At 34.0% G+C, this 72,089-nt stretch overlaps 5 protein-coding genes and 3 non-coding genes across 9 annotated transcripts; 4 read left to right on the forward strand and 4 right to left on the reverse strand.

The window, feature by feature from the left end:
- Positions 1-2,659: 2,659 nt before the first annotated feature.
- Positions 2,660-10,372, forward strand: LOC102622972 (uncharacterized). Of its 2 annotated transcripts, XM_006481438.4 has the most exons (14): positions 2,662-3,130; positions 3,225-3,385; positions 4,255-4,358; positions 5,099-5,165; positions 5,708-5,800; positions 5,888-6,052; positions 6,199-6,339; positions 6,434-6,511; positions 7,539-7,651; positions 7,741-7,801; positions 8,147-8,314; positions 9,382-9,483; positions 9,674-9,763; positions 9,902-10,372. In XM_006481438.4, exons 1-14 carry the CDS (start codon positions 2,851-2,853, stop codon positions 9,962-9,964), a joined length of 1,686 nt encoding a protein of 561 aa, XP_006481501.1. In that variant the 5' UTR covers positions 2,662-2,850; the 3' UTR covers positions 9,965-10,372. The 2 variants fall into 2 exon arrangements, with proteins under 2 accessions (XP_024955588.1, XP_006481501.1); XM_025099820.2 differs by lacking the exon at positions 6,434-6,511 and having other exon boundaries at positions 2,660-3,130.
- A 587-nt stretch (positions 10,373-10,959) lies between these two features.
- LOC102622675 (small RNA-binding protein 11, chloroplastic-like) lies at positions 10,960-12,522 on the reverse strand. Its single transcript, XM_006481437.4, has 4 exons — positions 12,273-12,522; positions 11,434-11,502; positions 11,246-11,352; positions 10,960-11,169 (listed from the first exon to the last, which is right to left on the reverse strand). The coding sequence occupies exons 1-4, from the start codon at positions 12,391-12,393 to the stop codon at positions 11,056-11,058; spliced, it is 411 nt and encodes a 136-aa protein (XP_006481500.1). The 5' UTR covers positions 12,394-12,522; the 3' UTR covers positions 10,960-11,055.
- An 8,204-nt stretch (positions 12,523-20,726) lies between these two features.
- LOC112498729 (small nucleolar RNA R71) lies at positions 20,727-20,833 on the reverse strand. Its single transcript, XR_003066147.1, has one exon. It is a non-coding gene; the product is annotated as a small nucleolar RNA R71 (small nucleolar RNA).
- A 10,987-nt stretch (positions 20,834-31,820) lies between these two features.
- Positions 31,821-31,924, reverse strand: LOC127899480 (small nucleolar RNA R71). The gene has a single exon (XR_008051357.1). It is a non-coding gene; the product is annotated as a small nucleolar RNA R71 (small nucleolar RNA).
- A 20,438-nt stretch (positions 31,925-52,362) lies between these two features.
- LOC107177486 (receptor-like protein 14) lies at positions 52,363-57,708 on the forward strand. Its single transcript, XM_052432786.1, has 5 exons — positions 52,363-52,711; positions 52,834-52,989; positions 55,642-55,716; positions 56,564-56,722; positions 57,065-57,708. Exons 1-5 carry the CDS (start codon positions 52,363-52,365, stop codon positions 57,706-57,708), a joined length of 1,383 nt encoding a protein of 460 aa, XP_052288746.1.
- Positions 57,709-57,714: 6 nt separating this feature from the next.
- LOC107177485 (receptor-like protein 1) lies at positions 57,715-58,749 on the forward strand. Its single transcript, XM_025100103.2, has 2 exons — positions 57,715-58,276; positions 58,403-58,749. Exons 1-2 carry the CDS (start codon positions 57,715-57,717, stop codon positions 58,747-58,749), a joined length of 909 nt encoding a protein of 302 aa, XP_024955871.2.
- A 1,453-nt stretch (positions 58,750-60,202) lies between these two features.
- LOC107177484 (mRNA-decapping enzyme-like protein) lies at positions 60,203-62,437 on the reverse strand. The gene is made up of 3 exons (XM_052432152.1): positions 61,749-62,437; positions 61,525-61,642; positions 60,203-61,364 (listed from the first exon to the last, which is right to left on the reverse strand). The coding sequence occupies exons 2-3, from the start codon at positions 61,609-61,611 to the stop codon at positions 60,867-60,869; spliced, it is 585 nt and encodes a 194-aa protein (XP_052288112.1). The 5' UTR covers positions 61,612-61,642; positions 61,749-62,437; the 3' UTR covers positions 60,203-60,866.
- Positions 62,438-68,827: 6,390 nt separating this feature from the next.
- On the forward strand, positions 68,828-68,934 carry LOC112498718 (small nucleolar RNA R71). Its single transcript, XR_003066136.1, has one exon. It is a non-coding gene; the product is annotated as a small nucleolar RNA R71 (small nucleolar RNA).
- Positions 68,935-72,089: the final 3,155 nt, after the last annotated feature.

The following is a 72,089-nucleotide window of genomic DNA, read 5'->3' on the forward strand; positions in this document are numbered from 1 at the left end:
CTTATTTCTTTCTTTCTTTTTCTCATGGTGCATTTACTAAATGAGAATTGGAATGGACTGGTATTGGAATAAGGAAATAAAATCAAAATAAATTATTTACTTGAGCTATACGAATCAGACTGAACTACATTCCCATTTTGGAATATGAATGGATTGTTACAAATTATTAAAATGCTATTTGTTAATTGTTATCCCCAATATTAGTTGTATCTATTATAATATATCATAATATATTATGATATTAACAATAATAAGAATAAAAACAATACTAAAACTGAAAATAATAACAATTAAGAAAATAGTAATTAAAATAATAAAATTAACACATTTTTATAATAATTATAATAATAACAACAACTTGGAGGACGATGATTGATAATAATAATAACGATGATGATGAGATGATGATGATGATGATAATCATTGTCATCGTCGTCATCATCATCATCGTTACTATGTTAATAACGAAGATGATGGTCACAAATGGAGATTATGTTCCCAGTTTCGGTGACCAGTTGCTACTGAACAGTGAAGACAGTGATGAACAGTAAAGATTTTGGCCCAAATGAATGGTCATGAACGCACATAGATTTTGGCCCAAACGGAGACAACATGCTTGATCCCAACGACAACTGCTCCTCATCATGATCAGTAACAACGACGACGATTAGTGACAATGAGGCTTGTTTGGGCACGATGACTTAGGAAATTGGTAGCGATGGTGAGATTTAGTTTTTTTTTTTTTAAAAAAAGAGGGCTTTTGGTACTTTAATTTGCTAGTAGGGGCAGAATTGGGATTCGATTTCCCATTTTCCATTCTCAAATTAGTGTAGACCCCACAATTCTGGATTCTAATTTCTCAATCGGGGAAGTAAATGCACCATAGAGTAATGTGTTAGAATTCAATCATTGGACATCATAAATATTCACCTTTTTGTTTTCCTTTTGAAACAATAACTTTTTATCAAAACACAATTCAATATATTGATCTCATACCTCTTTAGTTCATTTACCAATTGGTAATTAGTGTGCACTAGATTCAAATTTGGCTTGATTCGAACAAGTGGAATGAGGAATGTAAATTATAATAAATTGTTCGCTTAAGTTATAGGAATCAGAATCAGAATTAGAATGGATTATATTACTATTGATTTGTTTACTTTATATTGGAATCAGAGCAAATTATTATAAAGTACTAAAATATCCTAAGTTAATTATTGTGTTGATCATCATCATTAATTGGGAACGGGCAAATGAAAGATAGAAAGGAAAAAAATGTGCGCAGCATCAACAATGTTTTCTTCTTGCCACAAAATAATAATAATCATCATCATCATCTTCATCATCATCATTATCCTCATCATCACTAGTGATGAAGGCCCCGTTTTATATTATGGTTGGGCAGTTGTAGCTTTTAAGCTGCAGTACTAAAATGTTCGATAAACATTAACTACTGCTGCTTGAAAGTTAAGTTAATTTGATTTTATACTCATTTAATGAAAAGCATATAATTATTTTTTTTTATTAGAACTATAATTTAAAAGTCATATTTAAATTACACTGTCAATTTTTATTTTATAGTTACAATTTTTATATAATAGTTGTAATTTGAAAACTATGACACCTTAATACCAAACATGATTGAAATTGGCATGTGTTGGGATTCTTTCTACCCTAGATTCAACTTCTCTACTCTTAAACTCGCTTCAAGAATTATATTGCTCAAGTTGATGATGTAGTATCAAATGATTTTCTACTAACCAATAAACGGCAAGTGATCTTTAATGACTGAGCATGAGTACTATTAGCAAGTGTACAACACAAAATCTGCCCCAAAGAACTACTTTAGTGCGAGATCAACGTCTAGCGATGCAACAGTGACCGTATGACCGTCGACGCAGTTTAGAGATTGACATGAAGTGCTGGTGGTTCGATGTTGGCATGCCATTAGTCGGATTGTGTTGCGGGTTTAGTTTTGATTGGATGTTTGATGATTTTAATTTTAATTTTTTCCTTTCATACTTTTGTGCTTTGATCTAAGACAAATTGGGAATTTGAAAATATTGGTAAGAGTATTTTAAGAAGTTCTGAAAATGGAAGTTTGATTCCTAATTATTCCTAAATTGGCGTCGGGCCGACCATAGTACCACACCCATTCCCATTTTCATATTCATTTTTACAAGTAATCAACAATCATTTGGAGTAAACAACAATTATTTGATTATGAATTTCAATTCCTAAATCCTACAAGTAAATGCGCTACAAATATATTCATCATACTACACAATGACATCTATTTTAAGATCTCATACAAATAATCTATTACCCAGAAAACAATAAATTAACTCTTTTGAATTATCTCCCGCCGTTAGATTTGGTACTTCCAACTAATACAATAACAGATAACTTGTAAAATCGAGCAGTACGAAAGCCCTCTAGAGCCCAAATCTTCGTTCCCCTTGTTTGGACACTGGACCTTCTTCACTTTGAGGGGTTTTCGCAACAAGTCCAGATCGTAACGCCCACTAGACCACCCGTATACTTTAAATTTTTTTAAAAATAAAAATAAAATGGAGTGTGAATCTAACGATCAAGTGAAGTCTCCAAATTAACGTGAGAAAATTATAGAGCAAGCATCGGACTCTCGGTAAGAGTGAGTCGCACTATTATAGTATTATTAACAAAAACGAAACAAAACACTGTCTCTGTCAAGCGTCTATCTGATCGCAATTAATTTTCTATTTTAATTATTATAATCACCAGGTCAAATCGAAAGGAACCATAATATTTATTCACCGATTTAAGAAACAATCTCGTTCCCTTTTATTAACCCTAGATCAAAATTCACAAATGGCTCATCGAAAAGCTCGAGAGCGCGACATGCTGGACTCCGTTTACTCGATGCTAGCGCTCGTCTTCATACTTGTCGCTTGCGTCGAGCTCTGTGACGCCGCCACCGTTGTCGACGTCTATCGTCTCATTCAATACGACATCTCCGGCGTCCCGTTTGGATCTCGGCTGGCGAGCCTCAATCACCACGCCGGCTCGCTCCATTTTTCGCCCGGCGCCGATCTGTCACGGACCGTTGTTATGATTCCGGTTCGCGAATTGAACATTAGCTTTGTCACAGGTAGTTTTATTTAGTTTTTTTAACGGTTGTCGTTGCTGAATATAAAGCTTTTGAGATTTAAGATTAGTGAGATTGTTTATTTTTAATTTTACAGAGTATGTTTCGCGGAAACATCCGCTAGGAGGCATGTTGTTTTTGCTTCCTGAAATATTTAGACTTGAAAATGGAGGCGGTGGCATGGATGTACGTGAAAAGGAAGTGGTGAAGAATGTGTTGTTGGAATTGGAAAAGTTGCTTGTGCATGCCAAATTGCCAGTGAGTCTTTATTCAGATGTCGTATTAAGTTTCTTATTTCATTGTTAAGTTATGTTTGGAACTGAGTGTTTTGGAATGAAATCAGTACTTGTTTAGTGTAAGGGGGTGGGCTAGTTAGTAAGTAAACATGAGATTTTTATTTAAGCAGAAGCACAACAGTTGCAAAGATGAACTTAGGAGTTTTACTTCATAGTTACTAAAATTGACGGTAAACTTGCATGGTGCACTTCCAAAGAACATTCATGTATGACTGTTTGCTTATATGTTTCTTTTGCATTCCGACATTCTTATCTTGAAGTTGTCGTGTTGTGCAAACATAGTATCAAATAATATTGCTGATTGTTGCATAAGTTGAAGTTGTCGTCTTGTGCAAATAAAGTGTCAAATAATATTGCTGATTGTTGTCATATAACTGACTGTTGCATAAGTTGAAGTTGTCGTGTTGTGCAAACATAGTATCAAATAATATTGCTGATTGTTGGATAAGTTGAAGTTGTCGTCTTGTGCGAATAAAGTGTCAAATAATATTGCTGATTGTTGACGTATAACTGACTGTTGCATAAGTTGAAGTTGTCGTGTTGTGCAAAGATATTATCAAATAATATTAGTAACTGTTGTCCTATAACTGACTGTTGCATAAGCTGAAGTTGTTGTTGCATGCAAATATAGTATCAAATTTATATTACTGAATGTTGCACAAAATCTATCATATTTGGAATGTTCTCTCTGGATGGTTTTTGGATTGGAATCGAGAAAATAACATAATATTATAGCAGCACTTCCCAGTTTCACATTTTTCATTAACTATTTTCGCTTCTGTGTTGATTTTAATAAGTGCTCACCTTGATGGTGGAATGTTTTTGTTGCAGTATCCTGTCTATTTTGCATTTGAGAATGATGAAATTGATGCTGTATTGGATGATGTCAAGAAGAATGATGCCACTGGTCAGCCTGCCACTGCAACAACTGGAGGGTTAGTTGATAACTCTGTGATTGAAAATGTTGGATAATTTGTAAGTTATGTGTATCCTCTGGAATGTGAACTGTATGGAAAAGTTTGGTATCTATCCATAGAAATTTCAGATACTTTGGCCATCCTTAGGAATTGCATCTCCCAAGTATCTATAGTGGATTTTTTTATCTGCTTGAGTATTTGAGTGAGAAACATCTGATTCCATTGCCCTAAACTCTCTACTAGGATATTTACAAAGAAGCCAAAGGTGCATATGATTCTCTTTTGGAAAATGTAACAAACTTTGGGGAACTCCTAGTAGTGATTATCTTCTGGTGAATATGCATCTCATCAGTTGTTTTGGTCCAACACCGCTGTTTTTTTGCCAACCGAGTCGTTTTCATAAATAACATTTTCTGGTAAAGGGCTTTGATTCTTTTCTATCCTTTAGGCTTTTCTCGCCTTTAGAGATCATGTATTTCTCTGATTTTACATGTTTCATTCCTTGTTTCTTGACATTACTGTACTTCATTTCATTTTATTGTTAGCTGTGTCCAGAAGGGCATACTTGTGCATTATTTCTCTGATTTTATATGTTCCATTCCTTGTATCTTGACATTACTGTACTACATTTATTTTAAGGTTGGCCATGTCTAGAATGGCATAATTGTGCACTCTCTAATTTTTGTCATGTTGGATTGATAAGAAAATTCTGTTCTACTTTTGTTGTTGATATCTTATTTTTTACCTCTGCTTTGCAGATACAAGCTTGTCATCCCAATAGCAGAACCTAAGAAAGTTGCATCCCCCACCATAACAAACATCCAGGTGCCTAGTCAATGCTTAACTTCTGTTTGTTTGTATGTTTGTTCTAGTAAATTGCGAAGATCGTGCATGTGAAACAGCCTTTAGTACTCAGTTTCATATGATGGCAGTGGCTGCTTTAGTATAAATAACCTCATTTTTGTTTAAACCATCTTAAAGATCTGAACCAATAAATAGTTTATTGCAAGTTGCTTCTTCAGTTCTTTGCTTGCTTCTTAATTCCTGACCGGGTTCCAATTTCCAACTTCTGACAATGCTAACTTGTCAATATGAGTTCCTCTGCTACCTATTATCAATTCTTTTGCCCTTGCTGGAAACATTCTTTTATACATTGATATTCTTAGCATCGAATTTATAATCATATTGCCTTGGCTTCTGTCATTGATACCAAATACAATTGAATTAATTTAATAGAGTTATTAATATCACATAGCATTCATGAAATCAGTAATTAATACCCTTTTTGGTTCCTGAAGTTATGAATCCTTCTGATGGTGCTTGCCTTTCAAGAACTTGAAAACTGAGTATTCTTTCAAGTGATGCAGGGATGGTTGCAAGGATTAAAAGCTGATGGAGATGCAAATCAGCTGCCAACAATTGCTATAGTAGCATCATATGATACATTTGGGGCTGCTCCTGTATGTAATTTATTACGTATCACTTATCGATTCAAAATTTTATGTATTAGTCACTGATCCATGTGACTCTGTGATAATTACTTGTAGGCATTATCTGTCGGAAGTGATAGCAATGGTAGCGGTGTTGTGGCACTTCTTGAGGTAGCTAGGTTATTCTCTCTTCTCTACTCAAATCCTAAAACTAGAGGAAGGTACAATATACTTTTTGGACTGACGTCAGGTGGACCTTATAACTACAATGGAACACATAAGGTACTTAACTCTTCTTCGTTGACTCATTTTAATTAGTTATATCTCAGGTGCTTATTTCTTTCTATACCTTCTTTTTATTATGGTTATATAATTCCTTTTTGTCTTTTCTTCACTTCTTTGTGTGTCTTCGTATCCTACTTTTCCAGTGGCTTCGAAGTTTTGATCAGCGGTTGCGTGAGAGCATTGACTATGCTATCTGCTTAAATAGTGTTGGTTCATGGAATAATGAACTATGGATTCATGTATCTAAGCCTCCAGAAAATGCCTACATAAAGCAAATATTTGAGGTAAGCTAATACACATCTCAAGAATCTATTTAACTTGTGGTTTATTGTTTATAGTTTATTCGCTGCCATATAGTTTAATGGATTGCCTGTGTAGGGTTTCACAAATGTAGCTGAGGAGTTGGGCTTCAAAGTTGGCCTAAAGCACAAGAAAATTAATATCTCGAATCCTCGAGTAAGTAGGTGTAGATGAATGATTGAATTTAAGCTTATGATTTTCTTTTATCATTTTACTGAGCAAACCAAAACTATTACGGGTCATTACAAGAAGTCAAGAAATAGCTAGTAGATATTACTGGGTTAGATGTTTGGTAGGTCATGATAGCCATGAGTGATGCTGACGGGCTTTATGTGTAAGCTAGGTGGGATGTTCTAATATATATATGTATATGTATATGTGTGGGTGTGTGTGTATGAAATAAAGAGATATATATTCACGTATATGTATACGAAACAAAGAAAGGAAACAAAGAAACTAGTATTAATAAGAACAATAATATAACAAAACGTGAAGTCAACAGAGAAAGAACCCCCAATGGTGGCATGTTCTAATGTTATTGCACTAAATTCCTAGATAAATAATAAGAACCAGAAATAGATATGCCTCTGATTTTTGTTGGGTAGATTCTCTGTTGGAATAATAGGTGCATCTACAATTTTGTGGTCATTTGGTGAGATTTTACAGTTATATTAGCTTTTGTTATTTCTTTGGCCTTGAAAGCTTAAGCTCCAAATCTTCTGGACTCTAATTTAATGGAAACTCTGGACAACCTCAAGTTTTTATATGTTTAGTTTGATAGCTAATATGATTTCATCTTCCCAACTGGATAATTCGATTACGATTTTACAGGGCTATGTTATCTGGGAATTGTTACAAATATAAATGAGGATAATACCTTTTGGCCATTCAGTGGCTGATGAAAGTGGTGACAACTTGAGAAAGTGTTACTTTAGAATTAACATTAAGATAATTAGAATATGCCATAAATTGCTTGATTCATCTATAAATATCTTGTGTTCATGTTTCATACTCTATGTATGAATTCTTTTCACTAATCTGCAATTCAGTATATATTGGGGCAAACGTTTTGTTTGACAATTTATCTAACTGATAATTGAAGAAATCTGATGTGTCTATCTTGCTTTGGTTTTGTTTTTATATGTCTATTTAGTTCAGGTGATAAAGCTGCTTTCTGCTGTAGGTAGCTTGGGAGCATGAACAATTTTCAAGACTGAGAGTTACTGCCGCTACCCTTTCTGAGCTCTCTGCTGCTCCTGAGCTTTTGGAAAGCACTGGAGGCTTGTTGGATAGCAGGTTACGTTTCAAATTTAATCCTATTTATCTGATTCCTGGAGTTTCTACCGGATTTAGATTGTATTTGCTGAACTATTGATCCCATGCAGGCATTTTGTTGATGAAACATCATTTATCAGAAGTGTCAAGTTAGTTGCCGAATCTCTTGCTGTAAGTTTAATATATTGAGAGGTACATCTTGGTTATAATGTTTCATGTGATTGTATATGCATATTTTTATAGATTGACTCTACCAGTGTGCATTTTAAGAGACTGACTCTCTACTAGTGTTTATATCATAGTATAGTTACCAGGAAGCTTGCTGGGAATTCCCCAAGTAAAAACTGAGTGATCATTGACCCCACTGCATAATAAAATACTTGTAGAGTTGTTGCTGGATCAATAAGTTAAATCTTCCAAGTATCTTGCACGCACTTGAAAGTTGATTATTGTTTAAGTTGCGTAAAAATTCATTGTTTTATGTTTTCTGATGGGTCCTTTTCCTTTCTTGTCCAGAGACATATTTATGGTTACCAAGGAAAGAATATTCAAATTTTTGCAGACAACAGTAGCTTGGCTGTCAACCCCTCTTACATACGGTCTTGGTTGGATCTGTTGTCACAAACTCCTCGAGTGGCGCCATTTATCTCAAAGAATGACCCATTTATCATGGCACTGAAAAAGGTTTCTTTCTTTCACATTTTCACGGTTATGTACGTATTGCTTATTTTGATGATCACGTGGAAAGTGTTGGAAATTGTTGAATCATCATAAATATATCTTCTTCTTTACTGCTTTTCACTTTTCAGCTTTTCACTACTTATATTTGACTTCAATGAACTTGGTGGCACTTTGTGGAATTGATTTGTTACTTTCAGTTTTCTGCATGTTTGTACCGACTTATGTTTAATGTCAGTAATCTGATATAATTTCAATGGAAGTAAGTGGAACTACATAGGGATATTGTATTCCTTTCAGGGTTATGTCTGCTTGGTTGAACTATAATGGTTGTAAAGATTTAATGAAGTTCCCTCAAATGTCGTGTACTTGTGTTGCAATCTTTTGAAACAGATCACTTCATTTTAATCTTTATCTCATGGATTGATGAGTCAAAAGTAGACTTATTTAATCGTGCAACTAAAATGCATTTGGTTCCAGTGGGATGTAGTATCGTAGCTTACTAAGATTGTCCAAGGTCATTTGGGTAAAGGCAGCTTGTATTTTTCTTTAGGCTGCTTGAGGCTTTGGATTTGTGTTTGTTCATGCCTATGGGATAGTTTAGAATAGGGTACAGGTCCAAGTAAGAGTTCACTTGTCTTAGTGTCCATTCAATATGGTTTCTTTATGGGACTAAAGAGCTTTTTTAGATGTGAAAACTGTTTCAAACTGTTTTCCTTGTTTGGTTTAACTAAAGAAGAGCTTGTGGAAGATTAAAAATGTTTTCTGTTTTCTGTAGGAAGCTTTTAGGAGATTTTTTTGGGCTTTTTTGAAAGGTTAACTTGTCAAAAATACTTCATGTCAGTGTTTGCTAAAAGATGTGATGGACAGCCAAACAACCAACAACATTTTGTTAAAAGCTCTACTGGTATAAGATCTACTTGAAGAAGCTTATACCAAACAGACTCTCAGACTGAATAACTTGATCTTGAGTTCGTAAAATTGGGCCCAGAAACTCCACTAACAACCCTGCTTTGGTGAGACAGCCCAAGCCTATTACTTTGTATAACCTTATTATATATATTTGATGGCAGGAACTGGCCGATCATACTGACGAGGTGATCATGCAACATGAGGTGCTTGACGGGATGTTTACTTTCTATGATTCAACTAAAGCTAGCCTCAACATATATCAGGTGCCTGCTTGTTTTTACCTTCTAGATGCTAATATTGTTTAGACGTGTAATCTCTCTCTCCATTGAACACTAGATGGCTTGTCTCAACCCTTTTACGTACTTCAGACTCCTTCATTAGCTTTTCATGTATAAAGTTTTGATCTTTTTCCTTCATTTGCTTGAAGCTCATTACTGCAGATTTGTTTTACAGGTTGCTAGTGTAACATTCGACTTGCTGTTGCTTCTAGTGCTGGGATCGTATTTAATTGTGCTTTTCAGCTTTCTTGTCATCACAACTAGGGTATGACTCTTTCTCCATATCAAGCTTGAAGTTCTAAATTTCAGTTTTATCTTGTATTCGGTGTTTTATAATTTTGTTGCAAACAGATTAGAATAGAAACTTCAAAAGTTCCAAGTGACTAACAATATTTTCCAACAGGGTCTTGATGATCTAATCAGTTTGTTTCGAAGACCCCCATCCCGTAAGGTAAAAACAGCTTGATGCAGAAGCACAATGCTGCACCAGTCCTGTGTAACTATTTCAGAGAAGATTTTCTCTCGTAACGTAGGTGGAAGTCTCCCAGGAGAAGTTGGCAAATGACAACTACGAATGTGTTATGGTTTAGTTCAGTGACACGAAGGATAGTTTTTCAACAATTGATCCTAGGAAGATGTCCATAGCTTGTTGTGCCAAAAACAGAAAATCTAAGATGCGAAAAAATTTTGTTGAGATTCATTTTTCATCTGGCTATTACAGCCGACCTTGTTTTTTTTTTTTTTTTTGGGGCAGAGAATAATGCTTATATGATTTCTGAATTTGGTGACTATAGCGGATAGAGACAGTAAGCCAAGAGAAATGTCTGAATTATTTGAAAGATTAATTAATCTTTGCTTATCGCATTAGATGATCTATGAGCGGAATTTCATACAACAAAAGATGCGTGTTCATCGGCTTGTATCTAGTCTCGTCATGCATATTTTACATATATATATATATAGAGAGAGAGAGAGAGAAATTCTAGAATATCACTTATATATTATAAGTAATTGATGCATGCATGTATGTACACACTTTGAGAAGACTCAGACCATTAATTTTCTTTTGAGCCAACCAACAGAACGTACATTTCTTGCACGAATTTGTAACCGAAACCGCAGTTGGGAAAATTATCAGATGGAATAAAACTATCATGCCCCAAGTTGCCAATGATATTTTTTTTTTTAAGCTTATGAGCACTTCAATCAACTTAGGTCATATTTACACAAGGGCACATGATATCAATCCAATGGCAATTATATCATCTAAAATCCAGAACCAACAGTCTCCCATTTTCCCGTTCTCTACGCTGTTCATATTATCACAAATTGAAGATTGCAAGGCAGCCGCAGATCCCATGCAATCTCCCAGATCTTTGCTCTTTCCTTGTAGCAGTTAGTCAAACAGTAAACAGAGATATCCCATGTCAACAAGAAGGTAATCATAAAAGAACAACAGAATTGTAAAATATATTTTGTTATAGAAGAAATGATTTGAGCACCCATGTATCCAGCATTAAGGACACCGCAATATATTCATATGAAATGGAAAACAATTTAATGTCGGCTATCTTCAGCTGACTGAGGAGGTTGTCTCGCAAGTGGCACATCAGTATTGTAACGTCTGCTGGGTCTTACATTGTCCACAAAAAGGACTCGTCCATCTAGTAACTGCAAGTATATACTGTGTGATGCTTAAACTCAACAATTTAAGCATGGTAAATCAGAGAAAATGATGCAATTTTACCTTCCCATTCATCTCTGTCAAGGCATTTTGGGCTTCCTCTTCTGTGCTGAAAGTCACGTACCCGTAACCTTTTGATCTGTTCTTACCTTTATCTGTTATTATTGTTGCTGCAAAAGGAAAAGAATTGGATATTAGAAAATAGTGCAGATGGAACAGGGATTTAGACTTAAAATAGAAATAGAACAAACCCTCAGTGACTTGGCCAAATTGTGAAAAAGCATCAGCTAACATCTCTTCAGTGGTTGAGAAAGATACGCCTGCGGAACATGCCAATTATTTTATCACAATTAGATGGTAAGATTGCAAGTTCTGCAGCCAAAAGTAGTACACAACTGAAGGAAGGAAATAAAAAATATGAACATGTTTTCAATCTCAGTTACTTGTGAAACATTTACAAGTTCAAGGGAATTAGATAGAGGCGTGGCTAAGTCTGATATTTTGGACCAAAAAGGGCAAACAGATGAATCCAGATAATTAAGAAAAGCATCAATTCCAATGCAACTGTGGACAATGGAATTGCCTCCCCTATGAGAGTTGAGGGCCTAAATACGAGCAAAAACTTACTGATGCATCTACAGAAGCTCACATTCACATGCTGCGTGATTAAACCACCGGATGGTCTTACTATACAGTGAAGAATGTAATAATTAACGACCTGATAAGGCTACAAGGTGAAGAAACTATTCACCAGAAAAGTTCAAAATCAAATCAGAGTGGCTTTGATTTTTGAAAAAATGAAACAATATCACTTGAGCAACACTATAAAATTATTCAAAGAAATCTCTAGGTCAGTATTCAAATATATGGATTCGTCCATTCCACCACAACCTCAAAAATCAGAACCAAGGACCCCCCATTTGGATTCGATTGATTAATTTGAGCAATATAAAATCGGATTTTGAACTTCCCTAATCAAAATTTATATTCCACACAATCGGTTCCTTTAACATGATGCATCACATAATATTTTGTTTGCAAAATAAAGAAAAAAGATGACAAAATAGAAACACTCACAGAGAGAGAATACCTTTGACGAAAAGCTTAGAAGTGAATCCTCTGTAAGATACGAGTTGGGCTGCTGAAATTTTCAAGTTTGAATGAGAGACTGCGCCATTTCTGAAAATGTTTTTTCGTATTAGCGCCGCCATTTTTGCAAGGGAGAGTAAATAAATAAGTAACAACGCAACAGGTGAGCAGAAGAAGCCCAATTTAGTACTTCAGTTATATGCCATGTTTGTGATCAAAATTGAATGCTTAAATTAAGTTGTTTCCAATAATTTATGCTGCATCTGTTTTAATAATAAAGAAATCTTGCATTAAAATTAAAATTAGGGTAATGCCTGATTTTATAAATAGATTGCAATGTGATTTTGAAAAATAAAAAAATAATTTACAAAATGTTTATGACATAATTTTGATTTTTCTTTAAAAAAAAAAAACAAAAGTAATAGAGAATGAGGGCTACAAACTTTGTATCTGAAACGGTCGTTCGATTATTTGTAAATGAAAGCAACGGTCAGATATTGGTGGCTTATGAAAATAGGCAATCGTGACGACTAACAAGTGAATTTTTTTTTAATCTTTTTTACACTACTATATTACAATCATAATCCCATTAATATTGTTGATGTAGATTTCAGGTCAATCAGTGAATTAATTTAAGTGGGGGCGTTATAAAAATTAAAAAGACACAAAGAACTAATGTGGTTCAGCCTTTGACTTACGTCCAGAGATAGAAAAAAATAAATATTTTATTAAGATCGCGATTACAACTCAACTCTCACTCTCTTTGCTACTTTTTAGTGCTCGTCCTCATACGATTAGGGATCTTTGTTTTTATATCCTTCAACTGATAAAGCCCTTTTCTCACTCAAACTCTTTTTAATTCTCCTCTATTCCCTAAGATTTGAATTACAAAATATTTTTATTTTTTATAGGTTGTATTTATGTCAAACTTTATTTAATTTACTTCAGCAATGTCCTTCCAACGTTGACTTTTATCTTGCTGGGCCTGATTCAACAATAACCCCTTTATTTAGACTTGGCATTTTCTATGAGATCCATAATCTACAACTGGGTCAAAGGTCTCATCGTTTAGAATCCATGACTTTTTGCTATCCTGCACTCCTAGAAATCATGATTTCTGCTCCTCATTCCTGTGGACCATGGTTCTTGCTCCCCATTCTTAGGGACCATGGCTTTTGCTCCCTAAAGAGCATGACTCCTACTCCCCATTATTGGGGAAGCATAGTTTTTCCTGCTCCCTAGTGGAGCATGGTTCTGCTTCCTAAAGAGCATGACTCTTGCCCTTTATTCTTGGGAGCTTGCTCCCAATATGCTCTTTATTCTTGAGGGACATCACTTTTTGCTGCATATCTTTATTTATTTTTATATTTTCTACAAAAGTTGTTCCTCAACTCTTAGTTTCTTATTCCACCAGAAGCATAAGAGCTCAAATTGTTTTTCTCTACTTATTTCTATATAAACCATCCTTTGCACCTTTTACCCACATTGTGGAGCTTTAATCTTTTAGTTCTTCACTTTCCTTGGTGAGTGTCTTTTCTCTTCTCCTTGTTTTTAGAAATTTTAATTTCTTCTAATTTTGAAATTTCAACTCTAACTCTTTTTGTCACGAGTATATTGAAGATGACGATGGTTGTTGTCATATATCATCTGACCAATTACCTCTTGCTGGAAATTTTACTTATGCGTCATTTGTTCCTAGTAACCAAACGAACCTCCAACCCAGCATTGACTGGTCCATCAATGAGGTGGGGAATACAACTTTTGAAAAATCTATTTCATCCATTAGAGTCAAATATGAAATGTCAAGTTCAATTGAACTTAGGAAGCCTCAAATTGGCGAGTTCACCAGCCAGCCTCCTCTTGGGGCTGTTGCCTTTCATCCATATTTTTTTTTGTTTTGATGTTAGGTTACCATTGCACCCTTTCTTGAGATATATGTTGATTTATCTAAACTGTGCCCCAGCACAACTTTCCCCTAATGTCTGGTGTGCTATGATTGGCATATACATCTTATGAAAATTGAGAGGTTTTCCAGATCCCACATTTAATTAGTTTCAGCGAATTACCAGCTAATGAACCTTTCAGATGATAAAGATTCCCTTCTCAAGGGTTGGCATTATGTCTATACTTGGGATAAGTCTCTCCCTCTAATCATCTAGGGTAAATCTCATGATGGTTCTTGGAAAGATTCTTACTTTTTTGCTCTTGGGGATTGGGAGCTAGAAAATTCTCCTAATATGTTTTCTTGGTATCAAGTTCAAACCCACTTTTCTACTCTCGGTAGCTTCATAAGAAATTTCGACAGAATGTGTTTTTCTTTATCAATGTACTTACTCTTTTTTTTTTTTCAGTGTCATAGGGTTGCGCCCCTATTGATCATGCTGAGCAAAATCAGATCGATGAAGTTTTTAAGGATCCTAAAAATTTTTGTTCTTGAAAATATCTTTATCAAACAGGCTTTCTAACCACTTTTGGCTTTATCCCTTCTATTTCCTTCAATATTCCATCATTAAGTGAGTTTCTATTTAGGCATAATAATTTTTATGCTACACAAAGGTTGTAATATTTTATTTTTCTTTTCTTTTTCCAATTTTTTTTCCAGACCTTTGAAAGTCTGAATTTGTTCCTTTCTTTGCGTTGGTTAGCTCATCAGCACTAGAATATTTTTGAGCTCTTGATAGCAACTCAGTGAAAGTCCTTGGTGCATTTTTAGCGAGCCTATAGTTGAATCTTCATGGACGTAGGCCTGCCATTATGGCCGTTACTGCTACTGCATCTGTATAATTTTCTACTATTACTATCTCTTTTCTAAAATAAATAATATAGTCATTCAATGACTCATCCTTCTCCTTCTTCATTGACAACAAGTAAGTTGAGGGAAACTGATGGTCTCTTGCTCCCAGAATATAGTAATTCGTAGGCCTCCCATTCTTAGGGGAGTATGATTCTTGCATGCTCCCCACTTTTGGGGGAGCATGGTTCTGCCCCCTAAGGAGCATGAATCTTGCTCTTTATTCTTGGGAGCTTGCTCCCAATATACTTTTTATTCTTAAGGAGAATCACTTTTTGTCGCACACTTGATTGATTTTTATATTTTCTACAACAAATATTTACGGTAAAAAATTTATTGAGACCATTTTTGATAATTTTAACATAGTACAACCCAAATTCTTATCCTCACATAATATTGAAGAGAGATTTTTACTTCTACTCAATTTAACTGGGAAGAGAATCGAGTCCTAGCAATGTCTAGAATTTGACCCATGCGCTCTAGTATGGGTGTGTGTGTTGTGCCAATGGGTCAAGAGCCCATTGACAAGTACAAAAGAGTGGTTAGATACTTGAGAGTGGGATGTAACCAAATTGGAGGCCCATTTTGGTTTATTAGGTTGAAAAATAGTTTGCACTTATGATAAAACCACTACCATATTTTGAAAACGAAAAATGGAATAGTTCTTCAAAATTTTATTTGGAAAATAAGATTTACTAATAATGATGTTAGGAATCGTAACATTTGAATCCCAATATTATGTGTTACTCAGCTATTGAATGATGGGTTTCATAGTTTATACTTAACTATTAAATAAATATCGTATTTATTGGGACTAAATTGAGATTTAAATGCTGGGATATCTAATATTGCATAAAAAAATAGATAAAAATTTAACTTCTCTTCACAACTAATTGTTTTTACATCTCGACTAACATTAATTATTTTAAATGTTACAATATTATTAAACTGCCCTAACTAATTATTAAAAGGTGAAAGCATGTTAAAATAAGAAATTGCTAAGAAACATGTGTTTAACACAAAGGCTAAGGTTATGTTCAATTAAGAAGAAACAACTTACTATCAAAGGTTAAGATTACGAACAAATTAGGGAAGATATTGAGCAAAGAAAGGGACGAAATGGTTGTCTGAGTTGCTGGTGATAAGAATGCTTGTGTTGTGAAAAGAAATCCTATAGTTTGTAAATGGGTTGAATTTTTCGCTCGCTCAAGTGACTTGCTTATGCCCAAAATATTACTTTGCACAGTAGTATTTGGGATCCTAACAATCAACTCTTATTTTGGTCCCAATTAGTGTAGTAATCATCTATTGAGTGGTAAAATATTATTTTTAATAGTCATGAAATTCGATATATAATAGATTAATAACACACATTAATTAGAACTTAATTGTTAGAAATCATAACATTACTCTACTTTTCATTGGAGTTGCCTTAACATATTATGTGAGATTGCCTACATTAAAAATATGTTAGACTGCTTGTTGAAAGCAATATTCCCTTTTTCATTAGGGTAAAAGCTCATTTAGTCCCTGTATTTTAATATTAGTGTTCATTTAGTCTCTCTATTTTTAAAAATACCTCAAATCATCCTCGATGTCATCTCTATTACTGTTAATTCTAGATTCATGAGGGTAAAAATGTATTTTTCTTGTTAAAATTTAAACTTAAAAAAATTAAAAATGCCTCAAATTCTAGAAGTCTTTATCATTGTTCAACTCAATCCCTTCATTGGACCATGGGACAATGCTAGTAAGCTTAAAGCTCTCATCATAATGCTTGTGCCTTCCAAAGACATTATTCAAGACATCGTTGATAAGGGATACAAGACTCATGCAATCAGGATCATAAGAATCCTCCACATCTTTGCCTAAAAATCGAACTGAAATGCTGATTTGACTCATTTTGAATCTGGCAACACAAAGATGAATAAAAAAAATCAGAAACTTAAAACTATTACACATGAATTCATAAAATACAAAATCAACATTACAGAACTTTGTATGATTATGATTTTTTTTCCCAAAAAATACTCAATCAAGTGAAGTTAAAATAATTTCTTTTCAATTACAAATCCATTCCACTACTAATATTAAGCTATGAAACAACCATGAAAGGGTTAAAAAAGGTAAAAACAAATTAATAAAAAAATTGTTAAACTTTTTGCATTAGTTTTGTGAAGAAATACCCATTCAAGTGAAAACAAATAATGATTTCTTTTCACTAAAATACACATGGAAGATTAAAAAATAAATAAATAAACAAGACCAATATAACACGTACTAGAGTAAGCCAATTTCCTTTGCCGACAGTTTTGACATCTACCACAAGACGACACTTCCAGTAGAAAAAAATTTTATAGTGAGAAAAATTGTTAAGAGCTTTGAAAATGCAAGTCGTTTAAGTTCTTAAAGCTAGGGTTGTGAAGAATATAAGTTTGAAAGTACGATTTTACTATTATGAATCTAGGTTATCGCAATATTTTTTTAATTTTAAATTTTAACAAGAAAAAGACATTTTTACCCTCATGAATCTAGAATTAACAGTTACGGAGGTGACGTCGATGGTGTTTTGAGGCATTTTTAAAAAATAAAGAGATTAAACGGGAACTAATCTTAAAATACGGGGACTAAATGAGCATTTACCCTTTTCATTATATTTGAATTGATAAAGTTGTATTCAATAGCTCTTGAAAAGCACATAGAATAATAATCATTATAAATTATAATCAAAGACTAAGCAGGTCTTTCTTTGCATTTGATTACGGGCATTTCAATCAAGTTTGTCGTTTACTTTATTTTTTCGTGCTTTCAATTTTCACTGTTAAATCTCTTTATATTATAAAATAATTTATCTAATTAGTCATAGAAATAAGAGAGAAAAGGGACCTTTCTTGATTCAAAGTCAGTCAATTATAATTATAAAACATGAGCAGACATTACATGCCTAATTTCCAAGTAATTAAAACGGTTTGATTTGCTTTCATGCGTGCATGAATTTCCAGGAAAGAGAGTGCCTTTCGTCTCTTTCTGGAACACTGACTACAATTATGGAAAAATTATGTTAACATGACAAATAAATAATGTTATTATAAGAGTAAGTTTTTGAACCCGAGACTTGAAGGAGGCTCTATCTAATTCTAAAGATTGCAACCAAATTATTATCCCTAATTTTTTTAAAGTTAAATTAAATAAAATTTATGCTGAAGCATAACTAGTGCCTTGCACATTCATTTACTCAAAGTGTTCAGAAAACTCAGACGTTAAATTTGAAAATTAAATTTCTACTCTGCACACCCATCAAGGCATCAAAGTCCCAGAATTACACAGAAATTAGTTTCTTTTGTTAAAGCTCTCTTTCTTCAAAAGTTAACACCCTGCAACACCCTTAGTAACCCTTGTGATTACATTCATGCATGCTCATGACTTAAACTTTGTTTACGCTAAAATTATTCAAAACTTTATTATTATTTTTTTACCTTTCTCGCTGAATTTGCTCAAGGACATGGAGTCCCAATTCTTGTTATTGTCCTTTTAAGATAAACAGCAACCTAATTATTTGTTTGTTTGTCTGATTTTTTTTTTAAAAATAAAAGTGTGTTAGTGATGTGATCATAATTTATCTATTATTTTAATGCTTTCATAACTTAATTTTATTATATTAATTTTTATCTTAATTTTTATATTTTGTCATTGTAGGAATATTGGGAATATTTATGAGAAAAGAAATTTAAAGAGAAAACAAATTGGAGTATAATGGAAATAATATGGAAGTAAAGGGAAAAGAAATAAAAAGCCAAATCAAGGATGATTGAATTTAAGCATCATGCAGGCAATCACGTGAAAAATAAAGAAAGAGAAGAAAATGTCAATTGGCTTTTAATTTCAAGCTAGTTACGTGGAGCTCATTTGACAATTTAAATGGCAAGCTTACAATATATTTAAGGAAGCAAATATTTTGGCATTGTTTGAAAAGGCTATTCACTTGGATGGGCTTTGGTTTCAATTCTGATTGGCTTAGGAATGAAACAGGCGGTTGGGCTTTTGCTTTTAATTCTTTTCATAAGAGGATTTTACAAGCCACAACATTATAAAAAGAGGAAAGCCAAGCGGAAGCAAAGAGAGACAAGAAGGCAGCCGCACAACAATTGGAAATTGGAGAGAAAACGAAGAGCAAGAAAAGAACAAGAGAAGCCGCTGTAAATCCAGGAGCAACAATTTGGAGAAGTTAATTGCAGAGATTGGAGAGAGATAACTTCTTAAGTTTTTCTTTCTCTCTTCTCTATTATCTTATTTGAATGTTTCCCATTAAATTCATGGATTCTCTTTATAGTCCCATGAACTAATTTATTTTACTAGGGCTACGATGTAGCCTAACTATGAATATTTAATTCCATAAATCTATGTTATTTTTAATTAATTATTCCATGATTGAGTGTTCATTATTGTGCTTAATGCTTTTAAATATCTGGCCAACATTTGAATGATTTGAGGATACATAATGCGACCGAGAGGAGATTTATGTATTTTTGCTCTGTGTAATGGATGCAATGAATTGAACGAAAGACAGAGATGTGCCAACATGATTCGTGCAGTTTTATCTATGAATTTCCATAGAGCCTAATGAATCTTTGCATATTTAAATTCACATAGAGATATAGTGGGTTGATATGTGGAGATATTTTTGATATTACTCGAGAGAGGATATTGAATAAATTAGGGAAATTCACTGTCAACTTGGGTAATAAACTTTAATAGCATAGATGGAGGATTAAATTGGATTGGTTATGGTGAAATCGGATGTTCTAGTGTTTTAATCTCTTGGTAGTTCCTATTACTGCTTGCATGTTTATTTGATTTTTAGTTATTTTATTTTATTATAATTTTTAATTTAAATTCGCTTATTTGATTGTTCAAATAAATTAGGGTCAGAATAATTTCGGTAACTAACAGGATATACAATCTCTGTGGGACGATACTCTACTCTTCATTATATTACTTGTGCTGACTAGTACACTTGCTAATTTACGCATCAAGTTTTTGGCGCCGTTGCCGGAGATTGTTTGGATTAGTATCGATGCCAACTAACCTTAGTTTAATTTTAATTTGAATTTTATTGTTTTTATTTTTATTTTTGTTTTCTTGTTTAATTTTATGAGACGTTCAAGAAGTTTTGATTTATTGCCTTTTGATCCAGAGATTGAACGTACGTGTAAAAGGCTTAATAAAGAAAGGAGAGAAGCTTTACAGGAGCAACAACTAATCATGGCTGACGAAGCATTACATGGAAATAAGGATGCGAGACCCTTACGAGATTATGTTGTGCCTACAGTTAATGGTGCTCGCTCAAGCATTGCACGCCCTGCCGTTTAAGCCAATAATTTTGAAATTAAGCCAGCCATAATCCAGATGATTTAGACTTCAGTTCAATTTGCTGGGATGCCAAATGATGATCCAAATGCACATATTGCAAATTTCTTAGAAATTTGTGACACATTTAAGCAAAATTGTGTTTCAGACAATGCTATCAGGTTAAGGCTTTTTCCGTTCTCACTGACGGATAAAGCAAAAGAGTGGTTGAACTCACTCTCTGCTGGAACAATCACTACATGGGATGGTTTAGCGCAGAAGGTTTTAGCGAAGTACTTTCCTCCAACAAAAACAGCCAAGTTGAGAAATGACATCACAACCTTCGCTCAGTTTGAGATGGAATCATTATATGAAGTGTGGGAAAGATACAAAGACTTACTAAGAAAATGCCCACATCATAGTCTACCAGTTTGGCTTCAGGTACATGACATTTTACAATGGTTTGGGATCCAACACCAGAACAATGATTGATGCTGCAGCAGGAGGAACGTTAATGGGAAAAACACTAAAAGCATCTTATGACTTATTGGAGGAGATGGCATCTAACAATTACCAGTGGACTTAAGAGCAATCAATGCCAAGGAAAATTGTAGGAGCCCATAATATTGATATTGTCACTACTTTATCTGCACAGATGATTGCTTTATCTAATAAGCTGGAGCACCTAAATGTTAGTGCTATTCAAACTCAAGTGTGTGAATTATGCGGAGGGAACCATACCAGTGTCAACTGCCAATTTGGAAGTCCTTTTGCATTGTCATCTGATGAACAAGTTCATTATGTGTCAAACTTCCAGAGGCAACAAAATAACCCATATTTTAATACCTACAATCCTGGCTGGAGAAACCACCTGAATTTGTCATGGAACAACACTCAAAATACATTGAAGCCACCTCCAGGGTTCCAATCACAAGAGAAGAAGTCAAATTTGAAAAATACTCTTACCCAACTTACAACAAATATGTCTCAATTCACGACCAAAACAGAGACAACTTTTCAGAATCAAGTTGTATCAATCCGGAACCTCAAGGTGCAAATGGGTCAGATTGTAAACTTGTTATCGAGCAGACCATAAGGCTCTCTGCCAAGCAATACAGAGACAAATCCAAAGGAACAAATGAATGCAATTATGCTTTGAAATGGTAGACAAATTGAAGATCTGCCAAAAGAAGTAAAAGAAGTTGAAGAAGATAACATGGAGCAAATTAAAGACACAACTAGAACATCGGAGACAGCAAGTGCAGAAATTCCACAATCACAACAATCAGTACCAGTCAAAGCTTATGTCCCTCCAATCTCGTTTCCTCAGCGCCTTCGGAAAAACAAATTAGATAAACAGTTCTCTAAATTTCTTGATGTCTTTAAAAAGCTGCATATTAACATTCCTTTTGCAGATGCATTAGAACAAATGCCGAGCTATGCTAAATTCATGAAAGAAATTTTATCCAACAAGAGGAAATTAGAAGAGCATGAAACCGTGTTGTTAACTGAAGAGTCAACTGCAATTCTACAGAATAAATTGTCACCGAAGTTGAAAGATCCAAGGAGTTTTTCTATCCCATGCACTATTGGAAATACTTATTTTGATAAAGCTTTGTGTGATTTAGGTGCAAGTATTAATTTGATGCCCCTTTCTATTTTCAGGAAATTAGGACTTGGTGAACCAAAGGCAACAACTGTTTCTCTTCAATTGGCAGATAGGTCTATAAAGTATCCAAGAGAAATGATTGAGGACGTACTTTTTAAGGTCGACAAATTTATATTTCCTGCAGATTTTATTATTTTGGATATGATTGAAGATCGAGAGATACCAATTATTTTAGGCCGACCATTCTTGGCCACGGGAAGAACTCTTATTGATGTCCAAGAAGGAAAACTAATCCTTAGGGTGCAAAATGAGCAAGTCACTTTCAATGTGTTCAAAGCAATGAAATACCCATCAGAGATCGACACGTGCCTTCAAATAGACACCATTGATAAGGAGATAATTGAGAGCTTTCGCGATACAATGCCGAATGACACACTAGAAGGATGTATTGTTCACTCTGGGACTACTCAATCTACGAATACAAGTATTCAGGAGTATGCACGGTATTTAGAAGCTTCACCATTTTACTTGCTTTCAAAAAAGCCAAAAATGGAAGAGCTTGGTAGAAGTCCTTCTAGAGCAAAACCTTCAATAGAAGAATCTCCAAAGCATGAGCTTAAGTCATTGCCCTCTCATTTAAGGTATACTTATTTAGATGATAACTCTAAGCTACCAGTTATTATTTCTTCTGCCTTGATAGATCTTGAAGAGGAAAAGGTACTTCGAGTTTTGAGGGATCACAAAGCTGCTCTAGGATGGACTATTGCCGACATTAAAGAAATAAGCCCTTCAATTTGCATGCACAAGATTCTAATGGAGGAGAGTTATCAGCCGACAGTACAGCCACAAAGGCACCTAAATCCAAACATGCAAGAAGTGGTTAGGGCAGAGATGCTTAAATTATTGGATGCTGGGATAATTTATCCAATCTCTTATAGCAAATGGGTCAGTCCAGTGTAAGTGGTACCAAAGAAGGGATGAATGACGGTAGTGAAGAATGACAACAATGAACTTATCCCAACAAGGACAGTCACAGGTTGGCGGGTATGCATGGATTACAGAAAACTTAATGCTGCTATTAGAAAAGACAATTTTCCACTATCTTTTATTGATCAAATGTTGGAGAGACTTGTTGGCCATGCCTACTACTACTTTTTAGATGGATATTTAGGCTATAATCAAATCCCTATAGCACCAGAAGATCAAGAGAAAACCACCTTCACATGTCCTTATGGTACATTTACTTATAGAAGAATGTCATTCGGCTTATGCAATGCACCAGTTACCTTTCAACGTTGCATGATGGCTATATTTTTTGATATGGTGGAGAGATTCATTGAGGTGCTTATGGATGATTTCTCATTTTTTGGATCTTCATTTGATTATTGTCTAAACAATTTAGATCTAGTTTTACAGCGATGTGTGGAGACAAACTTGATTTTGAATTGGGAAAAATGTCACTTTATGGTGCAATAAGGCATTGTATTAGGTCATCGTATTTCAGCTAAATGAATTGAAGTTGATAGAGCGAAGATCGAAGTCATTGAGAAGTTGCCACCACCGACTTTCGTGAAAGCAGTAAGAAGTTTTCTAGGGCATGCCGGGTTTTATCGACGTTTTATTAAAGATTTTTCAAAGATAACGAAACCCTTGTGCAACCTTTTACTCAAGGATGTGCCTTTCAATTTTACTGATGAGTGTTTGTAGGCTTTTAACACTTTAAAAGAGAAATTGATTTCAGCTCCAGTTATTATGGCTCTAGATTGGGATCTGCCGTTCGAGGTTATGTGTGATGCGAGTGACTATGCTATTGGAGTAGTTTTGGGGCAGCGGTATAAAAACATGTTGCATGTTATTTACTATGCAAGTCGAACTCTGACAGACGCACAATTGAATTATGCTACCACTGAGAAAGAGTTTCTAGTTGTTGTGTTTGCACTTGAAAAATTCCGCTCATATTTGATATGCTCTAAGGTAATAGTTTACACTGATCATTCAGATCTCAAGTATCTATTCACAAAGGCAAATGCAAAACCAAGACTGATCCGTTGGGTGCTCTTACTACAAGAATTTGATTTAGAGATTCGGGATAAAAGGGATCTGAAAATCTGGTGGTTGATCACTTATCTCGGTTAGAGTAGGGAGAGCGAGGGGATAATGTAATGGTTTCAATCATCGAACAATTTCCTGATGAAAAGCTGCTGGCCTTGCAAACTTGTGACGCACCATGGTATGCAGATTTTGTGAACTATTTGGCGAGTGTTGTTGTTCATTCTAATTTATCATATCAACAGAAGAAGAAATTCTTTTCAGATGTCAAGTATTATCTTTGGGAAGATCTATTCTGAAATACAAGTGTGCAACCCAAGAGGGGGGGTGAATTGGATTTTAAAAAAAATTATCCTAACAAATCCACACAACAAGCAATCTAATGTCTTAACAATAATTGAAAACAATAAGTTCAATCAAAGCACAATAATTAAAGAGCAAGGGAAGAGAAAGCAAACTCAAGAATTTTTACGTGGTTCGGCAATCCCCGCCTACGTCCACGCCTCCAAGCACACCGGGCTTGAGGATTTCACTATCCAAGCCTTTCCAAGGCTTCAACGATTACAATTGACTTCGAGGTGTCAATAAACCTTTACAACAAAGAGATTATCTCCCAATCTCTTCACTCAAGTGTCTCACACACTCAAACTCTTACAAATGAATTGAAGAAATGAAAGATACAATGAAACTCACTCAATGAGTAGATATTCAAAGATGAAGAACAATGAATGATTTAATAAATTGTGTTTTACAAGTTGAAGGCTCAAGATATCACGTGTGCTTTTTGTTCTTGCTTGTTGGAGAGGCTCAAAATGAGTTGGATTTGAGTTCTTATAGCTTGAGCTCGAAAACTAGCCGTTACTCACATTCTGGGATATCCGGTTTGCCATTTTATGGAATCCGGTAAGCCAGATTTATGTTATCGTTGAGGCAAAATTCAAAATTTTGCCTAACCGGCTTGCCGGATTCGGAATCCGGTAAGCCGTTTTCGTTCTGGTGCTTACTGCCCCGAATTCAGCTTGCCGTTTATCAGTAACCGGTAAGCCGTTTGCTACAGTAAAACATTTCCCAACATTTACAGTTTGACCCCAAAACTTTATAAAACTGTAGTATGACCCAAAACGTTATAAAAGTTTGCAAATAGGTCAAATTTCAGAATTTTTAAGTAATACTTCGTTAATCCCAAAACTTTTTGAAATTATGATTTTGCCCAAACTTTGTGAAATTATAGAATGACCCAAAAACATTTAAATAGTTTCAAATAGGTCCAAATCCGAAATTTAAAACACTATCAAAGATTTTGAAATTACTTTCATTTTAGTCCAAAATGCTTTAATTCCATAACATCATTTTCTTATAATAAAAGCACAATTCATAAATCTTGACTCAATAAACACATGTGGTTTGTTATCATCAAAATCAATATTTATAGCCATATAGGCTAACAATCTCCCCCTTTTTGATGATGACAAAGCACATTCAAAACTTTAATCTTGTTATGAAAAAGCTCCCCCTTAATCAATGCAAGTTAAAAAAAATGATTTGAAAATAGTTTAACAAAAACTCCCCCTGCATACATGCATATTTTCATAACACATATTAAATCATTCTCCCCCTTCATCATAAAAAAGAATAACTTAATTGGCAAAGACAAAAGTAGCAAATTTTTATAAGTTTGAAAACATGTATTCGTCTCCCCCTTCATCATCAAAAAGAAAACTTAAAGGAAAAGAATAAAAATAGCAAATTTGTTACCCATGTTGTTCAAGTGGAAATTTTGAAAGAATCTCCCCCTAACAACAAGCATTACCTCAAATACAAGATTAGTAATATTACTCACAAATTATCATTATATCTCAAAATCATCAAGTCCTCACCATAATCACATATCATCAAATTCATCAAAAGAATACTCAAAGTGCATATTATTGTCCTCATTTTGACAATATTGAAATGATATATTATTTTGTCTCCCCCTCTGGACAAAAAAAAAATTCAAAATGCATATTTTTCAAAAACATATTATATGCTCCCCCTTAATATATGGCCAATTTAAAATTTTAACCAAAAAGATTTTATCCAAAAACATATCATATTTATCTCCCCCTTCATCGTAAAAAAATAAATAGATGCAATTGAAACAAAAGCATCAAAAATAATTCGATAAAGATATTACCAATTTTGTGCGAGGAAAAATTTCGGCAGAGTCTCCCCTTAAAATGCACAAATCCTCAAATACACAACATGGTTAAAAACGCTTCCATATAAGCTTAAATAATTATACCAAACCAACAACTCCGTCAATTCATCAAGCAACACACATATAATCATCAATAATCAAAATCACTATAAATCCATGCTTATACCAAAAAGAATATCTCAATGATTAATCAAGAAAAAAAAATTGAGCGAGCAATTAACTAAAGAGTCATATTCATTCTAAGAATTCAAAAAATATAATCCAAATATAAATTATCCAAATTTTAAACAATCATCATCCGTAATCCATAATTAAAATAATTATGCATATGAAAATGTAGGTGCATAATATAATAAGAAATCATGGTAATTTAAAATACCCAAAATGCACAAATTCGGTTTTGTAAAATAATGAGTGAAATAGATTATTTTAAACCAATTATATTGATCCAAGAGATGATTTAAGATAATGGATGGTGTTGATTGGATCAAAAGTGGACTAAAAAGAGCTTAAATATGCAATTTCGGGTTTACAAAAATTGAGTGAAATGGATTTGTTTGAGCCAAGAAAATTGATCCTAGAGATGAATGAAGCTAATATATGATGTAGATTGGATCAAAAATGGGCTAAAGGAAGCTTGAAAATGTAGCGAGAGAAACGGGTGGTTAGGTTTTTGATTTTGGGTTTTATGTGGAGAGTTGATGAAATGAAGTTTTGAGAACGAAAATTGAAGGAGTAATGGATGAATAATGATTTGGATGATTGATTTTGGCAAGAGAATGAGTGAAAGATGAAGAAATTTGAGAGAGAAATGGAGAGGTACTGTTCACGCGTGAAAAATGATGATGAAATGATGAAGAACAAGTGAAGGAATGATGATAGAGAATTGTTTAATGAAGATGAAATGCATGGGTAATGGTTTAAGAGATTGATCTTGGCATAAAAATGGTTGAGAAATGAAGAGGAATTGATTGGAAATGGAAGAGGGTGGCTCACGGTTTTGAGAGAGAGGAAGAACAAGTGCAGAAAAGTAACGAAGGAAGGAGAAGTAAAACAAAATCAGCCAAACCCGTAAACGGCTTGCCGGTTAGGCTTGAACCGGAAATTCGGTTGTGACCAGCAAGTCTTTCACTCGAATCCGGTTTTCCGGATTTACATAACCGGCTGTCCGGTGCAATCCAGTGAATGCCATATGCGAATCCGGTTTTCCGGATTGATAATCCAGTTATCCGAATATTGATCCGAGAGCAACCAAAGCCAATCCGGTTTTCCGGATTGAAAATCCGGTTATCCGGAATTTGTCTCGAGAGAAATCAATAAAAAAAAAAACGTTTTTCCGGATGAATGGAAAGGGAATATTTGCTAGCTCTTATACTTGTATTACACACCATTTTATTTTTGGCTTTTAAAATTGATTAATTTTAAATCATTTTGAGATTTAAAACTTTTCAATAAACCATTTAGTACATGAGACATAAAATGCATGCAAGATCAAACATATGAAATCGTATCAAACAATGATGTCAATTTTATAAGTGAATGATGATATAACACAATTAACGATACAAGAATTCACACATATAATTCATTCATCATGTATATATTTTACACAATCATGAAACATATAAGCATTCAAAGATTAAGAAAATGCAGAAAGGTCAACTTCGAAATAAAAACTGTATTGATTGAGCCAGAATTAACATGCAAGCTATATACCGTTAGAAAGATAATTAAGTTAGCTTTCCAATAAATTTCACAGAGCTAGATTTAGAGTTCTCTAGAAGGAGTTATGACCAATTCATTACAGCTTGTGCAAATTTGGGATTTTCACAATAATTAAACATATAAGCATTCAAAAGTTAATAAATCAAACACACCACTTAACTATCATGCTTAAACACTTCATAAACATTAACATCAAACAAATCCATCATGATGAGTTGATAAACTATCATCATTTATATATAACTTTGCATCATGATAAAACACTCACTGTTAAACACAATGATAATACAATCATGTAAACATACAAGCATACTTTCACAAATTCAAGCTACTATCCATTTATCATGATCCACTCAACATGATACCAAATGAATTATTAAATACTTACTAAGCTTAAAAGACCATCACTCATAATCAATAAGGCAATAATTGTTGCCAAAACAATTAAACCATCTTGCCTCATTGTTTTTGCCTAGACCATAATCATCCTCACAAGCTTCATCAAGGGACTCTCCATCCTTCCTTATTTGTGGTACCTACAAAAAATTATTCAAGTTGTATACTTTGGTACCAAATATTCTTGGGTCCTTGAGTGTTAGCAATGGTTCCTTTTGGAACCCAAATACATTTTGCTCCATAATACACATTTCTTTTAATAGGACATCTATTCTTCATATGACCATTTTGATTGCAATAATGACATACAATTTTATGATCACTTGTGGAGGTAGCCTTAACAAAATAATTCTTATAATATTTTTGTTTCAAGTAAGGCTTATACCCAAGTCCTCCTTTATCAAACACACATTTTTGTGAATTAAGCATGTTATTCAATATCTTTTGCCCATTTGTGAATTTCAAAACAATCTCATTCAACTCATTGCTCTTTTTCTTAAGCGTTTCATTCTCATTTTTCAAGTCATTCATGTGTGTCTCTAAGTGCTCATGTGAAGTGCTAGAATTCTCAAATAATGCAATACTATCATGCAATGTTTTATTTTCTAATTCTAGGCATGTAATCTTTGCACATAGAGATTCATTTTCATTTTTGAGCTCTATCATTTTCTTTTTAAGACATGCATTCTTTTTACCAATTTTTATCCAATTATCATGCAATTCTTTAAAAGCATCATATAATTCATCATAAGTAAAAAGATCATTTACCTCATCAAGATCATCATCCAATTCATCTCCAATTGCCATGAGAGCTAGATTTGTCATTTCTTGATGCTCTTCATCATCACTTGTTTCCTCATCGCTATCATCCCATGTGGCTACCATTGCTTTCTTCTTGAGCTTGTTGAGAAGAGGACATTCCGTTCTTATATGGCCAAGCTTCTTGCACTCATAACATTTGATTAATTCCTTTTTCTCCTTTCGGTTCTTGAGGTCTCTAAATTTTCTTCGCTCATCGGATTTCTTAAAAAGTTTTATGAACCTCCTAGCCAGCATATCCATCTCTTCCTCATCCAGCTCGCTTTCCTCATCACTCTCATGTTTCGAGGCTTTGAGAGCAATGTTTTTCTTCTTCTCCTCATTGCCTCTTTCGGCTGCCTGTTGAGTGTTAGAAAATGCATATTTATAAAGGAGAAAACCGTCATTTTACATTTTAAGTCTTACTAACAACCCTTACTTTTATATATTTAACCTTCTTGTGATTTAATTACATGTGTTTTATTTTAATTAAGTATTTTATGTATTTTAGGGGCATTATAGTCATTTCACAATAAAGGAGAGATCAGACGGCAAAACGGACATCACTTTTGAACTCAGGACGGTCGAAAACCTTAGGAGGAGCATAAAAGGAAAAATGGCACTATTCACATGTACGGTACTATTCACGTGTACGGTACTGTATACGTTACTGTTCACGGCACTGTTCACATAGACGGATGATGACGTGGCATTGACCGATGATGTGGCATTGACTGATGAGGTGTCACGATCCTGTTGGACTAAAATTCTTATGTACTGTTGATGGTGACGTGGCAGCATATCAGTGGACGAAAAATCTCGCGTACGGTGCATGCATCACACAGGATTATTTTCAACCAAACCGCGTTACTGTTCATCCGGGTCAAACCGCGTTACTGTTCAAAGTCGGGTCAAACCGTGTTACTGTTCATCCGCGTGGTCAAACCGTGGACTGTTGACTGATGACGTGGCGCAATCCTGAGCGTCCAAACTGTTTTTAATCCGATGGCCATGATTTACTCCATGTATCTATAAAAAGGGGGCCTCCCCCCCTAATTTGATATCTCTGAATCCATTTTTGGGATCCATTTTCTGTAATTCCCTTTCCATCTTGTATTTTCTTCGTATTTTAATAAATTCCCATTTTGCCCCTAGTTCAACTATGAGTGGCTAATTTTCTTTCAAGCTTGGGTTGAAGGTGAAGTCTCAACATGTGTCATGGGCTTAATTTGGTAAATTTATTTTCTCTTCCCCTCTAGTTTTTGTGGATGTTTTGACTTCTCGTCGACAAATAATACTAATCTTGTCTAGTACCGCCTTGGTTTCACCGGCCCTCTAGTATAAGGTTATTATTATTTGGCACGATAAGCCCTTAGCACCATATTGATTAGAGCGTGGTTCATGAGGTGTGGATTCCCCCCTCATGATTTAATTGGCATTAATACGGATTATTTAGCCCATGATGCATGTTGATACGGATCCAGATACCCAAGTACGTCATTTCAATAGAATTATCTTCAATTTATTCTCGCCATTACAATTCCAATTTTAGAATTTATTCTCGTCATTTTAATTTAAGTTTTAGCATATACCAAATCATTTCCACCATAAATCCAATCACCCATTTACAAAATTAATTCTACACAATTAAAATCCACCTCCTCGTGGGATCGACACTCGTCACCATAAATCTATACTACAATAGATTCGTGCGCTTGCGAGTACATTAAAATTTGCACAACAAGTTTTTGGCGCCGTTGCCGGGGAGGTAAGTAATTTTAATTAATAGAATTAAATTTTTTTGAATAATTTCTTTTATTTGTTTTCTTGTATTTTTTTATTAAATTAAAAAAAAAGAAAAAAAAAGTGAATCTACATTTAAAGGTTAGTATTTCTTTTCTTTTTCTCTTCTTTAAAATTCTGTAATTTAATTTTCTATTTATTTTTCTTTGTAATTTTTTTTTGTTTATCTTATTAATTTAATTTTTAGTTAATTTCTTTCACGTATTTATTTTTGTGTATTTTTATAGAAAGGTTGTAATAGCGCAATAAGGTTAGTATCGTAATTTCTCCCTCTTCTTTATTTTTATTTGTTTTGTTCCCATCTTTATTTTTTGTTTTGTTTGCATCTTTATTTTTATTTTATTTATTTTGCATGCATGGTCGTAGGTCATTATTACCTAATCTTGAACCTATAGACCTTGAATTAGAAAAAACACTTCGCACACAAAAGCACATTAAAAATAAATTTGAAATGGATTTGCAACCACAAGAGAGGCCATTTAAGGACTACTTCAGTCCCTTAGCTAATTTGAGCACATCATGCATAAGATACCCAAATGTAGCTGCTAGGAGTTTCGAATTAAAACCTAGTGTGCTAAATTGTCTCCCCACATTTTATGGCCTAGAAAATGAGGATCCATATAATCATCTGAATGATTTTCATGCCATTTGTCAAACTTTTAAATATGAAAATTTTTCAGACGATGATGTTAAACTTAGACTATTCCCATTTTCTTTAAAGGATAGGGCTCGTTCATGGCTTAATACATTGCCTGCTAATAGCATTGCATCATGGGAACAAATGGTTACAAAATTTTTAAATAAATATTTCCCAGTGCATAAAACCAATGCTATTCGCAGGGAAATCTCGGAGTTTACCCAGAAAGATGACGAGCAATTTTTCGAAACATGGGAGCGATTCAATGGGCTACTCTTGAAGTGTCCACATCATGGGTACGAGAAATGGCACCAATGCCAATACTTTTTGGAGGGATTATTGCCGAATGTGCAAGAATGGCTAATGGCAACAAGTGGAGGAGAGCTAATGTCAAAAAGTGCATCAGAGATTTGGGAATTCTTCCAGCGACAAGCGGATAATTCCCAACAACGGAGTCGATCACTCAGGAATACTAGAAGAATTAAAGGAGTGAATGAGGTTCAAATTGGCGAGTCAACTTCGGGAATCAAAGAAGTCAAGGAGATGGTTGAAGGTCTTGCTCGACAAATAGCATCGTTATCAACTGCAAAATCAACAGAACCACATGACCATGACTCATACTCAGATCAAGCCAATGCCATAGGTGTAATGAGAAAGCCATCAAATTACAACCCATACTCCAACACATATAACCCTGGATGGAGAGACCACCCCAATTTTTCATGGTCTCAAGGATTCCAACAGAATGGACCAGCAGCTCCAGCTCCACCAATGCAACAAATTCCTCAAGTTCCTCAAGCCTCTCAGCCCCCATTTAGACCATTCAATCAGAATCAGAACTACTCTCAACCCAGACCATGGGAGGATGCATTCCAAAATTTCAAGAATGTTACTCACTCCACGATTGAGCAACAGAATCGCACCATTGATGGACTACGAAATGAGTTGAGAGCGGGCTTCAACTCACAAGCCCAATCAGTTTCAAGCCTCGAGAAGATGGTAGGACAACTTGCTTCTTCAGTTCAGACCTTGGCAATGACTGTTGAGAAAGGTAAATTTCCAAGTCAACCAGTGCCTAATCCTAAAGGAGTACATGAAGCAAGTACTAGTTCACCACAGCAACATGGAGAGGTCAAAGCAGTAATGACCTTGCGAAAAGGAAAGGAAGTCGACAACAAAGTGGAGATGCCGGTGACAAAAGAAAATCAAATTGTACCTGTGAATGTTGAGGACTCATCACCGGAGGAGAAAGAAGAAACTAACCCACGAGAATATGTTCCGAAAGCTCCATTTCCTCAGAGGTTAGCTAAAGGAAAAAAGGGAAAATCCACAGGTGAGATTCTTGAAATCTTCAAACAGGTAAGTGTTAACATCCCTTTGCTTGATGCTATTAAACAAGTTCCATCTTATGCCAAGTTTCTTAAAGACCTTTGTACTAAAAAGAGAAATATGCATGTTCAAAAGAAGGCATTTTTAACAGAAAACGTTAGTTCTATACTCCAACATAAAATTCCTTTAAAATGCAAAGACCCAGGCTCCCCCACTATCTCATGTAGTATAGGGAACCACACAATTGAGAATGCTTTGTTGGATTTAGGAGCTAGTGTAAATATGTTACCTTATTCAGTGTTTGTGAAACTTGGACTGGGAGAATTACACCCAACTCCAGTGGTGTTACAACTTGCAGATCGGTCCACAAAAATACCTCGTGGTATTGTGGAGGACGTGCTTATCCAGGTAGACAAATTTTATTTTCCTGTTGACTTCATTGTAATTGACACTCAACCAATACAGGATTCAAGGAAGCACATCCCCATTATTCTAGGCCGACCTTTCTTGGCAACTGCGGATGCTCACATTCAATGTAGAACTGGAAATATGCAGTTGTCCTTCGGCAACATGACTATGGAGCTGAACATCTTCAACATTGCCAAACAACCTCACAGTGCAGATGATGGAATTGTTGATGTGGATTTAATCGAAGCATTAGTTGATAACACTTTTCTTTCAAACCTTAGTGATGATCCTTTACAAACATGTTTAACTCACTTTGGTTTTGATTTTGATATTGACAGATCGGTTGATGAGGTCAATGCCCTGCTTGACTCAGCACCATCTATGGACACTAATAAATGGAAGTCAAGAGTTGAGCAACTAGCACCATCAGAGAAGCAACTCATTCCATCATCAGAATCACCACCGAAACTCGAGCTCAAACCATTGCCCAACACTTTGGAATATGCGTTTTTGGGAGAAGAAAGTACTCTACCGGTAATCATCTCAGCATCCCTCAATGACGAACAAAAAAGTAAGTTGTTGGATGTTTTGAAAGAGCACAAAGGGGCATTAGGATGGACCATAGCAGACATTAAAGGTATAAACCCAGTAGACTGCATGCATTACATTCACCTTGATGAAAATGCTAAAACTACTAGGGAGATGCAACGTCGGTTAAATCCTAACATGAAAGAAGTTGTTAGAACTGAAGTCCTTAAGCTATTAGATGCAGGTATCATTTATCCAATTTCTGATAGTTCATGGGTCAGTCCTGTACAAGTTGTCCCCAAAAAGTCAGGAGTCACAGTAGTTACGAATGCTGATAATGAATTGATACCCACTAGAGTAACTACAGGATGGCGTGTATGCATTGATTATAGAAAGTTGAATTCTGTCACACGTAAAGACCATTTTCCTTTACCATTTATTGATCAAATGCTTGATAGATTAGCAGGCCATGAATTTTATTGCTTTCTAGATGGCTACTCAGGATATAATCAGATTCCCATAGCACCAAAAGATCAAGAGAAAACTACTTTCACTTGCCCTTTTGGCACATTTGCATATAGGAGAATGCCATTTGGATTATGTAATGCACCTGCTACATTTCAACGATGCATGCTAAGCATTTTTTCTGATATGGTTGAACGATTTCTTGAAGTCTTTATGGATGACTTTTCTGTCTTTGGTGATTCATTTGATCAATGTTTACATCATCTAACACTAGTTCTGCAGAGATGTATCGAGAAGAACTTGGTCTTAAATTGGGAGAAATGCCATTTTATGGTAAAACAAGGTATTGTTCTCGGTCACATCATTTCGAGTAAAGGTATTGAGGTTGACAAAGCCAAGGTGGATCTCATTTCTAATCTTCCTCCACCCAAAACAGTCAGAGAAGTAAGATCTTTCCTTGGGCATGCTGGTTTCTATAGACGTTTCATTAAAGATTTTAGCAAAGTTTCTAGACCCTTATGCAATTTACTTGCTAAGGATGTACCTTTTATCTTTAATGATTCATGTCTTATGGCTTTTGAAAAATTAAAGCAATTATTGACATCATCACCCATCATTCAGGCCCCAAACTGGAGCTTACCATTTGAGCTTATGTGTGATGCATCTGATTATGCAGTAGGAGCAGTTTTAGGACAAAGAGTTGATCGAATTCCTCATGTTATTTACTATGCTAGTATGACATTGAATGATGCACAGTTGAACTATTCAACTACTGAAAAAGAAATGCTAGCAGTAGTGTTTGCATTGGAAAAATTTCGATCTTATCTCATTGGTTGTAAAATAATTATATTCACAGATCATGCTGCTCTTAAATATCTTCTCACAAAGAAAGATGCAAAAGCCAGACTAATTCGTTGGGTGTTACTTTTGCAGGAATTTGACTTGGAATTCAAAGATAAGAAAGGGTCAGAAAATGTTGTGGCGGACCATCTCTCTCGTCTCCATTTTGACACAATAATAGAACAATTACCATTAAATGAGTCATTTCCAGATGAACAATTAATGAGTGTGGAAGTATTACCTTGGTATGCTGATATAGTTAATTATCTTGTTACAGGTAAACTTCCAGAGCATTGGACCAAGCAAGACAAGATCAAATTCTTTGCGGAAATAAAGAATTTCTTTTGGGATGACCCGTATTTGTTCAAGTATTGTGCAGACCAAATTGTTAGACGATGTGTCCCAGAAAATGAAATTCAGAATATCCTTTCATTCTGCCATGAACAAGCTTGTGGAGGCCATTTCAGTGCTAAGAAAACAGCGACTAAAGTTTTACAATGTGGTTTCTATTGGCCAACACTATTTCGAGACGCTTACACTTTTTGTTCTTCATGTGATAGGTGTCAACGAATGGGGAGCATTACACGAAGGAACATGATGCCACTAAATCCAATTTTAGTGGTTGAGATTTTTGACGTATGGGGTATCGACTTCATGGGACCCTTTCCCCCTTCTTTTGGTCATCAATACATATTGGTTGGTGTTGACTACGTCTCGAAATGGGTAGAAGCAATTCCATGTAGGACCAATGATCACAAAGTGGTGATAGGATTTTTGAAAAGCAACATTGTCTCGCGCTTTGGATTCCCTCGAGCAATAATCAGTGATGGTGGTGCCCACTTTTGTAACAAAGCATTCAAAACACTTTTGACAAAGTATTCAATCACACACAAAGTGGCGACCCCGTATCATCCGCAAACCAGTGGCCAAGTTGAGATCTCCAATCGAGAAATAAAGCACATATTAGAAAAGACGGTGAGGCCAGACAGGAAAGATTGGTCATTAAGACTTGATGATGCATTATGGGCATATAGAACGGCTTTCAAGACCCCGATTGGGATGTCACCCTACAGGCTAGTGTATGGAAAAGCTTGCCACCTACCTGTGGAGCTCGAGCATCGTGCATATTGGGCCATCAAGAAATTCAATTTTGACATGCAGCAAGCCAGCTCAGAAAGAAGATTACAGCTGGCAGAACTTGAAGAAATTCGCAATGACGCGTACGAAAATGCCAAGATTTACAAGCAACGAATGAAAGTCTTCCATGATAAGCAAATTATGAGAAAATCGTTCACTCCAGGTCAGAAAGTGCTTTTATTCAATTCTCGCTTGCACCTATTCCCAGGTAAGTTACGCTCTCGTTGGTCTGGTCCCTTTATTGTTCATACTGTTTTTCCACATGGGGCAATTGAAATTAAGGACCCAAAGAACGGTGTCACGTTTAAAGTTAATGGTCAAAGATTAAAGCCATATCTAGAATACCAACCACATGGAGAAGACACCGAAATAAATTTGAGTGACCCACCAGATTTGAATTGATTTTTTCTTTTTGTTGATTTGATTTTTCTTTCTTTCTTTTTATTATTCTTTTGCTAATTGAAATTATTTTTGCATAAGTGTGTTTGTTTTACCATTAAGTTTTTTTTTTCTTATTATTGTTAATCATGAGTACCATACTTAGACCGTTCCTCCTGAACATTCTTAAACCACTTCAACGTGTCAAAACTCATCTCAAAAGGCAGATTCAATTTTGTAAAACACAACGCATTTGGGCTCTACAACCACCAGAGTTAGTAGCCTATGTTGAGGGTTTAGAAAGCCAACTCAGAGACATTGAGAGAAGTGTTTACGACATCCAGTTGGAGCTTGAGGTAAATTCAATAAGAGGACGATTTTAATTTTCTTTGTGTGTTTTAATTTGTTTTTCTGTTTGTGTGCTTTAGTTTGTTACCCCGGTGAAGTGGCGGATAACGGTACTCCGTGACAATCAAGTCGGTTACTTCAGTTTCCCATAATAACTGATATTCTGAGGCGAAAGTATGGACAGAAACGAGATTCTAGCAAAGCTTCACAAGCGATTCCCTTCACTTCCTCAGAATGCCCTCCTTACGATCTATAAAGCTCGGTCCGAACGCATGCGATTACTCATGAGGAATAACATACCTGCTGACATCCGTTGGTTAATCGAGGCTAAAGTACGATCGGCAGGTGAGTTACCTCCAAAATTTATTGCATACATGCCTGGTTGTGGTAAAGGAAATTATGCAAGAAAACGACGAGCTCGAAGAATTTCTGTTGCTTGTCATAAGTGTGCCAGAATGAGTTGCAATAAAAACCCATGTTCTTTAGGAATGATGTCTGATAACAGAGAAGATAAGATTCAATTCATTAGGGATGGCTTGAATAAGGAGTCATTGGATGATATCCTTTTGTCTCTTGAAACGCATCCCAGTGGATATGTGCAAGGAGCGATTCTCCAGTTATGGCCATTATTCCAGAAAGAGCATGCACGATATAGTCTCGGGAATCTGACTATAAACGACCCTGTTTGCCAGTTTATAAGAAAACTGGATAGGAAGCCTATCCTCGACCCATAGAGGGCGTTCAAGCCGTTTCTGGACGTAAAACCAGAGGAAGATGTGAGCCACAGTCGCAACTACCTGTAAATATCCTTTTACTTTATTGTTATTTTATTTCACTATTGTCTTATTGTTTGCATTATTGTCTTTAATAATTTTATTACTGTTTGCTTTTTCCTTTTTACTGTTTTCTTTTTGACTTGCGAGCCACGTGCTTTACGCGTTATTTGACACTGACATATTACCTCATACACAACCATGACCCACTATCACCAAGACTCTTAAATGTGATTTCTTTTTTGTCAAGCACTCACAAATTGTTTTCGAGAAGTATCACAATGGCAGCTACTCCCAATAGACAATTCAAGAACATTTGTGTGCTTTCTGGATTTACCTATGGCAAACATAAAGAGTTCGTTGAGGCAGCCATAGATCTTGGTCGAAGCATAGCAGCGAGAAAATTACACTTGGTGTATGGAGGAGGTAATCGAGGGTTATCAAAAATGGTCTCAGAAGCAGCTTTTATCAGAGGAAGTCAAGTGTTAGGCATCATCCCAAGAGTCTTAAAACCATTGGGCAGTTCGTCTGACTCATCAACTGGAGAAGAGTTAGTCGTCTCAGGTATGCAAGAAAGAATAACTGAAATGCTTAATCATGCTGATGCTTTTATTTTCCTTCCAGGAGATCTTGCAACACTAGAGGCACTTATCACGCTAGCATCTTGGGCCCATCTGCACATCCACCAAAAACCCATCGGTTTGTTAAATGTCAATAACTTTTATGATGGCTTTATCGCATTTCTTAACCATGCAATAAAAAACTATTTCATTCCCGCTAATGTGAAAAAACTCTTTATTTGTGCTCACACTGCTAATGAGCTACTTGATCTGTTACAAGCGTATAAACCGGAGCCAGACCCCTGGACCTTTGTGTTGGAGCGCCCAAATAATGATGGTAACAGTAGCAGCAGTAAGAAGTACAAATTAGATTTAACTCTCCGCCTGTAAATATTTTCTTCTGTGTTGCACCACCCAGGTGATGTCTTCTAAACTCTACTTCTTTCATTTCAAACATTGAGGACAATGTTTCGTTCTGGTTGGGGGGAGGGAATAGTCGACAATTATGAAATTTTGGTTAAGTTTTTACTAATTTTTTGTTGTAGAAACTAACTGTTGCTAACTTTTTGTGTTGAACATGGCTGAATATGGAGTGTAGTGACTCTAGAAACGCATCTTCATCGTTTAAAAAAAAAATTAAAAAAAAAAAATTAAGACATTTTCTTTTTTCTTTATTATGTGTTTATGTTTATTTTTCTTCTTTTTAATTTATCCTCTATAAAAATGCATTTTCCAACTTTTGAGTCGAAGATGGCTGAATATGGAGTGTAGTTCCTCTAGAAACGCATCTTCTTTAAAAAAAATAATAAAAAAATCATTTTCTTTTCTATCATTTTTGTAACTTTTCTAAATTAATTTTTCTACATCATTTTCACATTTCTGCATGCATATATTTTTTTTTTTTTATGTTTAGAATAGGTTGGGGGGTAGAATGTTGTTTAAAAAAAAAAAAAAAAATTTGTGTGATTTGTTTTAACATTGGGTGACATGATTAATTTTAAATTTTAGTATTTGTATTATCTTTGGTCTTAAGTGATGTTACATTATGTTTGCTACTCTACATGTTGATGTCGGAGACATATATGAGTTGCTTGAAGGAATGAACATGTCATAATAAGTACCAAGTGAGTTTTTGAGCCTATTATTTTTCTTGGAGAATAACCCTTTTGCCCACTCTTTATACAGCTTAGCAGTTTATTATTTTATACACGATCTCTAAATTACTTTTGAGTTAACCCAAAAAAAAAAAAATTGTAAAATAAAAAAAAAAGAAAAAAGAAAAAGAAAAAAGAGTGTGTTGCTACATTTGGAGGCCCATCTAACTAGTAGATATGGAAGGTTATTCAGAGCCCTAAAAGACGATGGAAAGGCCATCTTTGATCCGTTTGAGCCTTTCTAGCCATCCCTTTTATTAAATATCCATAGTTAACCCTTTTGAGCCTTTAAAAAAAAAAAAAAAAAAAAAAACATTTTCTTTGTCAACTTATCATCTTGACCCACTCCGATTTGGAGTATTACCCGATGTCTTATAAGTTCCATCACCTATTTATGTTTGAGAAAATGTAAATAATTATGTTGTTCAGTGAAGTTATGCCAAATAAAAGCAAAAAAAAAAAAAACAAAAACAAAAAAACAAAACAAAACAAAAGTTGTTGTTTCAAAAGAATAAAAATAACAATAATAGGTGAAATCCACCTTGCAACTTTCAAAAAAAAAAAAAATCTGCATTTTTCTCAAACATACACTTTGTTTTCCTTATTTCCTTTCTTTGTTAGCCATATCCCTAGCCTACGTTACGTCCTAATAAAAGTCCTTCTTGATTTTAGGGAACTATAGTTTGAAGTAGAAGCTAGTTATATGGGCTAAAAAGATGTAGTGATGCATAAAAAAAAAAAAAAAGATAAATAAAGTGGGTTGACTAACATTTTATTTGACTTGAGATCGTATTATTTCTAAGCTGAGGGCATATTTATTTCATCTTGGTGAGAGCATGTGATATCATTTCTTTATTATTTTCTCTCTCAATTACCATTCATTGGAGTGACTATGTTTATTGAGTTTTAATTTCTTTGTGAGAGTGTCACCACTTCCAGTGAAATTTTGGGGTTTGACATGTCATTCTTGAAAGTAGATATAACAAAGTCTACTGGGCTGATTCATGTGGATGGTTAATATGGGTGTGATATTTCTTTAGACTGGAGATAATGCTTATACTTTTATTTGATTGCTATCATTAATCTGATTGAATAAATATGAGTGTTTCAAAAAAAAAAAAAAAAAAAAAAAGAAAAGAAAAGAAAAATCATTTTGAATTTGAATTTTGTTTTCGCTTTATTTGCTAGGGACTAGCAATAAGCTGGTTGGGGGGTGTGTTGAGTGTTAGAAAATGCATATTTATAAAGGAGAAAACCGTCATTTTACATTTTAAGTCTTACTAACAACCCTTACTTTTATATATTTAACCTTCTTGTGATTTAATTACATGTGTTTTATTTTAATTAAGTATTTTATGTATTTTAGGGGCATTATAGTCATTTCACAATAAAGGAGAGATCAGACGGCAAAACGGACATCACTTTTGAACTCAGGACGGTCGAAAACCTTAGGAGGAGCATAAAAGGAAAAATGGCACTATTCATATGTACGGTACTATTCACGTGTACGGTACTGTATACGTTACTGTTCACGACACTGTTCACATAGACGGATGATGACGTGGCATTGACCGATGATGTGGCATTGACTGATGAGGTGTCACGATCCTGTTGGACTAAAATTCTTATGTACTGTTGATGGTGACGTGGCAGCATATCAGTGGACGAAAAATCTCGCGTACGGTGCATGCATCACACAGGATTATTTTCAACCAAACCGCGTTACTGTTCATCCGGGTCAAACCGCGTTACTGTTCAAAGTCGGGTCAAACCGTGTTACTGTTCATCCGCGTGGTCAAACCGTGGACTGTTGACTGATGACGTGGCGCAATCCTGAGCGTCCAAACTGTTTTTAATTCGATGGCCATGATTTACTCCATGTATCTATAAAAAGGGGGCCTCCCCCCCCTAATTTGATATCTCTGAATCCATTTTTGGGATCCATTTTCTGTAATTCCCTTTCCATCTTGTATTTTCTTCGTATTTTAATAAATTCCCATTTTGCCCCTAGTTCAACTATGAGTGGCTAATTTTCTTTCAAGCTTGGGTTGAAGGTGAAGTCTCAACATGTGTCATGGGCTTAATTTGGTAAATTTATTTTCTCTTCCCCTCTAGTTTTTGTGGATGTTTTGACTTCTCGTCGACAAATAATACTAATCTTGTCTAGTACCGCCTTGGTTTCACCGGCCCTCTAGTATAAGGTTATTATTATTTGGCACGATAAGCCCTTAGCACCATATTGATTAGAGCGTGGTTCATGAGGTGTGGATTCCCCCCTCATGATTTAATTGGCATTAATACGGATTATTTAGCCCATGATGCATGTTGATACGGATCCAGATACCCAAGTACGTCATTTCAATAGAATTATCTTCAATTTATTCTCGCCATTACAATTCCAATTTTAGAATTTATTCTCGTCATTTTAATTTAAGTTTTAGCATATACCAAATCATTTCCACCATAAATCCAATCACCCATTTACAAAATTAATTCTACACAATTAAAATCCACCTCCTCGTGGGATCGACACTCGTCACCATAAATCTATACTACAATAGATTCGTGCGCTTGCGAGTACATTAAAATTTGCACAACACTGCCAAGTCTTCCTCATAAGAAATAAGAGAGCCAATTAAATCATCAATAGGTAATACATTTAAATCCTTGGCTTCCTCAATGGCAGTCATTTTTGGTCTCCATTCCTTAGGAAGTGACCTAATGATTTTCTTGACTTTCTCGCTATTTGAAAAAGTTTTCCCTAGGGCTCCTAGAGTGTTCACTATGTCCGTAAATCTAGTATACATAGAGTACACATTTTCATTTTGTTCCATTTGGAACAATTCGTATTGTCGAGTGTATCTACTTATTTTAGATTCTTTCACTTGGTTTGTGCCTTCATAGACAACTTCAAGTTTGTGCCAAATCTCATTAGCACTTTCGCAACTAGACACTCTATGAAACTCTTTCTTATCTAATGCACAAAAGAAGGCATTCATGGCCTTGGAATTTAGAGAAGCTTTTCTCTTTTCGAATTCATTCCAATCCTGTGAAGGTTTTGGAATATCTTCTCCGACTTCATTTTTAGTCAAAGGCATGAAAGGACCATCATTAACGATTTCCCAAATTTCATAATCTAAGGCTTGCAAGTAAATTCTTATCCTAATTTTCCAATATGGGTAATCATTTCCATCAAAGTAAGGTGGTCTAATTGTGGATTGTCCTTCCCTAAATGTTGAGTCATATTGGGTTGCCATTGATCTTTAGCTCTAGACGGTTAAATCTAAACAAGAGCACCTCGCTCTGATACCAAATGAAATACAAGTGTGCAACCCAAGAGGGGGGGTGAATTGGATTTTAAAAAAAATTATCCTAACAAATCCACACAACAAGCAATCTAATGTCTTAACAATAATTGAAAACAATAAGTTCAATCAAAGCACAATAATTAAAGAGCAAGGGAAGAGAAAGCAAACTCAAGAATTTTTACGTGGTTCGGCAATCCCCACCTACGTCCACGCCTCCAAGCACACCGGGCTTGAGGATTTCACTATCCAAGCCTTTCCAAGGCTTCAACGATTACAATTGACTTCGAGGTGTCAATAAACCTTTACAACAAAGAGATTATCTCCCAATCTCTTCACTCAAGTGTCTCACACACTCAAACTCTTACAAATGAATTGAAGAAATGAAAGATACAATGAAACTCACTCAATGAGTAGATATTCAAAGATGAAGAACAATGAATGATTTAATGAATTGTGTTTTACAAGTTGAAGGCTCAAGATATCACGTGTGCTTTTTGTTCTTGCTTGTTGGAGAGGCTCAAAATGAGTTGGATTTGAGTTCTTATAGCTTGAGCTCGAAAACTAGCCGTTACTCACATTCTGGGATATCCGGTTTGCCATTTTATGGAATCCGGTAAGCCAGATTTATGTTATCGTTGAGGCAAAATTCAAAATTTTGCCTAACCGGCTTGCCGGATTCGGAATCCGGTAAGCCGTTTTCGTTCTGGTGCTTACTGCCCCGAATTCAGCTTGCCGTTTATCAGTAACCGGTAAGCCGTTTGCTACGGTAAAACATTTCCCAAAATTTACAGTTTGACCCCAAAACTTTATAAAACTGTAGTATGACCCAAAACGTTATAAAAGTTTGCAAATAGGTCAAATTTCAGAATTTTTAAGTAATACTTCGTTAATCCCAAAACTTTTTGAAATTATGATTTTGCCCAAACTTTGTGAAATTATAGAATGACCCAAAAACATTTAAATAGTTTCAAATAGGTCCAAATCCGAAATTTAAAACACTATCAAAGATTTTGAAATTACTTTCATTTTAGTCCAAAATGCTTTAATTCCATAACATCATTTTCTTATAATAAAAGCACAATTCATAAATCTTGACTCAATAAACACATGTGGTTTGTTATCATCAAAATCAATATTTATAGCCATATAGGCTAACATATTCTTGTACAAGTACTGTTCAGACCAAATCATTCGACGATGTGTCCCGGAAGAAGAGATGAGAAGCATTCTACAATACTGTCATTCTCGTGAAGTCGGTGGACATTTTGGTGCAACCAAACCTGCGACAAAAGTGCTTCAATCATGTTTTTATTGGCCCACCTTATTTAAAGATGCTTATGTTTTTGTTGCTGCTTGTGACCGGTGTCAGAGAACTGGTAACATTTCAAGGAAGAATAAAATGCCACTAATTAATATTCTTGAAGTAGAATTGTTTGATGTCTGGGGAATTGACTTCATGGGTGCATTTCCATCTTCCTTCAAGAATAAATATATTCTCGTAGCCGTTGATTATGTTTCTAAGTGGGTTGAAGGTGTTGCTTTGCCTTCCAATGATGCTCGGGTTGTTGTGAGTTTTTTGGAGAAAAATATTTTCACATGGTTTGACACCCCAAGAGCAATTATAAGTGATGGTGGCAAACATTTTTGCAATCGACAATTTGAAGCCCTCTTCAGCAAATATGGAGTCACACACAGAGTTGCCACCCCTTGCCATCGACAAACTAGCAGCCAAGTTGAAGTTTCGAATCGAGAATTAAGAGAATTTTGGACAAAACAGTAAATGCTTCACGGAAGGATTGGTCGATAAAATTAGACGATGCACTCTAGGCGTATCGAACAACTTTCAAAACACCTATTGGTATGTCTCCTTATTGTCTAGTATTCGGAAAAGTCAAGTCATCTACCTGTTGAACTTGAGCATAGGGCATATTGGGCGATGAAGATTTTGAACTTCGACATGCAAGTAGCAGGAGAAAAGAGATTGTTGCAACTTAATGAGCTGGATGAATTTTGCAATGCAGCTTATGAGAATGCTCGAATCTATAAAGCTCGCACTAAACATTGGCATGACAAGCATATACTCAGACGTGAATTTCAAGTTGGCCAAAATGTTTTATTATATAATTCTTGACTTTGACTTTTCCCATGCAAGTTGCGATCTCGTTGGTCTGGTCCTTTTACAATAACACAAGTCTTTCCGTCTAGCGTGGTAGAAGTTTCACATGATACAAAGGGCACATTCAAAGTTAATGGTCATTGATTAAAGCCTTTTTTGGATGATGCATTTGATAAGCACAAGATAGCTATTGAGCTGTCTAGTCCCGAATGACGACCAGAGACAATCAAGCTAATGACTATAAATTAAGCGCTTCTTGGGAGGCAACCCAAGCTTTCTAAACTTTATTATTGTCATTTTTATCTTTCCTTATTTTTCTTTTCTTTTACTTATTTTGTTTTGTTTTAGGATTTTGCACAAGTTTAGGGGTCGATGAACATTGACTTTTCACATGCCTTTCAATGACTCAACTGCAAGGTCACATCTTCAAGTGCAAAACCGAGGGAGTTTCTCTTTTCCTTTTCTTTTTCTTTACATTGAGGACAATGTTTATTTTAAGTTTGGGGGTGGGAATATTTGCTTTCATTTTTTTAAAAAAAATAAAAAATAAAAAAAGAGATTTAATGCCTATGATGAGTTTATGATTGAAAATGAATATGGTTCTTAGAAAGAGATGAATATTGTCTTAGTTTATATTTGATTCTTGTGTTAGTTTCGTCTTGATTGAGATTCTTTAAATATCTTGCGCACTTATATCGATTCTTTCATAATTTTGACTTGAGATTTGAGATTGATACAGCCTAAGTTGAGAATTTTAGATTGAGTAAATGATTGTTTGCCTCGATTCTACAGTACTTAAGTTTACCCAGGCACTATAGTCAGAAATAGCTACCTATAACCCTTAAGAGTGAAGCTATCCTTGAGTAGTTTGGGCCTATGTACCACCAGTATGTAGAGAATAATCTACCATGAGAAGAAGGCTACCTTAAGGGGTAGAGAGAAAGCTCCTGAGTATGGACAAAGAAATGAAAAGAAAAAAAGAAAATAAAAAGCACATGCTTCAAGAAAAATCAAAAGAAAATGCTAATTTATGCCTATGAAAAAAAAATCAAGATGATGAGGTTAGTTTGACCTACTTTATTTATTATTTGAGACAAGAGCTGTTGATGTTGAAGATCTTGAGAATGAGTTTTTAGTGAATTGATTCACACACAACACATGAATCCAATATGAGATGAGACTGACCATTGAATTAAAGTTAGAACTTTGCTAATATTTTTAATTTTCTTTGAGCTATATACTTTATGCAATCTTTGAGGCATTTTTAATGATGTTTGTGGGTATCATCGCTGGAAACCCTTATGAGACTATAACTCATCCACTAGGGCCGCCTACGGGTTTAAAGGCTTGTTGCATACGCTAAATGCAATCGCAATCCACTGCGAAAGTGGTTTAGTTAGAATTTTATTTTCGTAGTTTTTATTTTAGTTTTTGCTCGAGGACTAGCAAAATGTTAAGTTTGGGGGTATTTGATGTGCTCATAATTTATCTATTATTTTAATACTTCCATAACTTAATTTTATGTTAAATTATATTTTATTATATTAATTTTTATCTTAATTTTTATATTTTTTCATTGTAGGAATATTGAGAATATTCATGAGAAAAGAAGCTTAAAGAGGAAACAGAATGGAGTATAATGGAAATAATGTGGAAGTAAAAGGGAAATAAATAAAATGCCAAATCAAGGATGATTGAATTTAAGCATTATGCACGCAATCACATGAAGAATAAAGGAAGAGAAGAAAATGTCAATTGGCTTTTAATTTCAAGCTAGTTACATGGAGCCCATTTGACAATTTAAATGGCAAGCTTAGAATATATTAAAGGAAGCAAATATTTTGGCATTGTTTGAAAAGGCTATTCACGTGGATGGGCTTTGGTTTCAATTCTGATTGGCTTAGGAATGAAACAGGCGGCTGGGCTTTTGCTTTTAATTCTTTTCATAAGAGGATTTTACAAGTCACAACATTATAAAAATGGGAAAGCCAAGCGGAAGCAAAAAGAGACAAGAAGGCAGCCGCACAACAACTGAAAATTAGAGAGAAAACTGAGAGCAAGAAAAGAACAAGAGAAGCCGCTGTAAATCCAGGAGCAACAATTTGGAGTAGTTAATTGCAGAGATTGGAGAGAGATAGCTTCTTGAGTTTTTCTTTCTCTCTTCTCTATTATCTTATTTGAATGTTTCCCATTAAATTCATGAATTCTTTTTATATTCCAATGAACTAATTTATTTTACTAGGGCTACGATGTAGCCTAACTATAAAGATTTAATTCCATAAATCTATGTTATTTTTAATTAATTATTCCATGATTGAATGTTCATTATTGTGCTTAATGCTTTTAAATATTTGGCCAATATTTGGATGATTTGAGGATACATAATGAGACCAAGAGGAGATTTATGTATTTTTGCTATGTGTAATGAATGCCATGAATTGAAAGAAAGACAGAGATGTGCCAACATGATTCGTGCAATTTTATCTATGAATTTCCATAGAGCTTAATGAATCTTTGCATATTTAAATTCACATAGAGATATAGTGGGTTGATATGTGGAGATATTTTTTATATTACTCGAGAGAGGATATTGAATAAATTAGGGAAATTCACTGTCAACATGGGTAATAAACTTTAATAGCATAGATGGAGGATTAAATTGGATTGGTTATAGTGAAATCGGATGTCCTAGTGTTTTAATCTCTTGGTAATTTATATTACTGCTTGCATCTTTATTTGATTTTTAGTTATTTTATTTTATTATAATTTTTAATTTAAATTCGCTTATTTGATTGTTCAAATAAATTAGGGTTAGAATAATTTCGGTAACTAATAGGATATACAATTTCTGTGAGACGATACTCTACTCTTCATTATATTACTTGTGCCGACTAGTATACTTGCTAATTTACGCATCAGTTAGCATAAATATTTACCTGTGAAATCGAGGGGAAAATGTTAGAAAAAAAAATTAAGGAAGATAGAATCAGATTTTCTTTTTTGAGCAAAGAACATATGTTAAAAGATATTAAGTCTATCAAGTCTAATTGTCTATAACGTTAAATTGCATAACGAATAATTTAACAACATAAAATAAATTTTATGAAGTTATGAGTATTCTGATTATTTTCTAGAGTACGAATTGTCCCATCGTAAAACAAGATGCCGGGAAATATAACCTTTGCGGTGTTCTTTTATTGTGTCGTTTTAGAAACGTTAATAGGTGAGTAATATTAGTTATTTAATGCACCAATATTGTACATTCTACCATATCAATGTCTCTGGTTGCCAAAGATTGTTAAAAGCAACGTGATCATTGCGTCAGGTAATTTTTTCGCTATCAATGACTTTGAATTGAAATACTTGGCTTACAGTTATTTGTAAAGCTGTTGAAAATTACCACAACGGATAAAGATTAACCAGGTCATTCTTTACATTTGATTATGGATTTTTTTATTAAATATAAAATTGGTAGTTTGTTGCTTTCAATTTTCAATGTTAATTTCACTTATTTAGTCATTAAACAGAGAGAGAGGAAGAAAGAGAGAGAGAGAATATTAAGGGCCAATGTTACGGGATTTGGGGTCAATTCAAAGTCAACTAATATATAAAACATGGGTATGCATAGAAAATGTTACGAAATTGAGCTTCCTTCCAAGATCTCTCCAAGTAATTTTTCAAGCAACAAATTAATAAGAAAAATTAAATGGAGAATACACCAATCACACAACACAAGATTTACGTGTAAAACTTCAAATCCGGAGAAAAACCACAGCCGTTGTCACAAGACAACCAGAGAAAAATATTCACTATGTGGAAAATTATTACAACCACTTTTAGAAATAAATTTTCTCTCACCCAAGCTCCAAATAAATAATCCCAAGAAATATCCCTTAACAAAGCAAACCCGTAATACCCATATTGAGGAGCCAACTCCTTCAATATAACTACATACTTAAGAACATTTCTCTCTCTCAATTTCTCACCAAAACTTGGATTCCTTTTCTGGGATTTGGTATACAAACAATAAGGAGGAGCACTCCTCTATTTATAGCCACCAGTGATTACTGTTCATTTTGCGGCTTTTCTTTTCTTCATTCTCCCACTTGGAGATTTGATTTTTTGACTCTCTCTTTTTTTTAATCAATTTTCAATAGAAAACGCTTACATTACTAATTAAGAAAAATTGATTTGCTTTCATGAACTATTCGAAGAAGAAAAAGAAGACCCTTCACATTCTTCATGACAACAAATGATGTTGATATTACAAATATCATCCAAAATCCAAATCAGGTTGATGTGTGAAATATAGTGAAATAAATAAAAAGAGAAGACAAATTTGTTGATCAATATTCAAGAACTCATCCAAAAGTAATCATTAAAGTCTAGAGGTTAGGTATGATTAGCATTTATTTTTAATTTTTTGGTTAACATCGTACATAGTCACTTGTCGTGTGATGTAGGGCAGGTTTAGAAATCCTTTTAATTTAACTTTCGCATTCTTATTATTTAATTAGTTATAAGGTTTTTTAGTATTTGAGTAGTGATCACGTCTCCTAGTCTAAAAATATGCTTTTACGTGTATAAATAATAAACTAGGATTTTAACACCCTTTTATACTAAGGCTCCATTTGGTAGAGTTTTTCAAGTAACGCTTATTTAAATAGAGTTTTTGTTAGTAGAGATTTTACTAAAAAAAAAAATAGTTGTTTATTGTCAATAAGAATTTTTATTAAAAATTTATGAAATTACTTTAATAGCCAAGTTTTTTGAAGTTATGTTATGAAAAGAATAAAATAAGATTGTCAAATAAGTAGAGGATATTTTAGATATTTTAACAATTTAAAAAATCTTTTCAACCTTTACTCCTAAAAGCCCAAAATTTGAGTTTTTGCAAGTAGAGGCAAAATAACTTATTTAAGTTTCAAATGCTCTATTAGAAAAACAACCAAACAACAATAGAAATTATGATAAGAGCTTTTAGAATTAAATAAGCGCTTATGAACATTAAATAGCCATACCACATAGTTATTAAACCCTAATGGTGTGTTTATTTCATGAAATGGGGAATAAGAATGAAGAAATGAGAATGAAACCCATGTTTACTTGGTAAAATATAATTTAGGAATGGGAATAAAATATGTAGGTCCCACACAGTTTAGGAATAAGGAATGAGAATCCCATTCTCATAAGGGGGTTGGGAATGAAAATGAGGGAATGATAATAGAATATATGTTTACTTTTGTATCCCTCTAATTTTTTTCATATTTCCCAAATTACCCTCATTCAAATCACAATTAATTTTATTATTTTAAGTGCCATTAATAATAATAATAATAATAATAATTAAATTTTATTAAATTTATTATTTTAGTTATTATTAATTATTATTATTTTTATTAATATTATCATTATTAACAATAAAAATAATGATAAAAATAATAATTAATAAAAATAATTAATTTATCATTATTAACAATATTATCATTATTGTTATTGTTGTTGTTGTTGTTATTATTAAAAATAATCATAACAATAATTAATAATAACTAAAATAATAAAGTTAATAAAATTTAATAATAATAATAATGTAATTTTCATTATCTATATATAAAAATGATATTAATTAAAAAATAAATGTTGATAATGATAATATTAATAAAAATAATAATAACAATAATTAATAATAACTAAAATAAAAAAGTTTATAAAATTTAAAAATAATAATAAAAATAAAAATGTTAATAATGATAATATTAATAAAAATAATATTAACAGTAATTAATAATAAATAAAATAATAAAGTTAATAAAATATAATAATAATAATAATAAATGTTAATAACGATAATATTAAAAAAATAATAACAATAATTAATAATAACTAAAATAATAAAGTTAATAAAATTTAATAATAATCATATTCTTATTATATAATTATTATTTTTAATAATAATAACAATAATAATAATAATAGTAATAATAACAAAAATAATGATAATATTGTTAATAATGATAAATTAATTATTTTTATTAATTATTAATACTATGTGTATTTTGGTAAATTGATTCTCATTCCCATTCCTTATTCCCATTTGTTTTGTTAAGTAAGCACATAAATGATATTCGAGCACATTTCCATTCCCATTTATTTTGTCAAGTAAACATAGAAATCTCATTCCCATTCCAGCCCATTCACATTTCTAATCTATTCCCATTCCACCTTATTCTCATTCCATGAAGTAAACACACCATAAGAGTACATGAATTTATCAAAATAAGTAAATTTGAATTGGTATGGCATAATAAAAATTTTACTTGCCAAAACAAATTAAAAAAACGACACTTTAATCAAAAACTGACAAACTAGATAAAAATATAACAAGAATCCCAAAAATAAGAAAGAAATCTTCAGACAAAAATAGATGCCCAAGAGAAATTTGGCGATGGTCTGCTAACCAATATTGAAAATGTTATTTTGCCTCCCACTCTTTTCCTCGAGAACTTCATAATGATATATTATGAGCCTAAGACAAATAGCTATTGCTCAAGTTATGGCCTTGGGAAGACATCCTATTCATTCTCCCTAAACCAGCCTAAATCAATAGAGCAACTTGGACGTTTCAAATTAACATGTTTGCATTTGAATTTAGGTAAAAATCTGCTCTTATTCAAAGGATATGTAGGCGTCGGTGTAGTCTCAAACTCGAGATTATGTGAGAACGAATCATGAGTTTAATCAATTAGCCAATTATTAGTATGTATGGATGGTAGGGATGGCAAAAACCTTGACCGTTCCTAGGTATGGCATTACCCAGATCTGGCCTAAGCATGTTCTTTTAACACCCAGGCTTTTTAATTGAAGCTTTAAAAAAATCTCTATTTTATAATAAAATATATACACATTTTAATTTATTTAATAATTTAATGATTTTTAATTTTTATCTTAATGAATTTGGGCTTGAAAATATGAATTTTAAATATATATAATAGGGGACCAAATGAATATCTAAAATGATAGATATTTTATAATAATTTTCATTAATTTTCATCAAATCCAAGTTTCAAGCCAGCCAACAAGCTTATCAAATACGGCGTTGTCGTCGGTCTAGGCTGTGCGGATATTTTTGACATCCCATATGGACAGTGAGGAAATATTTTTAGTTGACTGATTTAAATAAAAATATAGTACAATCATATTATATATTAATAGAATAAATAAAAAGAAATGAAGAAAAGCGCATACAAGACTTGAAAAAGCTGGGAGTATCATCAGTTCAATTGGTTATAAATAGTGTAAACCCACCCTCTCGTTGTTGCAGATGCAAAGGAAAGAGAAAGAGAGAGTGTGTGTAGGTGATTATAATTAAGAAGATATAATGTGTGGTTCAAAAATGGTGTGGATGAGTGAGTTAATATTCATATTATTAGTAGTAAAAGGGTGGTGGAGTGAGGGATGTTTGGAGCAAGAGAGGTCTGCTCTCCTCCAACTTAGACATTTCTTCAATGATGATAAACATCTTCACTACTGGGTAGATGATGAGAATTATTCAGATTGTTGTCAGTGTGAAGGGGTTGAGTGCAACAACACCAATGGCAGAGTGATTGAATTAGATCTACGAGATACTAGGAATCGGGAATCAGCGGAGTGGCATTTGAATGCTTCTTTGTTTACTCCCCTTCAACAATTAGAGTTTCTTGATTTAAGTTGGAACAATATAGTCGTTTATGTTGAAAATGAAGGTCCTCAATTTACTCTACTCTAATTCTCCCTTGTAATTTCTAGCATTTTTCTGATCCCTTTCGGGTTTTGTTAAATTTTTACGTGATACGATAACATTATTTTTTAAAAAATTTTTTGGCAGGTCTAGAGAGATTATCAAGGTTGAACAACTTGAATTTTCTTTTCCTAGGCCATAACTACTTCAACAACAGCAACTTTTTATCACTAGGTGGTCTTTCATCACTCAGAATCTTATCATTGGCTGGTAATGGGTTGAATGGAAGTATTGATATTAAAGGTAAGCAAGCTTCATCCCTTCTCCCGTGTCCCATCTTCTGTGGATCTTATTTCATTGAGCAGCTGGAGGTACTGATATTAGATCTAGCTAGATTCTTGCTAGTGTAAGCTTCAAGGCTTTGAGTACTATAAAAATAGGTCTAAGAAATTATCAATATATGCAATTTTCAATGCTTCTCATAATCAAACACAATTCAGTCTAATTATTTTGTATGTTTTTTCTTCAAAAGTAAAGAATTGTACACCGATTGGAAATCGACATCGTTGCTTTTTATTTTCTGTAATGCTCTTTCTTCAGTAACAAGTTTATATCTTAAGAGAGATTGGATTCCGAAAAAGTTTTAATGTTCAAGGTAAGCCATAATAACCTGCATCTTATTTGTCTGCCTATATCTAAATTTGTGCACTGAACTTAGGTGGCGTTTGTTTTTTTGTCTGAAATCTGAATAGACCTGAATTAGTCTGAATTCTGAATAGGTCTGAATGTCTGAATCTGAATAATATGTTTGTTTTTTCGTCTGAATCTCGGAAAATAAGTATTAAGTTGTTTGTTTTTTTTCAACTTAAAAAACTGAAAATATGTACTTTTACATTTGTATCCTTATTATATTTGAATGTCAAATAAATAATATATTAAATACCACAATATTTTAACATTTATAAGTAAAACTATATTCAAGTGAATACATAATTATTTTAGAATTTTAATATATAAAATACCATAAATTTCAAATTTTATCGTATATAATATAAGAAAGAAAAAATAGGGATATTTTTATGAGGGGTAAATATCTATGGGTGAGTTTTGGGATAGACATGAAAAATAAATTATAAAACAGGGATATTTTTGACATTAGCAAGTAATTGACTTAGGTGGCGTTTGTTTTTTAACTTAATGACTTAAAGTGACTTAACTTAATTAATTAAGTTAATTAGAGGTGTTTGTTTTTATAACTTAATGAGATTTTTTAGATAATTTTGACTTAATAAAATAAGCTAATTTTTTTGGCTTTTTACTTAATGGAGAAATATGAATTAAGTCAATTACTTGCTAATGTCAAAAATATCCATGTTTTATAATTTATTTTTCATGTCTATCTCAAAACTCACCCATAGATATTTATCCCACATAAAAATATCCATGTTTTTTCTTTCTTATATTATATACGATAAAATTTGAAATTTATGGTATTTTATATATTAAAATTCTAAAATAATTATATATTCACTTGAATATAGTTTTACTTATAAATGTTAAAATATTGTGGTATTTAATATATTATTTATTTGATATTCAAATTTAATAAGGATACAAATGTAAAAGTACATATTTTCAGCTTTTTAAGTTGAAAAAAACAAACAACTTAATACTTATTTTTCGAGATTCAGACGAAAAAACAAACATATTATTCATATTCAGACATTCAGACCTATTCAGAATTCAGACTAATTCAGGTCTATTCAGATTTCAGATAAAAAAACAAATGCCACCTTAATTCATATTTCTCCATTAAGTAAAAAGCCAAAAAAATTAGCTTATTTTATTAAGTCAAAATTATCTAAAAAATCTCATTAAGTTATAAAAACAAACACCTCTAATTAACTTAATTAATTAAGTTCACTTTAAGTCATTAAGTTAAAAAACAAACGCCACCTTAGTATTTTGGTTAGGGTAAAAGCTCGTTTAGTCCCTATATTTTGAAGTTAATGTCCGTTTAGTCCCTATATTTTTAAAAATACCTCCAACCATCCCTACCATTAAATTATTGACACTTTTACCATTATTTTTTGTTCCTTTTAACTTATTTTTACAATATTACCCTATTATAATTTTTTTAGACATTATTAAAAGAAAAAAATAAATTACCAGTTTAACACCAAAAAATAAAATAAAATAAAATAATATATTAATTTTTGTGGAACACTCTCTTGAGTTAAAATATTAATTTTTCTAAAAAAATTAATAATGTAATTTTTTACAATATTAATTTTTTAGACATATGTGAGCTTCCACAAAAATTAATATATACTTTTTTGTTTTTATTTTATTTTTAGTTTAATTTGATAATCTAATTTTTTATTAATATGCAAAAAAGAAATATTATTGTAAGAGTATAATATTATAAAAGCAAGTTAAAAAGAATAAAAAAATAATGGCATGAGTGTCAATATTTAGCAGCAGAGACGTTTTGAGGTGTTTTTAAAAATATAGGGACTAAATGAGTACTAATCTCATAATATAGGGACTAAACAAATTTTTACCCTTTTGGTTATTGTGAAGGGATCAGATATCGGCTTCCATAAACCAACTTGCATTTACTTAATTAATTAATTAACACCATTTAGCATTTAACAAATTAAAATGTCGTGTTTAATTTGTTTTAAGTTTTTTTTTTTTGAAAAAGAATCAGGTATAGCAATAGGTAAAGTTGAAATAAATTTTTCTTCCTTACAAATTTAAATTCGCCGTTGTCAGCCAAATATACCTACTTAAAACCACTCAATCAGGCCCTTGGCAACTGTTTTTTAGGTTTTTCTGGTTAGCTGTATTTTTTGCTTATTAATAAAATTGTTTTGCGCCGAGATTTAAAAATAAAGAAGGAGAAAATAAGTTATTTAATTAACCATGTTAGAAGTGTTGGCATAAATACAGGACTGGATTCCTTGAGTAACTTGGAGGAGCTGGACATAAGCACCAATGCAATCGACAATCTTGTGGTTCCTAAAGGTATACAAAATGTTCAAATATTAATAATTTGGAGGACAACTTAATATATTTGATTAGGGAATGCCCAAATGACACTTACCCAAAATAATTTAATCTGAAATTGTATCCCAAACAGATTTAAGAGGTTTGAGGAAGTTGAATACCCTTCGTTTAGGGGGAAGCGGAATTCCAATGATAGATGGAAGCAAGGTGTTGCAATCAATAGGATCACCACCATCCCTAAAAATGCTTTACCTTTTGTTTACTAATTCTAAGGGAATAGTAGTTAATTAGGGTAAGTAAATTTTTTTATGTCGAAAATAATTGAATTAATATATATATATCCAAAATTTATTGTTTCTCCTTCATTCTAAATAGAGTTGCACAATTTCACCAACTTAGAAGAATTGATATTGGTCGAGTCTGATCTCCATGTAAGCCAGCTTCTGCAAAGTATCGCATCATTCACTTTGTTAAAGTGTCTGTCAATGCAATATTGTGTACTCAAGGGTGCCCTACATGGTCAAGGTAAATTACGGGTATCTGAAGCTTTTATGATATTAATTCGATAATAATTCTTTTTTTCAAGTTAATTTTTTCCCGTAAAATAAGATTTTTTCTTTTAAATTTTAAATATTTTCACTGTCCAATAGTTCTAACTTCTCTAAATTGCAGGATTCTTGATTAAGGTTAATGAAATTTTAGTTCTATTATGTTAAGAATATTTAGATCACTTAGAAGAGTAAAGAAAAATTATTAAATTAACCAAAAAAAAGGAAAAGAAAAGAAAAGGACTGGATTATCTTTTTTCCCTTGCATTATGTGATCAATATCAAAATTATAACCATTTCTTGTTCATTATTTGTAGATTTTCATGAATTCAAGAATTTGGAACATCTGGTCATGGATCAGATGCTTGTTGAAGTCAATACCAGTTTTCTTCAAATCGTTAGTGAATTGATGGCTTCTCTTAGGCTTTTATCATTGTCATATTCACGTCTTAATAAAAACACCATTCTTGATCAAGGTTAGTTAATAACTTTCTCTCTCTCCCCCCCTCCTCTTAATTTAACTTAGTTAAGCTTATCTATAACGTTTGTTTTATAAACTTAATGAAAAATGATAAAGAGTTCCAATACTGACACAATAACAGTAAAAACAACTGAAAATAGAGCATTGTTTGAAAAATAATGCTATTTTTTTTTCTTAACACTATAACACCATCCAATTTTACAGTTATTTGGTTGCCGTTATCTCAGATTCTATTGTTCAACTATTAGTACTCAGACTTAATTTTTAATATGTTCTTAAGAGATTTTATGGAATTGTTTATCTTTATGTACTGAAGGATGAATTATATATTTTTCAGGATTTTGTCAGTTGGTGCATCTGCAAGAGTTATACATTCGTGATAATGATTTGAGAGATAGTTTGCTTGGTGCTTGGCAAACGACATCCCTCCAAGAGTTAAATGTCGCTTCTAATAAACTTACGAGAAACTTCCCCCTAGGCCTTTGTGAGTTGGTGCTTTTGAGAGAGCTATACATTGATAACAATGATTTAAGCGGTAGCTTGCCTTTGTGCCTGACAAATTTGACTTCCCTTCAAGTGTTAGATGTCTCTTACAATCAACTTACTGAAAGTATCTCCTCATCTCCCCTCATGCTTCTGACATCTATCGAAGAGCTCATACTTTCAAACAATCACTTCCAAATCCCTATTTCACTTGAACCACTTTCCAATCTCTCAAAACTCAAGGCTTTCAATGGTGAAATATACTTAGAAACCGAGTCACATTATAATTCTTTGACCCCAAAATTCCAATTGACTTCTATCTCATTGTCTGGTTACAGAGATGATGGCACATTTCCCAAATTCTTGTACCATCAGCATGACTTGAAGAATGCTGATCTCTCACACCTTAACTTGAGTGGAGAATTTCCAAATTGGTTGCCAGAAAATAATACAGACTTAAAGAAGCTTCTTCTTGCCAATATCTCTCTTTTTGGATAATTTAGGATGCCAATTCATTGCCTCCAGAAATTAGCAACATTGGATGTCTCCAACAATTTCTTTCAAGGCCATATCCCAGTAGAAATCGGAACATATCTGCCAGGCTTAATGCATTTAAACTTATCTCGAAATGCTTTCAATGGTAGCATTCCCTCTTCATTTGCTGATATGAAAATGTTGAAAAGCTTGGACATATCCTACAATCAGTTGACTAGTGCAATCCCTGAGCGCATGGCCATGGGTTGCTTCACATTGGAAATTCTTGCGTTATCAAACAACAGTTTGCAAGGTCATATATTCTCTAAAAAATTTAACTTGACAAATTTGAAAAGGTTGCAGTTGGATGGTAATAAATTCATTGGAGAGATCCCAGAAAGCTTATCTAAGTGCTATTTGTTAGGGGGATTATATCTGAGTGATAATCATCTCTCTGGTAAGATTCCAAGATGGTTGGGTAGTTTGTTAGCTTTACAAGATATTATAATGCCCAATAACAATCTGGAAGGACCAATTCCAAATGAGTTTTGTCAGCTTAATTGTCAGAAGGTTTTAGACCTTTCAAACAATAGTATTTTTGGGACTTTACCATGTTGTCTTAGTCCAGGATCTATTGAACAAGTTCATTTGTCAAAAAACAAGATAGAAGGATAGCTGGAAAGTATAATCCATTGCAACCCTTATTTGGTGACATTAGATCTTAGTTATAACCGCTTACAAGGAAGTATTCCAAATTGGATTGACAGACTACCTCAGATAAGCTACCTTCTTTTGGCTAATAATTATATTGAAGGCGAAATACCAGCTCAATTATGCCAGTTGAAGGAAGTGCGGTTGATTGATCTTTCTCATAATAATCTATCTGGTCATATTCCTTTTTGCTTGGTTAACACTGCACTCAGTGAAGGTTATTATGATGCAGTAGCTCCAACATGGGATCACGCTTCGGCCCCTGCACTTTCATATTTTTCTCCAAATGGGTCTCCAATGGGAAAGGAAGAAACCGTACAGTTCACAACAAAGAATATGTCCTACTATTATTGAGGAAGAATTTTGACGAGTATGTCTGGGATTGATCTTTCTTGTAACAAACTGACAGGTGAGATTCCTACTCAAATTGGATATCTTACTAGGATTCGTGCACTAAATCTATCTCATAACAATTTGACGGGCACAATCCCGATAACATTTTCAAACCTTAAGCAAATCGAAAGCTTGGACCTCTCCTACAACCTATTGCATGGGAAAATCCCTCAGCTCATTGTGCTAACTACATTGGCGGTCTTCAGAGTAGCATACAATAACTTATCAGGCAAAATTCCCGATAGAGTTGCACAGTTTTCAACTTTTGAGGAAGATAGCTATGAGGGGAATCCTTTTCTTTATGGACAGCCACTGTCCAAAAGTTGCGATGATAATGGATTAACAACAGTGACAACAGAAGCTTACACCGAAAATGAAGAAGGTGGTAGTTTAATTGACATGGATAGTTTCCTAATCACTTTTACCGTATCTTATGGAATTGCAATAATAGGAATTATTGGAGTTTTGTACGTGAATCCTTATTGGCGGCGAAGATGGTTTTATCTTGTTGAAGTGTGTATGACCTCTTGCTACTATTTTGTAGGGGACAATCTCATTCTCAAAAGATTCTACCGTGGACGGGTGTAATTTCATTACATGTACTTTTTAAAGAATTTTCTTTTGTACGCACGAAGTAGCAACTCAATAAAGTGTTTGATGCAAATTGTCCAATAATAACATTCGGTTGTAATAAGAAAGTGTTTGATATTTTTAACCATTCGCAGAATGCCCTTAGGAATTTCTTTAGATGGCGGCCAAAACTAACAACACATCATAACTGGCAAAAGGTCTCTCTTTTACACGGTCTGAATGAAGATTAACGTATGCCCTCTAGAGTATGTGTAAGTTCTCTTTTAAATTTAAGGGTTGAGATTTCAGGTCCGGATGGAAGTTGAATGCAGGCGACGAGACTTCGCTGGCAGTGAACTGGGACAAACTTAAAATAAAAAATTATAGTCCAGAGTCAGAGTAATGGGTAGCTTAACGTATCGAAGATAACTAGAACTTGGAATGACTATCAGATTTGCAACTCTTTATATCTTATATGCTAGTGGGGATTTTAGGTAGCAATTATCGCCTTGGGAGTTACGGTAATCGGTTCGTATCCTCCTTTATTTCCCAGGGTAAAGTAACCCAGCTCTATACAAAACAACAAGAGAAGGTTCATTTAAGAATTTCCCAACCCACAATTTTTTTTTCTTTTTTCTCTCTTCCTCACAACAAATACACCTAACAGACCAAACCGTGCGCAAAATAATTCTATTTTATTCATGTCATGAATCCAAAAAATCAAAAACTATCCCAACTCATTTTTTTTAATCAGCATAACTAAATTGTGGGTATAAATGAACAAACTTTTGAAGCCTGTAACTTATAATAAACGCAAACCCAAAAATGACATTTAAATCCTGCAAGTGTTTTTTCATCATCCCGAACAAAAGAAACAAGAATAATTATATACCAATAATTTTTCCACAAAAAATACTGATTTGAGTTGAAACACTATACAAACGGGGTCTTATACACTTGCAGAAAGCTACACAGTAGACAAAATCTAGCAGCTACATAATGGTATCACTTTCAGCTGGTCAAGAATGGTGTGCATTCAGCAGTGCTCGATAGACCATCTCTATGAATTGATTGTCCTATTACATATAAAAGGTGGTCAGATATACAAGGAAAAAAATAATAATTGAAAATGCATCACAAAAAATAAGAGTATCTCATTAGCGTTTGTACTCTAAGCATGGCAAAGTGGTGGGGGGGGGGGGGTTCATGATTTTGAAGACTGGAATAAGTGAAAAATAGTTCAATCCACTGATGAACATAAATTTATGTACATGTCAATTTAGATATCATGAAAAAGTAAACAGTAATTCACAGTCACTTAAAAGAGTGGCAAAAATGCGTGCCATGAATGCATTTCTGTACATAAGAAATCCAAAGAGTATTTCTGACAATAGAAATATGCTGGCTTTAAATCTGCTGTCAGTATGCAATTAAGAAGATTATAACAGCTGCATGATAAAGTTCCCCTAATTTTAATAACAGTAAACATGAACATGTCAGATGCAATTCTAGCTTCGAGCATTTGCATAACCAGAAATCATAGCCTGAAAAAGCTCCAGAAGTGCCTCTCGGACTTTATCCATACTGATAAATGGTCCACTGTTTGAAGTAAGAGCAGGAGTAAGATATGGTGGAGGGGTTGGTGGTGGAAAAGGTTGAAGCACTAGGGCACCATATGGGCGTTGTAGACTCAAGGGAGGATTAAGTGGCGGAGCTGTTGGTGTAGATGAAGGGACAGGCTGCATCATCTGCGCAGAGGAGGCTGGAGGAGGAACAAAGAATAAGGAAGGCTTTACAAGATTAGGCATCCAGTTGCCAGATTCAGAGGTGCCAATGGGTGGCATTAAAGGGGTAGGTGCTGATAGAGGTGGGGATGGTATTTGCAAGGTTGGCACGATAGGAGAAGCAACACTGGTGGGATGAGAAGGTACAGAAATAGTTGTATTGGACGGGTAAGGTTGTGCAGAGATTGCTGCATTAGAAGTACTTCCCACAATCATAGCTGTCTGCAATGATAAGGACAGATGTCATATACAAGGACTTCATAGAAGTTGAACCTCACACAAAAAAGAAGTGATAACATATGAAAATAGTATATGACTTGCAGCGTTTTTGTGGTAATGTTGCATGCTTATGTAGAAACCTATTATTTCAAAGAAAACATACACTGCAGAAGTTCACGAAAGCACGATCTTCAGGAACATCAGCAGCATTTGAGGGAGTTGACTCTAAAGGACCATCCATAACTGCCATAGTTGGAACAGCTTCCAGTTTCTCAAACTCACTGCAGTTTAACATAAAAGGAACTTGATGACCAATTGAAGTAATAATTAGATGATATAAGAGGTCAGGGAAAACGATGAGTGGACCCTTATGAAAGGTGATTTCACCTTAGCTAAACATGAAAATAAAAAGAAATCAAAGCTGAGTCCTCAAGTGCAATGCAAAGAATTTTTTCTCTCTTCTCCAACTCCTCTTTCTTAAAATTGCTCATCATTGTGCTGTTCTTCGAGTTTTCGCTGGAGTAGAGAAAGCTATTCTCCCGTTAACTGCAGAGGAAAGAGAAGGGCAAGGGCCTGGTATGATGCTATTCTATAGGAAGTGAGGAGGTGAAGGGTTAAAACATTTTGCAATTTGGAGGTGGTGTTTGTTAGTGTGTGTACTTCTGAATTTATTACCTCTGGTATGACACTATTCTATAGAAATTGCCTCTTGTTTAGCATGCATTGTGCCTAAAGAGTAAGGCGAGCTTGCAGAGTAAGTATTGTCTGTTTACTTGGATATTCAAACAAGACTACCAGCAACCAAACCTGTCCCAGCACACAAATCCCCAAACAAAACACTCCTTCAAGTGCAAGGAAAGAGTAACTTGGGCATATTTATGGTTCAAGCACTACAATAACTAAGAATGTGATGACTGTCCACAAACACTATATCAGTGCCTTTTGAACTACATCACATGCTCGAAGACTGTTTTTTTAGTCATACATAAATTAGCTATAAAATTAAGACCATTATACAACTAAAAAGAAAGAAAAATTGTTTGCTACTACATATCAAAACTGGTAATAGCAATGTAACATGGAATGATACACTTTACTGCTAGAAATCAAAAAAAGAATTTTCATTAATCAACATTGCCTTACACAATATTCTTTTTTGGATATATATCTCGTGACTCCTCTAGAGCATTCTAAGGATAAAAACAAACATGAGCTGGCAATTGTAAAATATCTAAATTATAATAACAGAATTCAAATAATAGCTAAGAAGAATTATCCATCCATCCTTGCTGTCATGGTTCACGTGATGTAGTCGTTCATCCAGCCTGGCTATTTCTTGGTTCTCTCAGGTCTAGAGTTGAGCTGTTGTTTTACTTCTGCAAAATCATTACTAGGCTCCTGGTCCACGGGCTTGGCTCCTTCTTCCTCTCTTGGCAAAATGGTCAGTGGATCCAATTTGATTGGCAAGCCCGTATCAGCAGACTTCTTTCTTAAACAGATAGGAGGAATTGTGAGAATAAAATATATGATAAAGAGCATAATACTTTCTTGGGGGCTAAAAATAATATACAACTTGTAAAATATAAATTGAGCTATCATTTCCTTTTAGATGTGGCAACTTTCGACTTTTGAGGCACCTTGGAATATGCATTCAGAATTTTGTATTGTGTTGACCAGGGCTTACCAAATTGGCGTAAAATTCTTTTACTACTGGCAACACGGGGTCTCGAGGATGGTCACAAAACTCTAGCCACCTGCGCTTTGCTGCAACATTATACAAGGATTGCACAATTCCTATGGGTTGAGATGGAAATTGAAACCCCTTTTCTTCTAGAATTTTTCGCAGTTCAATGAACTCTTCATATTTTTCTTCGGCATAGTAACTTTGAAATCATGAGGGATATTTTAGTCGGCTAGTTGTCTTTTTGTACCTTGGCATTGCTACAACAGTAAGAATCTGACGGTAAGATGCACAAGAATTAATTGAGAAGAAAAGGTTATGGAGGACTAGAGTCTTAACTGCGAAGTGGAAAGCAAATAGTGTTAGAGGTCAACATGCATAGTAACTCCTTTATATAGGTGGGATTAAATGAAAACAATTTCGGTAAAATGAGATAGATCAGGGAAGAATATTTTTATATTCATTAAGCATATCCCATAAAGATAGGCAAGAGAGATTAGTGCATTAATATCAGAGATATTCTTCCTTAATTTCTATCCAAATCCATCCACCCATCTTTCATATATTATCCCTAACGGTAAATGAGAGGCTTCATCTTTAAGTTACTGTAACAGTAACATTGGTTGCTCTAGCAACAGTTACATATTCTCCTCCAATAGCTATTGACACGTGGCTTGTCTCTGCACTCTGTCAACAATACAACCCTAATTGTCAGTATGGAATCCATTTGTCACACATATTTCTCTCGAGAAATTTAAAAATAAATAAAACCAATAATAAGAAATTAAAAATAAAGACATAAAACGACAAAAAATAAAGGTTAAATAATCATAAATAAGGAAAATAAAAATAAATAACAATAAGAAAATAGCAAAATTAAAATGAAATAAAAGGAAAAGCATTCCACAAAACCAGGGAAGGTCAAGCTCAGTTGAAGTGACTACCTCCGCAATGGGTTGCCTCCCATTGACCGCTTGATTTAAGGTCCTTCAGTCTGACCTTCTTTGACTGCTCAATAGCTTGGTTCTTTAAGGAGTAAGTCCTCATTTGAACAATCTGCAACTGAGTGTATGTAGTGTTTAACTCTGTGCCCATTGACTTTAAATTCTTGGCTTATCTTTTCATCTAGGAGATCCACAGCCCATGAGGATAAATTCTGAGCAGCTTGAAAGGTCCAGACCATCGAGATTTTAGTTTTTCTGGAAATAGTCTTAACCTTGTATTATGGAGCAGTACTAGTTGACCAGGGCTTAATTTCCTATGTTGGATATGCTTATCACGCCAGTGTTTTGTCCTCTCTTTATAGATTCTTGCATTTTCATATGAGAACAGTCGTAATTCATCAAGCTCACATAATTGAAGTTTCATTTGCTCTACTGCATCATGTATATCCCAATTTAATTGCTTGAGTGCCCAATGTGCTTTGTGCTCTAGTTCGAGTGGTAGGTGGTAAGCTTTTCCAAACACAATTCGATAGGAAGACATGACAAGTGGTGTTTTGTATGCTGTTCTGTAAGCCCATAGGGAGTCATATAGACACAAGGACCAATCTTTTCTTGATGGGTTCACCACTTTTTCTAAGATCTTCTTAATCTCTTTATTGGACACTTTTGCCTAGCCATTGAATTGTGGGTGGTATATTGTTGCTACTTTATGCTTGATTCCATATTTTACCATAGCTGCAGCAAATATTTTATTGTAAAAATAAGTACCCTCATCACTAATAATTGCTCGTGGAGTGCCAAACCTGAAAAAGATATTTTTCTGAAGAAAGTTCACGACTGCCCTAGCATCATTAATAGGTAATGCGGCAGCTTCTACCCATTTAGAAACATAATTCACAGCAACCAGGATATATAAGTTCCCAAAGGATGGGGGAAAAGGACCCGTAAAGTCTATTCCGCATACATAAAAAACTTCCACTTTCAGAATGTTTATCAATGGCATTTTATGTCTCTGAGTTATGTTTCCTGTCCTTTGACACATGTCACAACATTTAGCAAACTCATAAGCATTTTTAAAAATAGAAGTCCAGTAATACCTTGATTACAGAACCTTAGCAGATGTTCTGTGACCACCAAAATATCCTTCATTTGCTGTAGCATAGCAAGATTCTAGTATGTGAGGGATTTCTTCTTCTGAAGCACATTTTCGTATTACTTGATCCGAGCATAACTTATACAAATATAGGTCATCCCACTGGTAGCTTCTAACATCGTGAAGAAATTTCTTTTTTTTGTTGAAACTTCAATTCAAGTGGTAACAACCCACTTATTAAGTAGTTAGCAAAATCTGCATACCATGGAGGTCCTGATTGCTGCAGCATCTGTGCTTGCTGTATTTTTAACAGTTGTTCATCAGAAAAAGTTTCAGTGATTTCTTTTTTATCAATGTGCTTGTGTCTGCTTCTACCCTAGACAGATGGTTTGCTACTTGGTTCTCAATCCCTTTCTGTCTTTAGTTTCCAAATTAAATTCCTGAAGTAACAAGATCTATCTTATTAATCTTGGTTTAACATCCTTCTCTGAGATTAAGTACTTGATGGTTGTATGGTATGTGTATACTGTCACCTTAGTACCCACCAAGTAAGCTCTGAATTTATTGAAAGCAAATACTACTGCTAGCAACTCTTTTTCTGTAGTGGTGTAATTAATCTGAGTTGGAGTGAGAGTTTTGTTGGCATAATATATAGAATGGAAAATCTTATCATTCCTCTGCCCTGACACAACCCCAATAGAATGGTCATTGGCATCACACATTAGTTCAAATGAGAGAGTCCAATCTGGTGATATAACCACTGGTGTAGTGATCAAAGATTTTTTTTTAATTCTCCAAATGCTTGAAGATAGTTTTTATTGAAATGGAAAGGCTTGTCATGTTCTAACAATGAGCATAGTAGTTTAGTTACCTTGGAAAAATCTTTTATAAATCGTTTGTAAAATCCAGTATTACCAAAAAAACTTCTAATCCCCTTAATTGAAGTAGGGGTGGCAGTTTGTCTATCACTTCTATCTTTGCCTTACCTATCTTTATGCCCTTCTTAGATACCTTATAACCCAACACTATGCCTTCTTACACCATGAAATGACATTTCTCCCAATTGAGTACTAAATTAGTCATTTCACATCTTTTAGGAACTTCTTCCAAGTTGTGTAAACAATCAATATATGTCTCTCTAAATACTAAGAAATTATCCATGAAGACTTCCAGTGTTTGCTCCACTATATCTGAAAAAATAGACATCATACATCTCTGGAAAGTTGCTGGAGCATTACAAAAACCAAAGGACATTCTTCTGAAAGCAAAAGTTCCATAAGGACAAGTAAATGTAGTCTTTTCCTGATTCTTTAGAGGTATAGCAATTTACTTGTAGCCTGAATACCCATATAAGAAACAGTAATATTGCTTTCCAGTAAGTCTGTCCAACATCTGATCTATGAATGGAAGTGGAAAGTGATCCTTTCGAGTGGCTTTGTTGAGCCTCCTGTAATCCATACATACCCTCCAACCAGTCACTATTCTTATGGGAATAAGTTCATTCTTCTAATTTACTATCACTGTTATTCCTCTTTTCTTTGGAACACATTGAACTAGACTTACCTATGATCTGTCTGATATTGGGTATATGATTCCAGTATCCAACCATTTGATGATTTCTTTCTCACAACTTCCTTCATAATGGGGTTTAGCCTTCTTTGTTGCTCCACTTAATTGTTGTAGCAATCTTCTAACAAAATTTTATGCATACATATGGATGGTCTGATCCCTTTAATGTCTGTCATGGTTCATCAAATTGCCTTTCTGTATTTCTCAAGTACATCTACTAGGCTTTATTTTTGAACTGCATCCAAAGTAGAAGAAATGATTACATGGAGTGTGTTATTTTGACCAAGATAAGCATATTTCAAATGTGAGGGTAATAATTTTAATTCAAGAATAGAAAGTGATTCAATATATGGTAAAATTGTTTTTACTTCCCTGTCTGAAAGATTTAGATGTTCAATAAATCTGCTATGTTTAATGGATTGCTTTTATTCCCTCCAATCTATCTGGTATGCTACAATATCTTCTTCTTCAAAGCTTTTAAATGTGGCAACCTTGATGACCTTATTACTGCAGCATCGGTCAATTCTATCTGCTACAATAAAATCCACAACACTCAGAAAATTACAATTTTCTGCCTCATCATGGTTCTTCATAGCCTCTAATACATTAAATGTGACTTGCTGGTCATTCACCCTTATTGTTAGCTCTCATTTCTGCACATCTATAAGAGTTTTCCCAGTTGCTAAGAAAAGTCTTCCAAGTATAATGGGTACTTTTTTATCAGTCTCAAAGTCTAGTACAATGAAGTCTATTGGAAAGATGAATTTATCAACCTTCACCAGTACATCCTCAAATTTTCCTTCAGGATATGCATGAGATCTGTCAGCTAATTACAGGGTGACTGTTGTTGGCCTACATTCTCACACTCCCAACTGCTTAAATACAGATAATGTCATTAGATTAATACTGGCTCCCAAATCACAGAGTACTCTGCCATTGTACCTAATTCCAATGGAGCATAGTATTGTAAAGCTTTCTGGATCCTTCAATTTCTGAGGAATCTTACTTTGGAGCATATGACTGCTTTCCTGTGTTAAAGTAACAGTTTCAAATTCTCTCAACCTTCTCTTCTTGCCAAGATGTCTTTTAAAAATTTCACATAATTAGGCATTTGCTCCAAAGCTTCCACAAAAAGTATGTTGATGTGTAATTACTTCAGCACTTCTAGGAATTTGCTGAACTGCTTATCTTGTCTTTACTTCTGGAATCTCTGTGGAAAAGGAGGTAGGTGCCTAAATTATTAGGTAGCTTCAGGAGGTACCAAACTCTGCTAGTTTGATTTGTTGTAGGTTGTTACCACTGGTGTTGCAACTTTTTTTTTAGCATGTACTAGTTGATTTCCTTCTATAGTTTCTGCAGCTTGACCCCTAACACCAGTGTCTTGATGGCTAGGTTGTTGTAACATACTCTCATCTTGAGGTGGTTTTTGTGAGGAATTAAGTTTCAGCCCCTTTTTAGTCACATCAACATGGATATCAATATTCTTTCCTAATCTTAGGTTGATTACTTTGCAGTGTTCCTTTCCTTCTCTTCTCGGATCTTCTGTGTTGCTGGGTAAGCTTCTTTGAGTTCTGCTTCATTCTTTGTAATGTATTCCTTAATTAGTGTTTCCAATAAAGTGATTGGATCTTGGCTGGTGTGTTTTTGCCCTTGGCTCTGTTGATGAAAACCAGGTGGTTGAGTGTTCCTATTATGTCCATTCAATACTGAAGCATTTCGATTTTGACTGCTCCATGAGAAATTTGGGTGTTGCTTCCATCCATGGTTGTAAGCATTTGAATATGGATTGTTTTAAAGTTGTCCGTTGAAGTTACCCACATAATTTACTGATACTGGATTTCCAAGGCAGTTATCAAAGTCATGTTCTTCACCACAGTACACGCAAGACAGTTCCGCGATTTGCTTAACTGCTGCTAGAGCAGAAGTCAGGGCTTTCACCATGTTAGTTAATGAGGTTACTTGTGCTGATAATGTTGTAATTGCATTTATATTATGTACCCCTGCTGCTGGTTGTCTAGTTGATGGCCATTGAGAATTATTATTGGCAATTCTCTCCAAGATTTCATAATCTTCAGTGTAGGATTTATATAACAAAGCTCCATTTGCTGAAGCATCCACCATCAATCTCGTATTAAGATTCAACCCATTATAGAAAGTCTCCAACTGTATGCAACAAGGAATGCCATGAAGAGAACACCTTTTGAGCAGTTCTTTAAATCTCTCCCAAGCATCATACAAGCTCTCATCTTCAAGTCAATGAAATGAAGTAATCTCATTTCGCAATTTTGCATTTTTGGTTGGTGGAAAATATTTCATTAGGAATTTATCAACCAAGTCATTCCATGTAGTTATGGAATCAAATGGTAATGAATTCAATCATGCTCTTGCTCGATCTCTTAAAGAATAAGGAAAAAACCTTAGTCTCAAAGCATATTGTGTTGCTCCAGCAATTTTAAAAGCGTCACTCACTTCTAAAAACAACTTAAGATGGAGGTGAGGATCTTCATTTGGTAGTCCATTGAATTGTCCCACTGTTTGCAGCATTTGAAACATCACTAGTTTAAGTTTTGCAGCTTCTACTTCAGGTCTGACTATCTCAGGATATACAATTTGAGAAGTTAACACTGTATAATTCCTGATAGCCCTGTCTCTGTCATCAGCCATGTAAATAATATTGTTGTTGCCTGGCTATCTCTAATTAACATGCTCAATAAGCCCCTCTTGAATATTGACAGGTTGTAGTTGCCCGTGAAGGTCCAAGTTTCCCACATTATACAAATTATCCATGTCTGAAACAATTTTTAATTTCTTTGTTCTCTTCGCAGTCTCCTTACAGTCCTTGCAATCTTAGGATCAAATTGAAATACAACATATCTGTCTTTGTGCATGCAAGTGTGGATCTGTCAACAAATAAAATAAATTAGATCAAGTTGGCGCTATCAAGATTTACTTCACACTTCGAAAATAAACAATCATTCCCCGGCAATGGCACCAAAAACTTTTTGGTTAATTTTAAACTCAATTACTATTGATGCCAATGTGCAAGTGTATACAACAAGTAATAAAGTTATAAGTATTTAAGATCGTTTCCACAGGGATTGATGTTACTAAAAATGCTACTGTTGAGTGTTAGAAAATATATATTTATAAAGGAGAAAATCGTCATTTTACATTTTAAGTCTTACTAACACCCTTACTTTTATGTATTTAAGCTTCTTGTGATTTAATTATGAGTGTTTTATTTTAATTAAGTATTTTATATATTTTAGAGGCATCATGGTCATTTCACAACGAAGAGAGATCAGACAACAAAATAGACATTACTTTTGAACTCAGGACAGTCGAAAATCTTAGGAGGAGCATAAAAGGAAAAATGTAACTGTTCACATGTATGGTACTGTCCATGTTACTTTTCACGATATTGTTCATATATGGACCAATGACGTGGCATTAACTGATGATGTGGCGTTGACTGATGAGGTGTCACGATTCTATTGGACTAAAATTCTTATGTACTGTTGATCGGTGACGTGGCAGCATGTCAGTGGATCAAAAATTATGTGTACGGTACATGCGTATACACGGGATTATTTACAACCAAACCGCGTCACTATTCAAGTTGGTTGATTATTCAAACTGCGTGGTCAAACTGTGTCACTATTCAAACTGCGTAGTCAAAAAGCGCACTGTTGACTGATGACGTGGTGCAATCCTGAGCGTCCAAAATGTTTTTAATCTGATGGCCATGATTTACTCAGCGTATCTCTAAAAAAGGGGCTCTCCCCCCTAATTTGGCATCTCTGAGTTTATTTTTTAGCTTCATTTTCTGTAATTCCTTCTCCATTTTGTATTTTCTATGTATTTTAATAAATTTTTATTTTGTCTCTAGTTCAACTATGAGTAGCTAATTTTCTTTCAAGTTTGGGTTGAAGGAGAAGTCTCAACATGTGCCATGGGCTTTATTTAGTAAATTTATTTTCTCTTCCCCTTTAATTATTGTGGATGTTTTGATTTTTCGTCGATAAATAGTAATAATCTTGTTTAGATACCGCCTTAGTTTCACCGGCTCCCTAGTACAATGTTATTATTATTTGGCATGATAAGCCCTTAGCACCATATTGATTAAAGCGTGGTTCATGAGGAGTGGATACCTCCCTCATGATTTAATTGGCACTAATAAGGAATATTTATCCTATGGTGCATGTTGATGCAAATCCAGATACCCAAGCGCTTCAATTATAATAGTTTTCTCTTCAATTTATTCTCGCCATTTTAATTTAAGTTTTAGAATATTCCAAATCATTTCACTAGAAATCCAACCACACATTTAGAAAATTAAATCTACACACAATTAAAATCCACCTCCTTCTAGGATCGACACTCGTCATTATTAATATATTTTATAATAGATTTGTGCACTTGCCAGTTTAATAAAATTTACACAATAAATTTTTGGCGCCGTTACCAGGGAGGTAAGTTATTTTGATTTGTAGAATTAATTTTTGTAAATAATTTCTTTTAGTTGTTTTCTTGTAATTTGTTTTTCTTATTTTAAAAAAGATGAATCTCCATTTAGAGGTAAAAATTTCTTTTCTTTTTCTCTTCTTTAAAATTATGTGATTTAATTTTCAAGTTATTCTTTTTTCTTTATAATTTTTTTTCTTTATCTTACTAATTTATTTTTAGTTAATTTATTTCACAGATTTTTTTAGTGTGTTTTCATAGTAAGGTTGTAACAACGTAATAAAGTTAGTATCGTAATTTCTCCTTCTTCTTTATTTTTAATTGTTTTATTCCCATTTATTTATTTTTCTTTGTATGCATGGTCGAAGGTCACTATTACCTAATCTTAAGCCTATAGATCTTGAACTAGAAAAAGCACTTCGCACACACAAAAACGTTGCGATTAAAAATAAATTTGAAATGGATTTGCAACAATAACAACAAGCACCACCACAGGAAAGGCCATTTAAGGACTATTTTAGTCCCTTAACTAATTTAAGTACATCATACATAAGATACCCAAATGTAGCTGCTAGGAGTTTTGAAATAAAACTTAGTGTGCTAATCATTTAAATGATTTTTATGCTGTTTGTCAAACCTTTAAATATGAGAATTTTTCAGGTGACGATGTTAAACTTAAATTATTCTCATTTTCTTTAAAGGATAGAGCTCGTTCATGGCTCAATGTATTGCCTGCTAATAGCAATACATTATGGAAATAAATGGTAACAAAATTTTTGAATAAATATTTTCCAGTGCATAAAACCAATGCTATTCGTAGGGAAATCTCAGAGTTTACTTAGAGAGAAAACAAGTAGTTTTTTGAAACATAGGAGTGATTCAATGGGCTACTTTTGAAGTGTCCACATCATGGGTACGAGAAATGGCACGAATGCCAATACATTTTGGAGGAATTATTGCCGCATGTGCAAGAATGG

Source organism: Citrus sinensis, chromosome 8 (genome assembly GCF_022201045.2).
Source record: "Citrus sinensis cultivar Valencia sweet orange chromosome 8, DVS_A1.0, whole genome shotgun sequence".
NCBI lineage: Eukaryota > Viridiplantae > Streptophyta > Magnoliopsida > Sapindales > Rutaceae > Citrus > Citrus sinensis.

Coding starts and splice junctions, on each gene's coding strand:
- LOC102622675 (XM_006481437.4), bottom strand. CDS start 12,393: ATGGCGGCGCTAATACGAAAAAACATTTTCAGAAATGGCGCAGTCTCT. Junction 11,353..11,433: donor ATTTGGCCAAGTCACTGAGG/GTTTGTTCTATT, acceptor TTCCTTTTGCAG/CAACAATAATAACAGATAAA. Junction 11,170..11,245: donor TGACAGAGATGAATGGGAAG/GTAAAATTGCAT, acceptor ATATACTTGCAG/TTACTAGATGGACGAGTCCT.
- LOC107177485 (XM_025100103.2), top strand. CDS start 57,715: ATGCCAATTCATTGCCTCCAGAAATTAGCAACATTGGATGTCTCCAAC. Junction 58,277..58,402: donor TTTAGACCTTTCAAACAATA/GTATTTTTGGGA, acceptor TGGTGACATTAG/ATCTTAGTTATAACCGCTTA.
- LOC107177484 (XM_052432152.1), bottom strand. CDS start 61,611: ATGGCAGTTATGGATGGTCCTTTAGAGTCAACTCCCTCAAATGCTGCT. Junction 61,365..61,524: donor CTTTCGTGAACTTCTGCAGT/GTATGTTTTCTT, acceptor TTATCATTGCAG/ACAGCTATGATTGTGGGAAG.
- LOC107177486 (XM_052432786.1), top strand. CDS start 52,363: ATGGTGTGGATGAGTGAGTTAATATTCATATTATTAGTAGTAAAAGGG. Junction 52,990..55,641: donor TGGAAGTATTGATATTAAAG/GTAAGCAAGCTT, acceptor GCATAAATACAG/GACTGGATTCCTTGAGTAAC. Junction 55,717..56,563: donor CAATCTTGTGGTTCCTAAAG/GTATACAAAATG, acceptor CATTATTTGTAG/ATTTTCATGAATTCAAGAAT.
- LOC102622972 (XM_006481438.4), top strand. CDS start 2,851: ATGGCTCATCGAAAAGCTCGAGAGCGCGACATGCTGGACTCCGTTTAC. Junction 5,166..5,707: donor CCACCATAACAAACATCCAG/GTGCCTAGTCAA, acceptor CAAGTGATGCAG/GGATGGTTGCAAGGATTAAA. Junction 7,802..8,146: donor TAGTTGCCGAATCTCTTGCT/GTAAGTTTAATA, acceptor TTTCTTGTCCAG/AGACATATTTATGGTTACCA.